This window comes from Cucurbita pepo, chromosome 20, assembly GCF_057944985.1.
Source record: "Cucurbita pepo subsp. pepo isolate OVF chromosome 20, ASM5794498v1, whole genome shotgun sequence".
Classification (NCBI taxonomy): domain Eukaryota; kingdom Viridiplantae; phylum Streptophyta; class Magnoliopsida; order Cucurbitales; family Cucurbitaceae; genus Cucurbita; species Cucurbita pepo.
Window position 1 is genome coordinate 9,037,158 of NC_141817.1, and position 72,089 is coordinate 9,109,246.

General features: G+C 35.3%; 4 protein-coding genes, 1 non-coding gene and 2 pseudogenes across 7 annotated transcripts; 2 read left to right on the plus strand and 5 right to left on the minus strand.

Annotated features, from left to right (window-relative positions):
- The first annotated feature begins 1,942 nt into the window (after positions 1–1,942).
- LOC111782727 (alpha carbonic anhydrase 7-like) lies at positions 1,943–3,605 on the plus strand. The gene is made up of 6 exons (XM_023663518.2): positions 1,943–2,052; positions 2,138–2,355; positions 2,437–2,646; positions 2,738–2,902; positions 3,023–3,076; positions 3,382–3,605. Exons 1-6 carry the CDS (start codon positions 1,965–1,967, stop codon positions 3,451–3,453), a joined length of 807 nt encoding a protein of 268 aa, XP_023519286.2. The 5' UTR covers positions 1,943–1,964; the 3' UTR covers positions 3,454–3,605.
- Positions 3,606–5,622: 2,017 nt separating this feature from the next.
- LOC111783606 (alpha carbonic anhydrase 7-like) lies at positions 5,623–8,850 on the minus strand. Its single transcript, XM_023664524.2, has 6 exons — positions 8,738–8,850; positions 7,417–7,634; positions 6,383–6,592; positions 6,141–6,308; positions 5,990–6,043; positions 5,623–5,902 (listed from the first exon to the last, which is right to left on the minus strand). Exons 1-6 carry the CDS (start codon positions 8,808–8,810, stop codon positions 5,819–5,821), a joined length of 807 nt encoding a protein of 268 aa, XP_023520292.2. The 5' UTR covers positions 8,811–8,850; the 3' UTR covers positions 5,623–5,818.
- A 5,645-nt stretch (positions 8,851–14,495) lies between these two features.
- Positions 14,496–14,598, plus strand: LOC111783729 (U6 spliceosomal RNA). The gene has a single exon (XR_002813412.2). It is a non-coding gene; the product is annotated as a U6 spliceosomal RNA (small nuclear RNA).
- Positions 14,599–49,040: 34,442 nt separating this feature from the next.
- Positions 49,041–52,993, minus strand: LOC111783166 (BEL1-like homeodomain protein 8). Its single transcript, XM_023664064.2, has 5 exons — positions 52,716–52,993; positions 51,288–52,229; positions 50,453–50,829; positions 50,312–50,372; positions 49,041–49,894 (listed from the first exon to the last, which is right to left on the minus strand). The coding sequence occupies exons 2-5, from the start codon at positions 52,125–52,127 to the stop codon at positions 49,463–49,465; spliced, it is 1,710 nt and encodes a 569-aa protein (XP_023519832.2). The 5' UTR covers positions 52,128–52,229; positions 52,716–52,993; the 3' UTR covers positions 49,041–49,462.
- Positions 52,994–58,458: 5,465 nt separating this feature from the next.
- On the minus strand, positions 58,459–63,108 carry LOC111783147 (uncharacterized). 3 transcript variants are annotated; one of them, XM_023664048.2, is made up of 10 exons: positions 62,949–63,108; positions 62,392–62,508; positions 61,699–61,793; positions 61,174–61,223; positions 60,261–60,327; positions 60,027–60,167; positions 59,455–59,951; positions 59,093–59,377; positions 58,969–59,025; positions 58,459–58,885 (listed from the first exon to the last, which is right to left on the minus strand). In XM_023664048.2, exons 2-10 carry the CDS (start codon positions 62,403–62,405, stop codon positions 58,694–58,696), a joined length of 1,398 nt encoding a protein of 465 aa, XP_023519816.2. In that variant the 5' UTR covers positions 62,406–62,508; positions 62,949–63,108; the 3' UTR covers positions 58,459–58,693. The 3 variants fall into 3 exon arrangements, with proteins under 3 accessions (XP_023519816.2, XP_023519815.2, XP_023519814.2); XM_023664047.2 differs by having other exon boundaries at positions 58,459–58,882; positions 61,699–61,891; XM_023664046.2 differs by having other exon boundaries at positions 61,699–61,891.
- Positions 63,109–68,924: 5,816 nt separating this feature from the next.
- LOC147786506 (uncharacterized) lies at positions 68,925–69,717 on the minus strand (annotated as a pseudogene).
- Positions 69,718–71,685: 1,968 nt separating this feature from the next.
- LOC147786507 (uncharacterized) overlaps positions 71,686–72,089 on the minus strand; it is a 4,790-nt pseudogene continuing 4,386 nt past the window's right edge.

The following is a 72,089-nucleotide window of genomic DNA, read 5'->3' on the forward strand; positions in this document are numbered from 1 at the left end:
TCATATAGGTTAATTTGGATTTGAGTGGAGGAGTTTGAATAAGCTCCAATGATTAGTTAATGACTATAATTTAAGCTACTCAAGTAAATGACTCAATTACTATTATGGTTGGATGAGTTATTCTAAGTATTAATGGTGTGTGCTCTATGGCCTTTGCACCTGTCATACCTTGTGCTTGTTATGAGTGCTTATTATATTATGATGAAAGATGTCATGTTATGGAATATCATGTTTACTCGTTATGTTGTTGATGAATGCAACATATTATGAAAGTATGGTACCTTAGTGTACTTTTACCTTATGTAATGACATGAAATGATTTTTAATGATAGGTCTCAAACATGATTGCATCTGATTGCATTTTCTGACTCTAATGATGGGGTGATTTACTAAGTATTTATTAAAATACTCAAGTCACATGCTATTCTTACTTTTCATGTAAAGGCAAGGCACCCCTAAACGAATAATGATGTCGTGGTGATGACCATGGGACTGGAGCTAGGGTAAAAGCATTCATGTTATTTATAGCTCTTAGGTTAGATACAACCATTGTTTTTATTTTTCTTTATTCTAAGTTTTACGTGATTTGTTTTCTGTTATAATTGTTTTAAGGATTTTATTATGAACATATAAGTCTATGACCTTGTTTTGAAATATTTTAAAAGATTTGTTTTCGTGCTTCTTAACTAAGTCATGCATGCATTAGTCACTTTATTATTAACAAAAAATAATAATAATAATAATAAAAATAAAAAATAGGTCGTTGGTTCAAAGTGTGAGTCTATAAGCTTCCATTACTAAAAGGAGTTGTAAGGAGTTGTTTTTTTCTTTCTTTCTTTCTAGGATAATCACAAAGAAACTCTCTCCTCAGTTTTTTTTGTGCATCAATTATTTATTTCGGTATACTTTTATTAAGCGTCAAAACCAACCCAAGGTTCTTTAAAGGCTAGTAAAGTGAGATGCATGAATTACAAGACTATTAATTTTATGCCGTGATTGTTAGTAGTGAAATTGAATTAGTAGTGATGATGTTGTTATATGATGACGTTGTATGATGATGATGATGCATGACAACATGACGATGTAAGATCTTGAAATTTCTTAATATGACGTTATTTTCCATATTAAGATAAAATGCATGTTTAGATGCGATGCTACCCTATAACGATGATTTTCTTAGGACAAACCCTAGTTAATGATAATGATGATGATTGTACGAAGACCAATGCACATATATTACTTATAGTAATATGTGAACGGAACTTAGGGTTGTGTCACAAAAATGTTTTAAAGACAAGAAAATATAGGGACCTCATGCATACTCTGTGTACATAAACATCGGGCTACTTCTCTTTTTACGATAATGAGTACGGACACGTATACTACAATGATCATGATCATCATATCTCAGATGACATTCAGGGGTTGATCTCCAGACGTCACTAAGGATAGCTAGCTCGACTATGATGGGTCCAAGTGGGTGTGAACTACCTAGAGATCCATGTTCGTACGTGTGTATCGTGTGTAGGAAAGTACTACAATTATTTTTTTGGAAGTACGTGGATCTATTTTTGCAACCTTATTTGCAAGAGCGTCACTTATAAATGTGTGGGTGATCTTTGTTTTTGTCCACTTCATTTGATACCCACTCTCAATCTTATATGCACCACAACATTTCATTGATATCTTTTCACCTCAATTTTAGAAGACTCTCAACAAAGGACCACCCTGTTTACATGCATAAAAGAAACCGTACGGCAGCGCTTTGTTTCCAATATCCATTAATTATATATGAATTCATTGCCTTTCTCCTCTTTTTCAAACTTAGTTGAACTTAACGGTGGAAGGAACACAGAAGCTTCTGATTTCCATGTGTTCATACTCCAACTTTGTGCCTATAAATACCCAATTTCTTGGCTCTGAAATACAAACAAATATTTAACGAAGAAATCAAAGCTTTTAAGATGGAGAAGCTCTCTTTTCATGCGTTGTTTTGCACATTTTTGTGTGCCTTCCTTTTGGTTTCATGGCGTGCAATGTCTCAAGAAGTTGGTAGGCAACCTATTGTGTCATATACTTTATTATGATATGAGCTTTGTTGTATAATATTTAAATGTTTGTTTGATATTGCATGCAGAGGATCAGAAGGAGTTTGATTATAATGAAGAGGGAAAGAGAGGGCCTTCCCATTGGGGAGATCTTAAGAGAGAGTGGCATAGCTGCAAGGCTGGGCTAATGCAATCTCCCATTGATCTATTGCACGAGCGAGTTCGAATTGTACCCCATTTTACGAACCTCAAGACCGAGTATAAGCCTTCTAATGCAACTCTTAAGAACCGAGGCCATGATATTATGGTAATTGTTGTAATATCAACTTTGCTTATAATTATGTTTAAAGAAAACCCTTTTGAGTATGGATTGTGATGGTTATTGCAGTTGAAATGGGGTGAAGCGGTTGGGTATATGGAAGTTAATGGAACTCGATACTTTCTTAAGCAATTCCATTGGCATTCGCCCTCTGAGCATACAATCAATGGCAGAAGATTTGCTTTAGAAGCCCATTTGGTGCACCAAAGCCCAACAGGAAGTGTTGCTGTCATTGGTGTTCTCTACAAAATTGGACGACCTGACTATTTCTTGTCTAAGGTAAATGTTCAAATGTCAATTTTTTAAGATGAGAATGATTAAAATTGTTATGTTCTAAATTTAACACTTTTTTTTTTGTTTTTTCCCTTAGATGAAAGAGTATTTGGAAGAAGTTTCTGATACACAAGAAGATAAAGCAATTGATTTAGCTGATCCGTCACAATTAGAGATGCTAAGCAGTTTATATTATCGATATATTGGCTCTCTAACAGTTCCACCGTGTTCTCAAAATGTGCTTTGGACCATAGTTAGAAAGGTTTTTTTTTTTTTTTTCCAAGTTAAATCCTCCTATGTATATTCATATATTTATGTTTCACATTAATTATCAAAGTAATACTCTTTTTAATGCTTAAATAATTTTTATATGTTTTTTCAGGTTAGGACGGTTTCACTTGAACAAGTGAAATTGCTTCGTGTAGCCGTTCATGATGTAAGCAATATAATTTTATGTCCATTCATAATTTAGTTCTAAAATGAATTTTGAAATTTTTATGCAGGAATTTAAACTTTTATTTGATCCTCTCGAATTTCTGTCCATGTATTTTTCATATTCGTATTTTGATTTGTATTCATATACCTTTATTATTTTAATTGTGTAATTAGGGTTTGTGTACTTGGTTCATTTATGAAACCACGATAATTTTCTACACTCAATGATCTAATTTAGAGCGGATTCAATTACTTGCTCCCATATTAGCATATTAGAGCGGTTTTAATCGGTTTATATATATGCAGGACTCAGACACTAATGCAAGGCCTTTGCAACCGCTTAATGATCGAAAGATTCAACTTCGAGTCAAATCATGAGGGAAAAATTAATGTCACTTGCAAAACATGAATATTGATTATACTTTTCTTTCCCAATACATTGGGAAGTTATTTTTATTTTGTATTTGATATGAATATCATAAATTTATGATATATTCAATAATAAGACATTTTTGTTATATTGGATAGAAGTTCAAGAGCATTTTTGTTATATTACAATGTGTTTATTTCTCTTCGTTAGACCGAATGAAACTAATTTGGTTCTAGAAAGAACCAAATTGAATCAAAGTAAAAAAGTTATGAATTTGGGAAGAAAATAAGGCCAAATGGAGCATACATGTCTGGCCAAGTGGAGGACACATGCCGACTTATTAAAAAATATGAAAAAAGAAAAATGTTAAACCAGACCGAACCGAGTAGCCGTAGACCAAATCATGAGAAGCTCGAGCCCATAGCCATAGACCAAACCGAGTAGCCTTGCACCAATGTCATGTTAAGAGCATGAGTACTACTTTAGGCGCTTGACGTACTCGTACGTGGCTACGTGCGTATCCTCCTTTCCATCCATATGTGGAGGCGTATAGGCTCGTTTTTCACCTTATTCAACCCATTTCTCTATGTTTCACCCTAATTTTGAATTGGGATCTATTATAGAAATTTAAGAAAATTTGGAGTTCATACCAAATGGAAACACGAAGGCACATGTCAACCCTATGTAAGTTATTCAAACTTTCTTCAAGAAGTTCTTATACGGGTGGCTAAGACATACTATCTTGCTTTAGGTGGTTAGGTGGTTAGAATAGATGAAATTAGGATTGTAATAGGGTAATTTGGATGGTAATGCTATGTAGGATGTAAAAAAATTATTAAAATTTCAATTAGGATGAGATTTTGAGATGAATGCTACTTTAAATTTATTTTGTTGTGCTAGAAAGGAGGATTGGATATCATGTAACACCCGAGCCCGATAAGAAATTTAAAACTTGATTTTTTTTTTTTTAAATTCGAACTTCTAAGATTTTATTGAGTGTCTTAGAGACCAGAGCCATGCCCTACAATTAGTCGTGCCAATAGATTGGTAAATCCCCGAATGTCGAACAAAGGACTCTAAAAGAAAAGGAGTCAACCCTCCTTGAAGGCAGTAAAAAATGACTAAGACTCCAAAGAAGTCGAGGCTCAATTAAGGGGAGGTGTTTGATGAAAGTGTCTCACATTAGTTAATTTAGGGAATGGTCATGAGTTTATAATCAAAGAATATACTCTTTATTAATATGAGGCCTTTTGGGGAAGCACAAAGCAAAGCCACGAAAGCTTATGCTCAAAGTGGACAATATCATACCATTGTGATGATTATTGGGAGTGAGTCCCACCTTGGTTAATTTAGTGGAAGATCATGATTCCGAATTCCTTCCCTAACTCTAATTTCTAAATTTTATTAAGTATTCAACAAATTCTTAATCTTTCAATTTAGATTTAATTTTTCTTGGTATATAAATATGTATAACAATACCATGAGTTTGAGGTCATTATGCATGGCCCCCTACAGTGGGTCATTTATGGAGCATTCTTTAGAATACTCGAGCTGGGTGCTACATCATTTTTTCACGTAAAGGCAAGGTGCCCATGTACGGTTGATGGTGGCATCGCAAAATAGAGACCATGACACGTGCATATGATAGAAACATATTTAATTTTCTTAAACTTAAGTTAGGATAGGTTGTTATGCATTTCCTATTTTAAATTATTTCAATTTCGTTTACAATCTCAATTCTGAATTATGTTTTGAACACGTAAGACCATAACGTGTTTTTAATGATAAAGTATGTTTGTTCTGAGATTTATTATTTAATAGATAATGTTTTAAGAAATATATTCAGCATGAACTTAGGTTAAGATGATGGTAATGACTTTAGGTGACTAAAATCTAGGTTCGTTACATCCTTTGTCTTGGATCATCTTCTAATGTACATAATCTTGAGGAAAACCTTCCTAGGTTTGATAGTAATAAGCTAAAAACATGGCTGAATTTGGTTTTTATGTAATTGAATTCAATAGGCTTGAACTTAAACTAAATTCAAACCACCAAAATGTAATCTATAGGATAAGTTCTAACCAGACGAGCTCGAAAAGGTCTTGTGCAACTATCAAAAAAGATGGGTCATTACCGAAACATATTCAAATGATTTCGAAATCGTATATCTGATCATTTTAAATTATGGGTTAACTGATTGTAGATAAATGGTACAAATCTTGAGTTCCTAAAATGAACCAGGTTTATTTTTAGTATAATTCAAAATTGAAACATTATTCGTGGGTAGGAAATATTGATATAAACATCTAAATACAAATGTGAAGAGTAGGGGTTGGCAAGATAGCCTAAATGGTGAACGAAAATTCGTTCTTGTCAAACTTCACTTTCCTTAGGCCTTTGGAGTTGCGTCTTTCGATCATAGATTGGTTGCAAAGGTCTTGCATTAGTATCCGAGTCCTGTAATTATATAATTTATAAAGTGTTGATAGATTGTTTTTTTTTATTAATTTAATTTTTTTTAATCTCAATTAATTTATAACTTACATCATGAACAGCTACTCGAAGTAGTTTCACTTGTTCTTCGGTCACCGTCCTCACCTGAAATGAAAATAAATAAACAAATTGAGTTATGTTCGAATTGGTTAATACCTCTCAAATGAAATAATATTAAATTAGTATTAAACCCGTAGAATACCTCATGTATCATAGTCCACATTACACTTTCAGTGCACGGTGGAACGGTAAGCGAGCCCATATATCTATAATATCGTTTGCTGCCTATCTTTATCAGAGTTGGATCGATCACTCCGATTATTCTCCCCTCTTCATGGCTATCGGAGACAAGTTCCAAATGATCCTTTATCTAATAGGAAATAAAATTGTAATAAGTATATGATTTATAATGCTAATTCTTGAAGATTATGAAAATATACTCACAGTTGATAAGAAATAATCAGGCTCTCCAATCTGATACAAGATTCCAATTACAGACACCATTCCATTTGAGCTCTCATGGACCAAGTGAGCTTCGAGATCGAACTTCTTACCATCAATGGTGTGCTCAGAAGGTGAGTGCCAATGACATTGTTTGAGCTTATATTGCATTCCATTTACTTCCATGAATCCACCTCCTTCTACCCATTTCATCTGCTCAAGAATTCAAATATTTCACTAATGGGTTATAACGGTTCAAGCCCACCGCTAGTAGATATGGTTCTTTTTTTAGGCTTTTTCTTGTAGGCTTCCCCTCAAAGTTTTTAAAATGCATAGGGAAAAGTTTCCACGCCCTTATAAAGAGTGTTTCGTTCTCCTCCCTAACCGATGTGGGATCTCATAATTCATCCTCCTTCAGGGCCCAGCATCCTCACTAGCACTCGTTCCTTTCTCCAATCGATGTGGGACCCCTACCAAATCCACCCCCTTCAGGTCCAGCGTCCTTACTGGCACACCGACTTGTGTTACCTCCTTTGGGGAACAAACTCCTCATTGGCACATCGGCCGGTGTCTAGCTCTAATACCATTTATAACATCTCAAGCCCACCACTAGTAGATATTGTTCTCTTTGAGTTTTCTCTTTCGGGCTTCCCCTCAAGGTTTTTAAAATGTCTTCAAACCCACCACGAGCAAATATTGTCCTCTTTGGGTTTTCCCTTTCGAGCTTCCCCTCAAAGTTTTTAAAATGTTTAACGTTTCCACACCCTAGAGGTGTTTCGTTTTCCTCCCTAATCGACGTGGGATCTCACCGTTTTTCAAACGCGTCTGCTAGAGAGAGGTTTCCACACTCTTATGAAGAATGTTTCGTTCCCCTCCCAACCGATGTGGGATAACATAAATATAACCATTACGGTCTATGCGTCCTTATACTAACATAAATTTAACCATTTGATATGTAAATAAGCTAGAAGAGAGTAAATGCAAGAGTTCAATATCTTCTAAAAGGGTTGTTTTTAGAGTTTTTCGTTATTGATTACCATCATATCATGGCCTCTGTTCTTGAGAGTGGCATTAGAGGGTTTGTAGTTGATTTTGAGGTCTCCAAGATGCGAAATAACTTCAACTCTTTCATGCAACATATCGATGGGAGATTGCATTAAACCAGCCTTGCATGCATGCCACTCTGGTCGAAGCTCTCCCCAATGAGTCGGTCCTTTTATTCCATCGGATTCATAATCAAATGCTCTTTCATCCTCTGCATGATCAATGATCATATAATCATTAAACCAATTAAGAAGGGAAAAAGATATCATCAAGGGAAACAAAATGCTAAATATATAGCTTAGGCTACAAAATTAGTGGATGTATTTGCTTACTTTGGAATAAAAAGTTGGAAATTTCTACGGGTATTTATCATAAATTTAGAAGGAAAAATAGCTATAGGACAATGAATCTAATTTGTCCATACTCTCCTAACTTTGCTTTTGATTTCTCCGATAACCCTGAAGACACTGTTCCTCACTTATATATCTAGGATCTTCCTCTTAATTAGTCAACGTGGGACTCCAACAATTCTCTCCTTGAACAAAAAATGCCATTGAGCCTCCCCTTTTGAAGAATCATCTATATGTCTAGCACTATTCTTATAGACGACTTCTAATTTCTAGAGCACATTGTTAGATCGAAAGAGCTCTGCCACAAATTTTCACTATGACTACACCTTTGAGGACTCCAACAAATAGATCTATCTCCTTTACCAATTCTTTATCCGTATCATTTCAAATAATTTTACTCTGAGATCCCACATCTATTGGAGAGGGGAACAAATCATTATTTATAAGGATGCAAAAACCTCTCCTAGCAGACTGCGTTATAAAGACCTTAAGGGGAAGCCTGAAAAGGGAAAGTCCAAAGAGGACAATATCTCCTAGTGGTGGGATTGGGCTATTACAAATGGTATCAGAGCCAGACACTAGACGGTGTGCCAACAGGACACTAAACCCCAAAGAGGGTGGACATCGGGAGGTGTGCCAGCAAGGATGTAGGGCCTCCGAAGGGGGTAGATTGTGAGATCCCACATTAATTCGAGAGAGGAACAAGTACCAACGAGGACGTTGGGTCCTCGAAAGGGGTGGATTATGAGATCCCACATCGGTTGGAAAGGGGAATGAATCATTTTTTATAAAGGGAAAGTAAAAAAAAAAAACAATATTTACTGTCGGTGACCTTGAGGTCTTACATTTATCATCATCGAAGTATAACTAAATACATTTAAAACTTAAAAGGGTCAAATCAAAAAATATATATAAATACATAAAATGAAAGTACGTAAAAAACAATGTAATATGAATCTCTCACCAACTTCTTGGGATTGTGCCTTAAATGAAAGCAAAAGAATGCAAAAGAAGAAAGAACACAAGAGCTTCTCCATGTCCTAATACGAACTGTGTTTGATCTCTAGAGAATTTACAATAAAGTGTGATTTAAGAAGATGGGTTTAGGAGTTTTATGGTATTTATAACATCAACTTATAATGTGAATGAAAGAAGAAACATTATGAACCTTCTCATTTTCTTCAACCAATGTTTGTTTTTCAGCGAAAAGTTTGAAATTTTGGGAAGAAAATATGAACTTTTCCACTCAAGAAAAAGACATTAATTAATTTCTAATCATTGATTATTGAAAGCAAAACATGAAGTTCAAATAATTCAGGTGGTTTCCGTTTCAATATTGGTTTCCACGTTCATTAAGTCAATGATGATGATATGTTTTGTATTATTAAACTAATATAAGAAAGGTTTATGTTAATTAATTTTCTTAATATTTGGTGTTGAAAATTTAACCAAACTGCTTAGGTTAAAAAAATGAAAAGAAAAAAAAAAAACAAGTTTGGCTGCTGTTCGAGATGATCAAACGTTTGATTATGTACCCAACAAGAAAATTGACCAAATCCATGAACCAACATTTTGGTCATAATATATTGTAGTTTATGTTGTCTTTCAAACCTATGATCAAGGACATTAGTTGTCTGTTACTATTTAGAAACGAAAAAGTTGTACAAAATGTGTTTTTTTTTTTATTTATCTAAATGAGCTGATTTGAATATCAGTTTTCAAATTAGACCCGTTTAGTCCTAAATTACAAGTTAGTACTTCAAAATTTAGAAAATTTCTATCAAATTGGGTTGGGTTGGGTTGGGTTGGATTGAGAGAATTTTTTAGATCAACCCAGAATTTCAGGTTGGTTGGATTGATAACCCAACCCAATCCTCACTCAACTCTTATAATTCGGGTTGGGTCAGTTAGAATTTTCGAGTTTTCGAGTTCAATGTACACCCTTACTCTAAACTAAGGTTGTGCATATGTTGGGTTGGATTGGGTCGGGTCAAGACAATTTTTAAACCAACTCAATGATTTTGGTTGTAAAACTTTTAAAACAAAATGACCATCGTTAAATAATGAATCCAATTCAACGCCTTAAATTTTTTGGTTCAGACTGATTTGGATTGTGAGTTCTTTTTGTAACAACTGTACAAAAAATAATAATAATAATAATAATAATTAAATAAATAATAAAAATAATAATTTTACCTAAACTACTTTCCACTAACCTCTTCTTCTACCAACTATCTCTCCTCAACCAACTCTCACGCCAAATCCCAAATCCAAAATGAAGAATGTATCCGTGGTTCCTTCAACAATTAAAAAAAATACCAACAACAAAATTTACAGTCATAGCTACAGATGTGACTGGAAGGAGAAATTTTGGTAAGTTATTACCGTAAATATTTCAAATCTACTATTCCTTTGTCAAAATATCACTTCATAATCAGATCTCCTTTTCATTTGTCCATAATTCATTGTTTTTATTAACCAAATTAAAAAAAAAAAAAAAAAAAAAAAAGTAAATATAGAAGAAAAGGAAGTAAATAGAGAGTAAAATGAGATTGGGTGAAAATAATTAACCTAGTAAATACAGTAAAGAAAGATTTAGTGAAAAATTAACTGACAAAAGGTAAATACCGAAGATTTTGTGAAAAATTAATGGAGTAAATATAAGAGGAAGAGGGATCCAGAGTAGAATGAAGAAAGATTTGGTGAACATAATTAAAAGAAAAACAGATGAAATATAGAGGGAAAGAAAAATGAGATAGAATATTGGTCAAAGATAATTGTAAACATAATTAAAAGAAAAAGGAAAGGAAACCCATAATAAGAGGAAATAAAAATTATAGTAAATGTTAAAGAGTTTTAAATGGATGGCATGAAAATGAAATTATAACAAATATAAATAAACATTTTAAGACTTTATTCATGCCAAGTCTCTAATGTTTGCATGAAGTTTAACATATGGACTAACGTAAATTAAAGAAATCATTTTATAGAAGTTCGAACTTGAAATTGATGTCATGAACTTACATAGGTTGACTTGAATTTCAAACGATAGAATCGAACTTTCATTAAAAATAAATTAGTGACAACAACTTAAGTTAATTAGGTATGTGACCTTACTATAGGATAAGTTAGAAATTATATGAGTTACAATTATGATGATTGAGATATGATGATGTATGAATGGTATCATATGATGTCGTATACTAGTATATGTTGATGTACAAGTTATGATGTTGTATGAGCGGCGTCGTATGATGTCGTATACTAGTATATGATGATGAATGAGTTATGATGTTTGAGTTATGATGCATGATGATGTGCGTAATATATATATATATATATATATATATATATATATATATATTTATTATAATGCATGACGGTATTTAATATGCTTGATGCACTTGATGGCGATATGATGAGCATGATGATTGCATTATGTTATCTTAATATGACAATTTTTTTCATATAAGCATGTTGTATGATAATGAGTGTCATATTGCATCATGTCAATAGACCGACATAGGACACAACCTAAATAGCATGAAAATGATGTTAATATAAATATCAAACGAGTATGTGTTACTTATGTAACAAAGAGATGAGACTAGAGGGTTGTGTCAGAAGAGAGGTTATGATGAGATGTAGAGGGACCTTAGGCATGTTGTATGTTCATAAGCATAGAACTACTTTCCCTAGAGATGATGAGTGTGGATGTGCACAATATCATGATGAAGGTGTTCATGAGGTGCATGACATCAGGGGTTCCACCGACCTCCGGACGTCACTACAGATTTGCTTGACTAGAGAGGGTCTAAGGGGGGTGTGAGTCCACCTGGAGATTCACACTCGCACGTGTGGGTCGTGTGTAGGGAAGTAATACACATCCATAGTTGTCCAAGACTGGAGGTCACCCCTAAATGAGATAGAGATAGGTCCCAAGAGCATGATTCCATGTGTTTCCATTTGTATGGTCCCTTATAGTGGGGCCGCTTACTGAATATTTTTTGAAATACTTAGGCCGTAGTTTTTTTAGGTAAAGGCAAGATGCACATGTACGGAGGACAGCGACATCGCGAGCAGAGATTGTGACACGTGCATAAGATAAACTCATATTTAAATTTCTAGTCTTAGGTTAGAATAGGTCTTGCAATTCATTGTTTTAAATTATTTTGTATTTGTTTTTATTTTCTCACAATTTTAATATTACGTATTTAAACACGTAAGATCATGATCATGATTGTGTTTTCTAGGGAAGAAGAGAGTGTACTGTTTTCAACATTTATACTATAGATGAGATTTTCTTCTCAGAGTTATATTTCTCCATTAGAAATGAGCCTGAGACGTTACTAGTGACGTAGAAATTTAGGTCGTTTATTGTTTTAATAACAATAATAATAAATCATGAGCTCAATAGAAAATTTTAAATTTGACTTTTTAAACCCAATATTGAAAGTTTCAAAACTTGAACTGTGATCGATAATAATCTCTTATGGCATGATACTCAAATGTGTTGGAATATTTTTGAGAGAGGTAATATTTATTTATTTATTATTATTATTATTTGTCTGAAATAGCCTAATTTATTTTCTAATTTTCTCGGGTACATATGAAAATAGCATTGAAAAATATTAAAATTTAAAGAATTAAATTATTTTTTTAATCATAGCCCAAAACATATTTGACTTTAAAAATATTATCACGTGTGAAAAGTGATTAGAAAAATTCTTTTCACCTGAGAGAAGTTACGGCGGATGAATTATTCGAATTTGTTGGTTAATAGGTCCCTAAACTTTAAAAATTATCTGATAAATTTTTTAATTTTTAACTTTTCTATTAAAAAATTTTAAAATTGATTGCGGTTAAATGTAAAATCCCAAGCATACCGAGTAAAATTTTAATATAGCTTGAAGTGGAAGAACATCGTCCTCCGAATTGATGCTCTAGTGTACATAATTATACAGAGAAAAAATGGAAAGAAATATAGGATCAAAGCAAAATAATAGGTGGAGAATACTCGGGATGAACCAACGATTAAATTAATTACACAATCAAGACTGATACAATAGATAGGTCATAAGTCAAGAAGATGATAATGGCGGATTCACCGAATCTCAATTATCATATCATGTCACCAATGTCTTTGTCTAGTTTTGAATAACATACCACCCTTATATAACAACCTCTAAAGGAATTCTAATTATTCCTACGTCAAAAACACCTTTTATTTATATCATTAAGTTCTAGTCTAAATTACTTTTCTCGAACATAAACTCATATTAAATATTGCAAAAAGTCTAATGACGAATATTGTAAAAAGTCTAATGGCTAAATCAATCCCCTAATAAAAAGTTTTGTCATTATGCTCGCCTAAGACTAAATCTAAACTCACGGAAAAAAGTCGGAACAAAATGTACAAGGAAAGACAAGAGAACTATTTGGTGCATCAATCCTCTTCCCGCTACGATCTCAACGTTTACGAGCCTCGAGTTTCTTATCTCTCAAGCAACCTCCTTTGAACGCCTACCCTCTCGAGAACGAGCTAGAAAAAGAAGTGTATATAGAAAAAACACTATAGCAAGATCTCGAACACGCGCCTTGAATCATGCCTAACGTGTCATTATTTTCCATCAAATCTCCCTAATCTACTCGAAATATTTTAAAAATCGACAAGTAATGCTAATAATCTCTTGAATCCCACGATTTAAACCTCAAAACTAGCATAAAATAGGTTCTAAGACAATGATTCTAGGTAGTTCAACCATCGAGAACGCATAATTTATATAAGCTAAACTATGTCTAGTTTGATGATCTGTAATCATTCATTCCATGAACAGATTTGTATTTTTTTTTTTTTTTTTCGAATCGAGCATTTATATTATGTTTGGGATATTTTAATGTGAAAAAGGCTTGACCAAAGAGTTTGGTAGAGTTATAGAAACCATTCCATTTTCAATTTGAATTAGTACATTGAAATCAAACTAGCTTGATGTATAAGAAACATGTTAATTGGGGATGATAGGTTTCCAACCACTCCGATGAGGTTTGATGTAACATCTTACCTACGTTTCCTAGGGTTTTCATTGTTTATATGTAACAAATATATATTATAAAATGCATAAATTCATTTTTCTCAAGATTGGACTATTATTTGGATTTAAAAATAATCTTAGCTTCGATTAGGACTATAAGCTTTCAAAATTAACAAATTTAATCATTGAAATTTGAATTTAATTTTGATTTACTTCTTCAAATTTTGATATATGTATCACAAACTAACACGAGTCCTTCTAGAATCTTTATCCTCACTCACATACATCTTAAGAAAATACCTAGTAGATCATCTAATATAGAATTGCTCCAAGTAAAGCATGTTTAGGGAAGAAGTTCTTATGATTGAGTCACTGACAAGAAGGTGCACCTTGTTGATATAGGTAGGAACTTTCAATTGTTTTAAGTCATTCTTAGTCATCCTATCCTTAAAATCATTCTCGTTTGGATGTGGTTTTGGTTAATTCATGTACCTCTCCTCTACTCAGGGTGTCACATGCTCACCAGCTTCCGCTTTAGTCCTTCCCCGAACCACATCTTATTAGGAGAGGTACCGTGATACCATTTGTAACAACCCCATGTCCCAGATTCGAAATTTGGGTTCGATACCTAATGACCCCAACATTCACCTGCATCTCCCGCGACATGGTCCCTGTCACCATTACTAGTTTGTCAAGATTCAGGGACATTCGATTAAATTGGAATGATACAAAGAAGATTAGTATGACCCTTCTATAATGGCAACACACAAATCGAGAAATGGTCCAAATTCTAGACCTGGGTCGTTACATAGTCTAACATATGTTAATTATCACTTCATCAGATCAATTAAAGAATCATATACAAACTAAATTCAAATCTCAATGCAAAAAGTATTAGCCTTAAAAACCCAACAACCAAATAGAAACTATTTATCTCAAATTCGAAGAATAAAAAATGTATACTACTCAACATATTTTAAAGAAAAATTAGAATGGATTGTTATATTTTTACCCCCTTTATTTTAAAAATAGCTACCATGAAGAACCAATTTGCCTAGTTTGAACTTCTCCCCATAAGAAAAGGTATTAATTTCCAATCATTGAGTATTTAAAGAAAAAGAACTCCGAATTAGGTAATATATGTTTCAATATTGTTTCAAATGTTCATTAAGGTCAACCACGAAGAAATAATTGGTGTCATTAAACTAATATAGGAAGGATTCATTTTCTTAAAATTTGGTGCAAGAAATGAAACCTAAAGAAAATGAGTATCCATGACATCATACTCAACCAAATTAAGGGGAGAGAAAAAAAAACGTCACGAATTGGGAAAACGTGCAATTTTGCCCGAAAAATCAGAGATATTGACATTTTCGAAATAAAATAATATATTGTTCATGATCACGCTAATGACCTTCAATTTTTTATGAAATGAATAACATTAAATTATCAATAAGATAATACAAATTATTATGAAAAAATAGATCATTAATTACGATAATTTATGGCATTAATCCCAATCACCTAGGATCACACAACTCACCCATTCAATTTAAATGAAAAACATGAAGAACAAAAGAGAATAAGGAGAAATATACATAGAAACACTACGATGGAAAACTCCACGATCACTCGGGTTTATTTATAGATGGTTCAAGAAACTCATAAGTGATCACTAGGGTTTATTTATAGATGGTTCAAGTAACTCATAAGCAAGTATCAGGTTATACAACTTAACAATAAAAAAATTCATTCTCAAAGGATTCTCCTCATAATCAATATCTTCACCCCACTACAACTATAGAAGCTATAAAAGACCAACCAAAGCTTTGTACGACTTCTTACAAACATCTAACACATTTTGTCAACATGTTTATTGGATGCACCTTTTATATTTTCAAAACACATATCACCTTCTTTCACTCTTCTACGAGTGAAATGGTATGATTATTTGATGTGTTTTGTCTTTGAATGATAAACCAAATTCTTCACTGATAGTATGACATTTGTCTTGTTTCAGCCCTTACTTGGTTGGTTGGGCGCCACTTCTGTTTCGCCACCTTGTCTATTTGTATGCGAGGGTAAAGACATACTATCTTCATAGTATGGTTGTGACACTGTTTCCTACTTAAACTAGTCATCGTCCTTAATAACTTTCTCAGGAGTATAATAGCATCGTGGATTATGACATTCTCTGCCATTTAAAATTTACGTTGTCTCCATGACGATTCGAATATCGGACTGACTACTAACACACGCTAAAAATAAACTTGCCTCAGATCGAATAAGAAACTGCGCACTACTTATGGACTATCTTACTAACAAACCTTCTTTCGGACTGTAAGACTCACAACATAAGTACGACAAACAATGACTTGTCCAAATGTTGTGGGCTATCCCACTAGAAACCTACCTTGTTCTTCTCCCAAACTCGACCAAGGAATCATTATGACAAAACTAGCATCAGAATATCCTTGCTTGAGCTAAGGGGAGTGCCCCCAATGTGTCCATATTAGACTCAACACAATTATTTTATGAGTCAAATAGATTAACCACAATATTTCCTCGTCAGGGCCACATCACATACGGAAGTAAAGTTTAGAAGCTTTTAACACAGTCCCTCTACTTTAACACAACCAACTCTTTACTTAGCAACTTTCATACGACAACAATTGCAAGCATGCGACACACCTACTTTTGTCGTTTTCCCCTATATTTACCTATTTTTTTCGTCTCGATTTTAATACTAACCCTATTTTCACCTAAATTAGGTTCCTCCAAGGGTTTTTCCATAAATTTTGGAAACTTTTTCGACTAGTAAGCTGCTTTCGGGAAGGCATGCAACAACCCAATAAGTAACCACACAAAATTAGGAAGTTATACTTGTAGGACGCGCTTGGTGATGCATGCATGATAGTGAAAATTACTTATAGGTGACTAGATCCGAAATATCCTGTACTTGCTACCTTGATGAGATTTCGTATGTAGATTTTTGTATGCTTACCTGGAATACTTTACTACTGCTTATATTTAATTATACTATGTTGGTCGTTGGGGTATTTGTGTTTCTGCGCTCCAAGTTCTTGATGAATGTTATTGCATCGTTGAGTTCGTGTGACTGCATGCATAGTTAAACATACTTAAACTCATGTTGATTGATTGTGTGAACTTATTCTATGAATGATAAGTCTAGCGCGTACCCTTGTAGTGACTGAGTTAGGTTTATATAGAGGACCCTCCAGATATTGCGTTAAGTGGTATCGTGAGGGACGACTAGAGGGTGAAACCCTTTAACCCTGGACTACAATAGACTCGAGAATTCATGATTGAATGAATCGGGAGGCTAGAGCCCCTATCAAAACCATCTAACTACCCTTGAGATCTAGAGAACTACTTTAGAACAGAAGACAAAGGAAAAAGATTTCTTAGCCTATAGAAGCTGATATAGTGTTTGAGGACCTTCCACTTCCCTTTCTACTCTGGTGTGGTACTGTCGAGCTAGGTGTCATGTTGGATAGGCTTGTGTTACTTAGTGGTAGGCCGACTACATGCATCCATCCTATGGTAGGACATTGATTACATATGTAGGTCAAAATTACCTACATAGTGGGTCTGTCCTATGGGAGGATGTTGACCACGTTGGTGACTTGTTCGAGCTGGCTTGTACCAGGGGTTAGCGCCCCCAATCGTTAGGTGACTTCATGGCTTGTGGGATAGGTTTGCTAGCTAACTTTTCCATGGACGACGAGTAGGCTAGTTGTCACAACCGAAAATTTTTAGAATGAGTCATGACTCAAATGACAATATGGATGCAATGTGAATGTAATAAACAATTGAAAAGATATCAATGCAAAAAATCATTTATTTCAAAAGAAGAGAATTTCAATACAATGAATCAAGTTGTGACCAGTTTTGACAATGAAGATACATGAAAGTTTGTGAAAGTAAAAAGACTAGACTAACGACCCAAAACATGCTTTCCTCTGTCGCAATCCATGTATCTCAAACACGCCCTCTCTCTCGACTCGTAAAATCATGCACCTGAAAAGGAAAATGTAGCAAGGATGAGTATAAAAATTATACTCTGTAAGCCACCTACTTGTAGGCTCTCATCGCGTTCTAGGCTTAAAAGATTCACACGGGCTTCTTATCGACTCTAGGACGGCTGATTCTAGTCTTATCCCCTTGGAGCTTCTAGTTCTCTGTCCTTTCATTTTAAATCTTGAGAGTTCCTTATCCCCTTGGAGCTTCTAGTTCTCTACGAGGCGTTACCTCATACATGATGCATATGAGACTATATGGTGTCTTACCTAAGGGGTGAGCTGACGTCTCCCAAGTCCATAAAGTCACCCTCGTTGGATGGGGGGGGGGGGGGGGGGGCACCCCTTCTGTATCTCATTCAGCTAATGGTCTGTAAGACGTGGGTCTCTCGTTTCCCATGCGAAACGGCTAGGTTCAATCGGGTTTTGAACAGGAACTCCTATTCTCCAACAAAGCTGTTGACACGGTTCACACATATTACAACCTAAGGACAACAATTAAGTTAGTTGGTAAGTCATGGTGGTCTATTAGGTTGTTAGGGAAAAGATTAAGTCTAAATTAGGCTAGTCAACCTAACCACTGGTCCCTAGTGTTAGCATGATACTGGTTTATTAGAATTAATGGGGTGTGCACAGAATAATTATCTAGAATCATCGTACATAATTCATGCAAAATAAACATACATGCTCAACGGGGCCATAGCATCGATCAAACACCTAGAACGCAGATCAAAAGTTTCCATCCTCATTTCAGCATGAAATAAACACTCATATAACGGATACATAAAGCATACTAGCATTCTAGACACCATGCTTCCATACTCTTAATTTTCTAATCACCTAAATTCATTTCATTGTAAAAAAATCTACGTAAGGTAAATATTCTAGCATGCATGCATTTCAAGAGAATCCTAAAAGTATTTCTTACTAAGTACCATGGACTGACTTACATGATTGACACTTGCCCTTTCGTTTCACGTTTTCACATGAATAGAGTGTCCAAAAATAGTGTTTTTCTTCGATTAGGTCCTACATCACATAAAATATGGTCAGAATTGGAATCAGGATAAAATTGAGCAAACAGAAGTTGAGCTGGTCGAAAACTGACTTATTGGGATTTATGCCTTAAAGTCTCGTAATTGATTATTTAGTTTTTAACAAATAATTTTTATTATTTTATTTGTAATTTAATTGTTGTCCATGGTATGAAAATCAAAGGTTATTAATGTAATCTTAAACAATATGTGGTTGACACATAAGAGGATCGTGTTCAAGTAATAACCTAAAGAGCCTATAGTATATGGATAAGATTGGGTGCCATATCCTTGTAACACTATTGATACGGTCCACTTTGTAGTCATTACAAATGATTTGATCCAAATCGTTTATGTGGAGACATGTAAGTGAGGGTATCCTATACAATGAGTTTGTATAAGACTAGACCAGTAAATATTTAATCTCTCTTTATAAATCCGTTAATTGAGAAGATTAATATTTCACATGATGATCATATGCAACTCGATCTTAATTCTGGGTGAGTTATGAACTCGTGCCTGTGAGGGCTTGTCCTTTAATTTACCTCGGTGAGAATAACTCTTTTAGCCTATTTAATATGCCTACCATTTTGGTAACTTGACCAAATAGGAAGTTGGGAACTTAATATCATGAGATGAAATTCACTCATTTCCGTATAAGGGAAGTAGATGAGTTATTCTCTTAAGTACTGATTTCGGGACTTGAACAATGGGGCCCCACCCTCTCATTGGCACAAAAGAGACTTCGTTTATGATTGGATCATAAACAAATTGTTCATTAAAGAATTAGTGGTACTTAAGGTGAAATATGTAATTACAGGGATAAAACGAACTTTTGACCCACTGTAATTATAAAAAACTCGTGAACGATCGATTTGCTTGTAATGATTATATCAATGGACATAACTTGTCCTACAGTGCATAAAGCAACTCTAGGTCTATAGTGGAGTGTGCATAAAAGTGCAACTCTAGGTCTATAGTGGAGTGACCTATAGTTAATGAATGATAATTGATTAATTAAAGAGTTTAATTACTTAATTTTATATCATTGGAGCTTATAATCGGTAGGTCCATAAGGTTCCCTTGCTATTAGAGCTAATAATCGGTAAGTCCATAAGGTCCCCTTGCTAGCTCATAATAAATTTGAAGTGTTTCAATTAATATTTAATATATTGATATATTAAATATAAAGGAAAAAATATATTTAATTTGAAAAAGTTGAAAGTAATATTTAATATATTAAATATAAATGAAGAAAAATATATTAATTTGAAGGGTTCAAATTAATATTTAATATATTAGATATACTAAAGAAAAAAAATATTTATTGTATCTAATATAAATTAAATATTAAATCAATTAATTTATTTTCCAAATTCAAATTAGTTAAATATATTAGGATATTTTATAATATTTAAATATGATTCGTATAAGATATTATATTCTAATATATTAAATATGCAAATATATTATTTGACAAAGAGTTCCTATCAATAGGATCTCGAATTAAACAAAGACATACTATCTCCTTCATTTTCTCCAGAAAATGAAAGTACATTTTCTTCTCCAATCCCTTTGGGATTTTCTTTGAAGATGGTCCCAGCCTTGATCTTATATTCAAGTTATAGCAAGAAAGACCTCGTGTAAACTTTTACGTGGTTCAAATACTTCAACAAGTCATGCAAGCTAAAGTTTCTACAAAGTAGAGTTCTTACTCTCCTATTTATTGCTTTGTTTAAATTCATAATAAAATCAAAACGGTTCCAAATGTTTCTGCTACGTGGATTAAGAGTTCATTCCCTTCATGACTCACATGCACCAGCTGTCACGGTCATGCTCGTCCAAGGCGTGTTGCCCATGGCCGCATGCCCATGACAAGCCAAACCCTTTATGTCTTTCCATGTTCTAGTGTTTTACTTTTGTATTTCTAGGAAGTATGACGTTTCGGAAAAATCATGTCTAGGCCTGCCAGACATAAATGCCTCAAAATGTACTATAGGGGGATATGACTAGTTGTCAACTTCTCCCTACCAATAGTTATATACTGTGAGCCGTTGTTGTTACTCTCTTGCTTGCATATACATAACGTCTCTTTCAAAATCTCTCTTTCGAAAATCTCTCTCTGCCCTCGTTTTCTAAAATCTTCTTCTTAAATCGAGGCTAGAGGCTCGAGCATACGTCGCTTGGCCGTAGGCGACGTAAGAACGAATTGGCTTAGCTCACTTATCATTGCAAAGTGAGTGCCGCACAATCGCAAGTCCGCTGCCATCAAGAGTGCGATTGTGACAAGTGGTATCAGAGCTTTGTTAGCACTGTGACATAGCAAAGACCGAAACCATTTTGACGACAAAGTCGACACCCAAATCACAAGCCGACTGGCTTACTTTAATAGAGGAGGAAATGTTGTTCCTCAAAGAAGTTCTTGACACCATCCGCTTCCTGGGAGCACGGGTGACGGAATTCAATGGAAAAGTCGTAGAAATCGACGCAATGAGCAACCGGCTGGATGGGTTGCCAATCACAGAACTAATGTTTCGAGTGGCCTCACTAAAAGAAAGAGTTGCTCCTACGAGCAGCTCAAGACCTACTGGTAGCGCCGATAGCTCTGTCGCGCACAAGGAGGGACGTGGCGAAGAGTTCGACGGGCTACAAAATACTATGATGAGTTTTTTTAATGGATTAGTTGACAAATTCAGAACAACGATCGACCATCCAAGAAAAGATGGCCAACATGAACACTCGAATTGGGGTGCACATGAAAGCCGTGGAGAACGTCATGGCTGGGCAAACTCATACAGGATCCAACAAACTAAAGTTCCCAGACCCCAGACCCTTCAAAAGGAACCGGAACGCCAAAGAGTTGGAGAACTTCATCTTTGATGTCGAACAGTACTTCAAAGCCACAACGGCTTGTACCGATGACATAAAAGTGACAGTAGCCTCAATGCATCTCATAGACTATGCAAAACTTTGGTGGTGTACAAAGGTTCAAGACATCGAGAATGGATTGTGCACCATCGACTCATGGGAAGACCTCAAGAGAGAGTTGAAGAACCAATTCATCCCCGAAAATGTAGAACATATAGCAATGGAAAAACTAATAACCCTAAAACAAACTGGAAGCATAGGGGACTATGTTAGACAGTTCTCGACCCTAATGCTAGATATGAGGGGCACGTTAGAGAAAGACAAGGTATTTTTCTTTATAAATGGATTACAATCGTGGGCCAAAAAAAAAATACACGAGAAAAAGGTTCAAGACTTAGCTACCGCAATCGCCAGCGCCGAGAGACTCCTAGACTTTGGGAACAAAGCGAGTTTCCAAAGAAGAACAACACAGGCTCCCAAACACTGGGGGCAAAACATATAAGCCGCCAGGTCATTGAAATGAAGACCCCAATAGGCCAAACAGAAGTAACGACAGACCAAGTGGGTGGACAGATAGACCTCCTCAGAATAACCAAGTGGGGACATCTCGAGGACCTTACCCTAAAAAGAACTACCCGACGTCACTTTTACAATGCCTGTTGTGTAAAAGCCCCTCACAAACTGTCCTACTGTCCTCATCGGGCCTCTCTCAGTGCACTCCAGGTGTTCATTCAAGAGAGCAACGACACAGGAGTTGAGACTACGCCAGATAAGAGGGAAGATCAAGACAACCCCCGAATGGGTGCGCTTAAATTCTTGTCAGCCCTCCAACGGAAGGTCGACCCAAAGGAGATAATAGAGAAAGGGCTCATGTTCGTAGATGCAACAGTAAACTCCCGACCAAGCAAGAGCACCTTGATAGACTCAGGTGCGACCCACAACTTCATCGCCGACCAATTAGCACGAAGATTGGGACTCATCATAGAAAATGACCCTGGAAAAATGAAAGCTGTCAACAACGAGGCCTTGCCTATTGTGGGAGTCTCCAAAAGAGTCCCCTTCAAATTAGGGGCCTAGACAGGAGAGATGGATCTTGTCGTGGTTCGCATGGACAATTTCGACATGGTGCTTGGGATGGACTTCCTCCTAGAACACAAAGTTATCCCAATGCCACTGGCGAAATGCTTGGTGATCACCGACCACAACCCCACAGTAATACCTGCAAGCATCAAGCAACCAAGTAATCTTAGAATGATCTCGGCCATACAATTGAAAAGAGTGATGGTGTTACTATAACACGTGCGGAAGCAATTTGGATCTTAGGCACCCTAAGTACATAAATTATAATAAATTAGCTAGTATGTTCAAAAGCATTAAAACTTAATGAGTTTGAATACTAACCTTTTGTAGTTCAAATTCATTTTTCTTCACGAACCGGTTTCGAACCACCACTAGTGTCTTCCCTACTATTCTCTGGCCTTAGAACGAGCTTGTGGAATCCAGTGAGTGACTAAACTTGATTGGAATTTAGTATATGTAAAGAGAGAGTTTTGAGAGATTTTCTTTCCAGCAAACTTTCAATGTACGTTATCACTCTATTTATAGAGTCATATTTGCATGTCCATGCAAATTTGAAATTACCAAATTTTGACACTCAAATTTGTGGATTATGTGGCAAACATTCAAGTTTGAGTTAACCAAATGTTGACCATCAAAATTCCACTCAAATTTATGGGGTTTATTTGTCAAACATGCATGTTTGGTTAAACCAAATTTTGACACTCAAAATTCCACTCAATTTGTGGGATTATGTGGCAAGCATGCAAGTTTGGTTAAACCATATATTGACACTCAATATTCCACTAACTCAAACATGGATTTTTCCATGAAGTGAAGTCAACCTGTTGACTTTCTTTATCTTAATTCAACAATTAATTTAAATAATTAATTTCAAATCAAAATAATATTAAATGATTAATTAAACAATTAATATTTAACATTAAATCAAATGTAAATCCCAATCAATTTTGGCACATATTCATTATGAATCCCTATTCATAATTAAAATATTTAAATCTTATTTAAATATCTCCAATTCTCTCTTTTTATTTAATTCATAATTAAAACAAATGCGATTAAATATATCGTATATATTTAACGTGTATTTCCTAATTTGAATTCGAACACTTCGAACTCACTCGTCACGCTATTCTAAGGTTTAGTCCGATATGAGCTAGTAGAGGAACCTAATGGACCTACAGATCATGGGCTCCAACGATCCGAGATTAACCGGCTAAACTCATTAACCTTGTTAACCAACATTCGTTAACTACTAGGACACTCCACTATAGCCTAGTAGTTGCACTCCCCTCACTATAGATATATTTCTGTCCATTTGATATAACCATGATTAGTAAGTTGATCCTTCACAGGTTGTCCGTAACTAGAGCTAGGTCAATTTACCGTTTTACCCCTAAAGTTACTTCTTGTTCCTTAAGTCCCACTATCCTCTAATGAACAATTGGTTTGTGGTCCAACCACCAAACTGAATCCCTCTCGGGCCAATGAGAGGGTGGGGCTCCTTGTTCAAGACTTGGAGTCAGTACTTAAGGGAACAACCTCTCTACTATCCCTAAAAGCGGGTAGGAGTGAATTCCATCTTGCACCCCACGTCCCCAGCTATTCACCCAGTCTTACCCCTGAAATGGGAGGCCTATTGAGTCGGCGAACTCGAGCCACTCTCACCCATGCAAATCTAAGGATAATTCCGAATAAACAGGAGTTCATAGTTAGCTCAGGATTAAGATCGAGTTACCTAAGTCATCGAATGAAAAGAAAATCAGTCTCATCAGTAAACGATATTATAAAGTGAGAGTGATTTTCTCCATGGTCCGATCTTATGCAATACTCATTGCATAGGACACCCCCACTCACGTCTCCGCATGTACAATTTAGTGAGCACATTGTTTATGTCATATCCAAAAGTGGGCCGCATCCATAGTGTCCCCAGGATAAGGTACTCAACTTTATCCTTGTACAATAGATCATTTTAACTATATACTTGAACTTGATCCACTCTTATGTCTCTACATATAGTTGAAGTAATCATACTATAGTCAAAGTGTTCTTAGTTTATTGAATTTAGATTAATAATCGTAAAATTCAGTTTATTCAATAACAATCTTTACAGAATAAACATCAATAAAACTTTATTGAAAATAGAATATGTTTTTATTTACAATCTATGAGTTTTAGGACATAAAACCCAACAAAGAGACTCGCATGAGAGGAACCTATATTTATGACTATACCCCTGATGGAAGAAATGACCACTGAGAAAACTATTCCAAGCAAAATCAAGAATGTACTAGACAGTTATGCTGAATAATACCAGAGAGCTTACCACAAACATTACCACCCCGTCGAGACATTGATCCCGAAATTAAACTCCTCCCCGGGGTTAAACCCCTAGCGAAGAACACATACTGGCCTGAGCTAGCCAAATTGAGGAAACAACTAGATGAGTTGTTGGCGGTAGGATTCATCCGCCCGGCAAAGGCACCTTACGGAGCCCCCGTACTATTTCAGAAAAAGAAGGATGGGACCTTGCGTCTATGCATAGATTATAGAGCCTTAAACAAGGTGACGGTACGCAACAAATACCTACTATTGATAATATCTAACTTGTTTGACCAGCTTCACGGGGCCAAATACTTCACGAAGTTTGACTTACGATCAGGGTACTACCAAGTACGTCTCGCTGAAGGGGACGAGCCCAAGACGACGTGTGTAACAAGATATGGGGCCTTTGAGTTCCTGGTAATGCCCTTTGGCTTGACAAATGCCCCAGCTACGTTTTGCACGTTCGTGAACCAGGTTTTCCATGAATACTTGGATCAGTTCGTCGTAGTATACCTCGACGACATAGTTGTATATAGCACAACCTTAGAGGAACACAAAGTGCACCTGAAGCTAGTGTTTGATAAGCTGCGGCAGAATCAGTTGTACGTCAAGAAAGAAAAATGTGTCTTCGCACAAACATGTATCAACTTCCTTGCACATTCATTAGTTGTGGACAGATCGGTATGGATAGCGATAAGATAAAAGCTGTCCAAGAGTGAAAAATCCCTACTTCTATATCCAATGTGCGATCCTTCCTAGGATTGGCAAACTACTATAGGCGGTTCGTCGAAGGGTTTTCACGACGAGCCGCCCCATTAACAGAACTCCTGAATAAAGACCACCCTTGGTCGTGGTCAAATGAATGTCAAAGGGCCTTTGAAGATCTGAAGGCAACCATGACGAGGGGTCCTATCCTCGAATTAGTAGATGTTACTAAACCATCTAAAATAGAGACAAATGCTTCTAACTTTGCCCTAGGCGGTGTCCTTATTGAAGAAGGTCACCCCATCGCTTATGAAAATCGAAAGCTCAATGATGCTGAAAGGAGGTAGACTGTCTCCGAAAAAGAAATGCTGGCTGTGGTCCATTGCCTACGAGTCTGGAAACAGTACCTCTTGGGATCACAATTTGTAGTGAAGACGGATAACAACGCCATTTGCCATTTCTTTGATCAATCGAAATTGACGACAAAACAAGCCTGGTGGCAGGAGTCGTTGGATGAATTCGACTTCAAATTTGAATACAAGGCAAGAAAGAGTAACCAAGCAGCTGACGCGTTGAGTCGGAAGGGCGAACATGGGGCCCTGTGCATGTTAGCCCATATTCACTTAAGTAAGATCGATGGATCGATGCGCAACGTCATCAAAGAACATTTACATAAAGACCCATCGGCTAAATCCGTCGTTGAACTAGCCAAAGCTGGAAAGACACGACAGTTTTGGGTCAAGGGAGACCTTCTAATGACAAAGAGAAACAGATTATACGTTCCAAGATCAGGAGAACTGAGGAAGAAGCTCATTCAGGAATGTCATGATACTTTATGGGCCAGACACCCTGGGTGGCAACGAACATATGCCTTAATCAAAAAGGGGTACTTCTGGCCAAATATGCGGGAGGACATCATGCAGTACACCAAGACGTGTCTCATCTGCCAACAAGACAAAGTCGAGAAAGCTAAAGTCTCGGGACTCTTGGAACCTCTACCCGTGCCAACAAGGCCTTGGAAAAGTGTCTCTGGACTTCATAACACACCTCCCAAAAGTCGGGAAATATGACGCCATCTTGGTTATCGGAGACCGATTCTCAAAATACACGACGTTCGTTCCCACCCCCAAATTATGCTCGGTTGAACAAACAGTCCAACTATTTTTCAAACACATTGTAAAGTTATGGGGCATTCCGTCGAGAATCATCAGCGATAGGGATGGTAGATTCATTGACACATTCTAGACCGAGTTATTCGTCTTCTTGGGAACAACTTTAAACATCTCCTCGAGCTATCATCCTCAAACCAATGGACAGACAGAACGGTTCAATTGCTTGCACGAAGAATACTTACGTCACTTCGTCGACGCTCGCCAGAAGAACTGGATACAACTGCTAGATGTTGTCCAATTCTGTTTCAATTGTCAAACGAGTTCGTCTACGGGAAAGAGCCCCTTCGAAATTGTAAGTGGACGACAACTGGCTTTGCCCCATATTATTGATCATCCTTATGTAGTAAAAAACCCTCAAGCTCAAAACTTCACTAGAGAATGGAAGCAGACAACATATATAGTTTGGGCATATTTGGAGAAAGCTTCCAAGCATATGAAGAAGTGGGCGGACAAGAAGCGTTGGCCCCTCTAATTCCGAGCAGGAGACCAGGTCCTCATCAAGTTGAGACCAGAACAAATCAGATTCCACAACCGAAAGGACCAGAAACTAGTTCGAAAATATGAAGGTCCGGTTGAAGTCCTTAAAAAGATCAGGGCTACTTCCTACAAAGTTTCGCTACCCACATGGATGAAAATCCACCCAGTAATTCATGTGAGCAACTTGAAGCCCTATCACCCTGACCCAGACGATGACTAGCGAAATGTAATCACTAGACCGAGCATCGATCTGAAACAAAAAGACACCAAAGAAATAGAGGAGATCCTAGCCGACATGGTTAGGAAGATAGGAAGACCTGTACAGAAGATTTGCGAATTCCTTATCAAATGGAAGAATCTCCTTACGAAGAAAACCAACTGGGAACACATCGAATATCTGGACTCCGCCGCCACCCACATCGCCAGGTTTGAAAGTAGTCGGTTGACAGAGGCGTCAACCAATTAGGTCGGGGAGGATGTCACGGTCGTACTCGTCCAAGGCGTGTTGCCCATGGCCACATGCCCATGACAAGTCAAATCCTTTAGGCCTTTCCATGTTCTAGTGTTTTACTTTTGTATTTCTAGGAAGTATGACGTTTCGGAAAAATCATGTCTAGGCCTACCAAACATGAAATGCCTCAGAATGTACTATAGGGGGATATGACTAGTTGTCAACTTCTCCCTACCAATAGTTATATACTGTGAGCGGTTGTTGTTACTCTCTTGCTTGCATATACATAACGTCTCTTTCTAAATCTCTCATTCGAAAATCTCTCACTGCCCTCGTTTTCTAAAATCTTCTTCTTAAACCGAGGCCAGAGGCTCGAGCATATGTCATTTGGCCGTGGGCGACGTAAGAACGAATTGGCTTAGCTCACTTGTCGTTGCAAAGTGAGTGCCGCACAATCGCAAGTCTGCTGCCATCAAGAGTGCGATTGTGATACCAGCCACGCGCTTCCACGTGCTCAAGAGAAGGCTAATCGCACGAGAAGGCTATACATGCATTTTGGTCATACTTTGATTCCTTTCTTCTTGTTTGTAAAGTTTTTAAACTCGATTAAATTTTTGTTACTGAATTTTTGTTACTTGTTCTTTTATTTTCATGCATTGCATAGTCTGGTGAGTCACTTCTAATCTTTCGATGCCTCAAAATTTCGGATTGTGACAGAATTTGGTTAAATTATTTGAATTTTTCAAGTTATCAATTTTTTTTTCTTTTCTTTTTTTTTTTTTTTTTTGAAAAATTTTGCTAACTCAACTATAGGTGTGTAACCTAAGACCCAATCCTCATCCCAGCTGTGTAATTATATTTCTATTTTTTTTTTTCTTTTCTGTTTTGAAAAAAAAAAAAAGTACCGAAGAGCTTCTACCCTTAATGATTCAAAGAGAAAAATATCCATTTAGTACTAATTTACTAATTTTCTATAACAAATTTTAAAAAAATCATTATAACTAAATTAGTTTTCATTAAATTCCTTGCGACTAAATTTTATTTCATAACAAAAGAAGAAAAAAAAAATAGATTATCATTGCAATCCAAAGATCCATATTTCAACTTCATCAAATATCTTATTGTAAAAGGCTTCAAAATATTTACAAATTTTATATACTATAAGGATTTGTAGCATATTAAAATTCATAAACTCAACTATTATACATTAAAGCTCGAGATTTAAATTTTTAATTCAACAAAATCAAGAGATAACATAACTTCTTAAACTTCATAGATGATCGATTCATTTGAACACCTAAGTGTGTGATTATAATTCACTCTATATTTCCGTTGTAATTCTTACTTTCTTGAATTTTTGTTAGGGAGAGATCTTATAAAGAATGCTTCATTCTCCTTCCCACTCACAATCCTCCCCTTTTGGAGTCCAAGAGTCTTTACTGACACACCGTCTTGTGTCCACCCCCTTCAGGGCTTAGTCTCCTCGCTGGCACATTGCCCAGTGTTTGGCTCTGATACCATTTGTAACGGTCTAAGCCCACTGTTAGTAGATATTGTCTTTTTTGGACTTTCCATTTACCGCTTCCCCTCAAAGTTTTTCAAACGCATTTTCTAGGGAAAGGTTTCTACTCTTATAAAAAATACTTTGTTTTCCTCCTCAACCAATGTGGGATCTCACACTTTTTGCTTCTTCAAAAGTCGTTCATCCTAAGATATAATACGCATTTCTCGATTCAAGTGCCTATAGTTAGCCTTTGGATAGCCCTATCACGATTTTCCAAATATCATATACCATGATCATATACACTAGGCAAACACTATGTGTTCAAAGGAGCAAAACAATTGTGCTCAACTCTAGAACTTAGGCTTCTGTTTCAGCTAACATGGTGGAATTTTCCTGTTTATGTATAGGCCACAATTATTCAGCATATTCATCATTCAATCCATTTTAAAACATTTCTTTAAAAATTTGTGGGCAATCCACTTAATCTTTGTCTCATTTGATGATGAACAAAAAAAAAAAAAAAAAAATCCCAATTGACAATGGCCATTTATGTGCTATATAAACAGTCCACCACCTAATAGAACTCACCACTCAACAAACAATTTCCACTAAATACTCCAATTTAGCCCTTTTTTCCTACCATCTTTGTTTTCTTTCATTCCATCTAATCAGCCATTTTCTTGGTTTGTAAAGATTTAGAACAAAGATTTGGATCAAAATGAGAAGACTAACGCTTGGTGCATTTCTTCTGTTGGTGCTGATCAGCTCGACCATGCTAATTGAAAGTACAATGTATACGAGTCCTCGACGACTACTGGCCGACAGAAACGAGCAGACGGTGATGGGGAATGACAATGAAATGACCAAAAATAGGCGCCCTAATGATAGTGGTGAGTACAATCACCATGGGTGTCCTAGAAGAGATGTGGATTGCTGGAGTAACAAAGAAATTAGGGGCTAATATGGGTTTAGTACAAAGTTAGCTGGCTACACGACATGTTTGCAAATAAATAAGTAACTGTCCACTTGACCAGCTAGCTGTAATATATATGTTTTGTACTGCTTTTGTAATATGTGTGATGTAACGAGAGGTTCTTGTTTTATTAGCAATATAAATATAGGAGTTTTGTAACAGTATTTAATAATTTTTAGGTCGAGAGATTCTGTAATAGCTCAAGTCAACCACTAGCATATATTATCCTTTTTGGGTTTTTCCTATCGGACTTCCACTCAATATTTTTAAAATTCGCCTGCTAGGAAGAGGTTTCCACACTTTTATAAACAATGTTTCGTTCTCCTCCTCATCCGATGTGGGATCTCATAGATTAAATCATTCACATTTGAAATGATAATTGGTATTTTTTTTTTTTTTTTTAATGATTTCAGTTAGTTCAAATTAGTTATTGTAATAGTGAATCTTGCTATGTTTGATTATATTGGAGTAGAAGCCCCGTCAAAGCAAGCAATTGTGCGAGTTTCAAGAAGATTCGAATGTCATAATATTGAAATTGCAATCTCTAAGATGTAATTTTAAATTTTGCTCGTGATAAATGGTGAATCAATTACTTATTTTTTGTCAAGAGCAATAGTAATAGTTAGTGAAATGCATGCCTATATAGAGAGAAAATTTCAGATGAAACAATTGTTGTAAAGGGTTAACTCCAAAATTTGACCACATGGTGGTTGCTATAGAAGAACTAAGGATCTATCAGTACTCTCTAGTGATGAACTAAAGAGCGGGATTCAAATTCATGAGTTAAGAATCAATAAATTATTAGAAAGGAAAGAAAAAAAAAAACACTTGAAGGGAAGAAAATAACCAACCAACAAACATATTAGTTCAGCAAGTAAATGTCGTGAAAGAGAATGATTTCGCAACTGACATGGTAACTGTGGTAACATGGATAGAGGGAGAAATGATGAACAAAAACAATTAAATGAGCAAAATAACATAAACTATAAAATTTAATGTTACCATGATAGAGGATATGGCATATAAAAGTTGATTTTTAGTATAAATATCAAAGATGAATTTTACGGTAGAAAATGAAGAAGAAGAAAAAGGGCTTGGTTATGGTTGGTTATCCTAGACTATCTTGGTTATCATAGACCAATTCTTGAAATACGCCACATTTCGACATCCAAATATGCTTAGTCATATTAACAGTCCAAATATTCTTCAAACATGTTGTAAAGTTGTGGGAAATTCTATCGAGCATCGTCAATGACAGAGATAGTAGGCTGATGCTGTGAATACAACAACCTACTTGATTAATAAAAGGTCATCAATACCCTTAGAGTTCAAGTTGCCAAAAGAAGTATGAAAAGGAAAAGAGCTCAAGTACTCTCACTTGAGAACTTTTTCCTACATTATATATATTCAAGTTGATCTAAAGAGGAAAGACAAGCTTGATGTTAAGGCATTGAAGAGCTACTTCACAACTTATAGTTCTAACATGTTCGGGTACAGGTTTTAGGATGACAAAAGTATAAACGTCCTAAACATTATAACGTGACATTTGATGAAGATGTCTTGTACAAGGACAAAGAGAAGAAAGGCTTCGAGACAACTAAGCAAGTGGGAGTTGAGGTTAAGTTGCAGAAAAATTTACTTATTGATGATGTAATAGAAACTCAAGAAACTTCTGAGATTGTTGCTGAAGAACCATAGGTGGAGCAAGTGACGTATGCGCAGGTGTTGAGAAAAGCATCTAGACCCATCAAAGCACCAGATAAATATTCACCTTCATTACACTATCGGTTGCTGACTGATGAAGGAGAACAAGACCTTTGATGAGGTCATATAGGTGGAGGATTAAACCATGTGAGAGCTAGCCATGGATGATGAGATGAGCTCACTTGAAAAGAATAACACGTGGGTGTTGAATGAGATACCTATAGGAAAGAAAGCATTCTTGAACAAATGAGTGTTCAGAATCAAGGCTCAACCAGATGGCAAAAGGAAGTTCAAGGCTTGGTTAGTAGTTAAAAGATATTAAAAAAGAAAAAGAAATTGATTATGCTGAAATCTTTTCTTCTTTTGTGAAATTAACTACTGTCCAAATTTTGTTGAGTATTTTTGCATTGGATTATTTACACCTTGAGAAAATGGATGTAAAAACAGCGTTCTTAGGTGGAGATCTAGATGAGAATATCTATATGCAGACCCCAAATAGTTTGTAGTTTCATACAAGGAACACTTGGTGTGTAAATTCAATAGAAGCTTGTATGGACTAAAACAAGCACCAAGATAGTAGTACAAGAAGTTTAACTCCTTCATGTGCAATAATAGTTTTCACATGAGTGAAAAGAATCAATGTTGTTACTTCAAGAAATACACTGATTCTCATGTGTTTCTACTATTGTACGTGGATGATATAATGATTGCACGATCTAGCATGAAGAAGATAAACCACCTGAAGGCAAGCATGCCTTAGTATTCGAGAGGAAGGATTTGAGTGCAACAAACTAGATTCTTAGGATGAGGATTTCTCAAGATAGAGCTGCTAGAACATGAAATCTATCACAGCACCAGTGCATTGAAAAGATGTTGTCCAAATTCATAATAAATTATGCTAAACTCAAGATTACTCCTTTGGAAAATCGTGTTAAATTGTCAAAAGGAGAATCTCTCATGACAACCGATGAGCGTGAGCACATGACATTAGTCCCATACGCTTTTGTAGTGGGGAGCTTGATGTATATTATGGTTTGCACTCGACCTAATGAGAATTGTTGACAAACCTAGAGAAAGAATATTGGTAAGTTGTGAAGTAGCTTTTGAAGTATCTAAGAGGTACCTCTAGTACTTCACTTTGTTTTGGCAATGATAAAGTAGTTTTGCAAAGTTTTGTGAATGTTGATCTTAATGAACAACAGATCTAACAAGAGCACATTTGAGTATATCTACACTTAGATAAAACAACGATTAGTTGGATGTTCAAACTTCATAATTGTGTTGCTCTTTCATCTAGTAAGGATGAGTATTTGGCAATAGTTGAAGCTGGGAATGAGATGATATGAATGATAGACTATGTAGAAGAATTAGACAAGAAGAAATGCGAGAAGATTCTTTATATAGATAGTCAAAATGTCATATAGTTGGTAAAGAAGCTAGTATATTATTCAATGACAAAACACGGTAGAAGACGGGTCATTTTACTCGCAAGTCAGTGGAAGAAGGTGATATGTGTCGGAAAAGATAGAAGGTGCAAAGAATCTAGGTTGTGTTAGGAAATTGAGGTTGTGTAATGCCTTAGTTTGTCTAATGCAACGAAGATATTAATCTCTTGAAAATGAAGTTCTTGGTTGAGTGAATCAATCTCCAAGTAAAAAAATTGTTAGGTTATAAAGTTGGCTATTTATTTATAACTTACTCAAGGACTATACCTTATATAGGGTGAACAACCGTATATAATAAATGACTATATATAGTAGATGGTTAGAGTAAACCATCATATATAGTAGACAAACTAAGAATAATAAAACTATATCTAGTAAAATTATATATACAGTAAACTGTACCATATACGTACCCTCGAGGCAACAGTTTGAATATGTACTCTTTGCATTCTCGGTATTATTTATTATTATAAATACTTTAAGTCATCAATATAAACTTCTAACCAATATTTCTTCTTTTGTATTTTTTCTCTCTGTCTTTTCTTGTTTATTTAGATGGAGTGTGTGAGAGTTTTGTGTAGTCCTAACAATTCAAAGATAACAAGAAGATTTCATTAGCTTAATATAGCTCAACTTAATGTTTTGAATCATGAGAATTTTCGTTCAAACTTCTGTTTCGTAAAGAGACATGGCTGGACTCAAAAAGGCTCTTCACGTTTTGATCCTTCTCCTTTCTTATAACTCAGCTCTTTCGAGCTCTTTTGATTCATTGATACACATCATTTCCTTATTTTAGCCACTCAAAGTTCATTTTATTCTTTGATGCGTATTATATTTCTCTTTTTTCTTTGTAGGATTGCTCATACGATTGGATAATCTAGTTTTACTCTTTACTATTCCCTTCAATCATTTCAAGCCATACATATATACATAAAAGAGGCACAACCTCGTCATGTTTTCGAACTCATAATACACTTATGGACTCGGTCATTTGTGACAATCAACCATCACAGATTAATTCACAACTCTCTAGTAACCTCTTTCAATAAATGGTGGAAGTGACACTTGTACCAGCCAACAACTATAATATCTATATAGATCCTTGCCCATAAATCACCAAGTTCATTGCGAGAGAACAGTCGAAAATCTCCCAATAGTCCCGGCATAATATCCATATGGCACCATAAACCTTCTAAGGCATGACATTATCATTACCAATTCATCATCGTATAGGAATACAAATGTAGACATATTACCAAAATCCGTCATTTCTCTCTTCCAAAATTTTGAATATTTTTTAGATAGATCATAGAATAAGAGAAAATATTAATTCTATTTAAATCAATTCGTAAAATTGATCCTAATAGCTCAAATCAACTATTGAACTTGTGCTTGAATCGATCATCCTAACCTTAGAATTGTGTGTATGTTGCTATTTGCTTTCTCGCACTTTCATTTTATCTCTATTAAACGACGTCAATTGCTCGTGATTTCTTTAGTAATTCTACTCGAAACATCAAGAAGAATCGACTAGCACAAGCTTCATCCAAAATGCTTGACGAATTGAAGAGAATTAAACTTAAAAGAAACTTGACCAAAAACCCTAAAATACTTTTCCTACTTCGGTGAGATGCAATTGGCTTCCTTGATGACATTTCTTTGGTTGGTATAGTAAATGGATGTCGTGGGTGTCTTATCCTAGGAACATCATCCACTTTATAATATTTTCAAATGATGAGTTTGACATATTTTGTATAAAGAGTTTGTATAAGACTATTCGATCTCTCATATTCATATTTCATAAGATCATATGTTTGCGAAAAAAATTACTCGTAGAATTCGATCTCTGCATATTTTTCACTGATAATTGTCGCCTCAATCATCGCAAAAGTAAATAAAAATTTTCGTTGGGATGAAAATGAGAAAGTCTTTTCCATCCCATCCGATCTCTTGACATCTCTAATGTGGATAAACATTATGACTGTTGTGCTCTTAAATATTTGGTTAGCACGCAATAGCCGGATAGCAAGTCTACCACTCAAGTCAAGGATGATTCGTTAGCTTTGGCAGCCTTACCATTTGGATTGGATAGGTTCAAACTAAATGAAAAATTTATGAATTGAATTTGTTTATGAATTTTCTCAAACTGAATTTATTATTAATATAAAAAAAAAACATTTTTCTTTTTATAATTCAATTTATTTATTTTATTTTTATTTAATTTCATAATTATCTATTTGGTTATTTACTCTCCAAAAATTTAGAAATGATTTTTAACTATTTTGAAGGTAATTTTTCAAAAATATATAGTAAAGTTTCAACTATCTCCTTATGTGAATGGTTTCATTGTCTACCTTATTGTATACATATTGATTATAACGACTTATGCCCAAGATTCAGAATCTAGATTCGGCATCTGATGGCTCTTACTTCTTGTTTCTAAGAGTGAAAACTATCTCCTACAGACATGTCCAACAACTTCTGCTTTGGTTCGTGCTCGAACCCTATAATCCGGATTCGGCATCTAATCGCCCCAATATTTCCATGCAACATGGTTACATTACCTATTTCTTGCTTCTAAGAATGAAAACGATCCCTACGAACAAACATAGGTCCTTTCAGGATACTTTATCTATACTTACATGCATCCTAAGAAAATTTCTAAGTTGTTATCCAACATAGAATTGCTCCAACCAAAATACGCTTCACCGTGGAGTTCTTATGATTGAGCCACTAAAAAGGAGGTGGCACCTCATTCGTATAAATAGTAACTTTAATTTTCTTTAAACCTTTCTTAGTCATCTTATTCTCAAAATCACTGTCATTCGGATGTGATCTCGATTCATTCATGACCCCCTTCTAGAATATAATTAATACAAAACAATGACCTAAAAGGAGCGATAATTCCTATCAACTTCATGACATGAAGAAAAAAAAAACCTTTTAGAAAATGTATACCACCCACTTAATGGTGCCTCCTTTGGTGGAAAATCTCACATCATCAATAATTTACATCCATACCAACAGTTATGAGTTGGATTATCGAATTTTTTTAGTCAACAACTCTAAATTATGTCAATGATGAACACTTTTCTACACTCTTCTATTGCTCTCCCTAAAATAAAACTTTAATAAAGAAAATGTTTAATAAACAAACAATTTGAAAAGAAAAAATGTAATGAATCATTAATATCTCACTATCATAGGCTATATCATATTATATCTTAGGACATATCATCGAGAAAGCGTTGATTAAAGTTATACTTTAAGACTTTATGAAGTCAACCAATTGTCTCAACTTCGACAAATTTCGAAAACCACTAGAGAGAGGTAGCATGAGATAACAAGTTGATGGAAGTGTCTTCAACTTACAAAAAGAATAATCCCTTTTCATTAAATCTTCTTCATAAGATATGTAGGGAGTTCTCTCATTAATTTCCCCATTACAAAAGTAATCATGAAACATAAAATGTCTCACTATGCCAAATGAAGTTAAGTGATCGATTAAATTAGACATCTAAATGGTGTTCATATGATTTGAAAATCTAACTATAATTCAATCGGTTCAATTTAAATTATGGTTTGGGTTGGGTTAGATTCTTTTTATTATTTGGATTGGATTGAATTATTGAAAAATCGAAAATTCGAGTCAGTTGGAGGGTTGACATCTTTTTCGTCTAGTCAACTTGACCAACCCGAAAATAGAGTTACAATGTTAGTGATGATTTGTAACTTGTGAATGTTTGATATTTGAGTTTTATAAAATTTTAATTAGTAATGTAATATGTATTTTGGATAACTATCATTCTTTAAAATAATTTTAAAAAACACAATCAGACAATTCAACTCAACCCAATTTATAAATAGAGGGTTATGTTAGATTGGGTTATGAACTCTATTGGGATTGCTCGGTTACTCAGATCACCAATGAAGTTGGTCCAATTGATTTTCCCAACTCAAGTATGTACACCCCTAACATCTAATGTCTCCCCTAAATTTAAAGTTTAAGAATTTTTTAGATATTCTCAAAAGTTCAAAAGTTAAATACGCAAAAATTTGAAAGTTAAAAAGACAAAACTAATTTAATCAAAGATAAAACACTTGAGAGGATGCACACAAACAGTGAGAGTCCCATGTTGGCTAATTAAGGGGAAGAGTCATGTTGGCAAATTGGTATGATGCCTTTTGGATAAACAAAAAAATAAAACCACGAAAGATTATGCTCAAAGTGAATAGTATTATACCTCTGTGTGAAGGTTCGTGGTTCTTAACATAGTATGAGAGTCATGTCTTTAATTTAGTCATGTCAATAGATTCTGAAAAGTTTAATAAAGGGCATACTTTTGTTGTAAGTAAGGTTCTAAAAAAAAGATTCCAGCTTCAATTAAGGAGAGATTATTTGATAGTCTAAAGGTGGTATCTAATAAATTCTATGGTGTGCTTTGTTCCATAGGAGGATTATCATATGATTGTGGAAGTTTTTGGTTCCTAACGAGATGATGAACATCCAATTTACTCTGTTCAAACAATTATTCATCTGCCCACTCTAGTATTGAGAACAAAATTTATTGTTTATCATCCCAAGACAACAACCAAGATAGGTATGGATCACACCTATTGCCACGGGAGTTTGGTTTTGTTCTTTATCAAGGTAAGTGAGGCACCCAAAGGGAGCACGATTTTGGCTCATTCATCTTTTTGTTCAATCCATGAGAATTTTTTTAGTACATATAATTAGGTTTAAGCCATGGCTTTGATGGGGAGGTGATCAAAATCTCAACCATGTTTATAAGCTTTCGTGACTTTACTTTTAATCAAACCGACTTTAGATAATGTAGAGATAATTGGCCCCATGTCTCATCGAATTCTTCTTTCTCTAATTAATATAGAATTTTGTTTGCACCTAAAAATGGTCTAAGATTATGGATGTTGTTTTTAATCAAATGGGAATCATAAACCTTTTTAGTACCGTCCCCTTTTTTATGCATGCACCTATTGGAATTCATTTAGTTCATCTCCCATTTTTGTTCATCTACTATTTTGGTTCATCTCTCATATTGGTACACGAAACACGTCTCGTGATCGGTGAAGTTAAATCTTTCACAATATCCCAAATGCCACAATCAAAATGCTCTTATACTAATATTGTGATGAAATCAGAAACAAGATTGATTGCGTTTTGAACCCACAAACAAAAATTTTAAAAAGAGACAAATATTTACGTGGTTCGAAGAGAAGAAACTTCCCCAGCATCCATAGGCTGCAACCAATAACAATAATCAAAGTATTTACAAAGTGTATATCTCACACTCTCACACTACAAATTCTCACTCAACAAAGCTCATGCCACTAGGTAAATACAAAATGACACTCAATCTCAATGTTTCTCAACTATCTTAGACAATTCTTTATATAGGCATAAAAATATTAATGTCATGATTGGTGTATCGATATGGGAGATGAACTAAAATAGGACACATGAATTCAAATAGTTGCATGCATAGGAGAGGGGAATGTACCAAAAATGTTCATGAATCCAAAACATTCATGAACCGATTTTTCATGACAATCTACAACAGAAGTAAACCAAAATTTTGGCCTCGAGGGAATAGCGTTGAAAAACTATTGCTGCAAGAAACCAAATGAGGCATTTTTTTAGCATCTTGATATTAAAATGAAGATGCGAAAGGATTTGTTTCAACAATTATTTCTTTAGCATCAAGATGGGACATGTAATTTTCTTGTTTATTTTTTATTTTGTGAGATTTAGAGGATTCGCCCCTAAAACCAGGGTCTCCGTATTAGTTGATGTGACTAGTTCTTCCACTTGTGATGGTTTGTATGCATGTGATATCTATTACGCCATGTTGTGAACGAAATGAAATACTATGTATGTCATGTTATGTGTTGTCATGTAAAGATATGTGATGGATTATGTGATGACCACCATATATACATGATGCATATATGTACTATGTTATGGATGAAAGGAGAAAGGAATTGATGTTAATATTATACTATGAATGTAAATCATGGGACCTCATGCATGCATGTCATGTGTAACGAGATAGTTCTCTCGTTATGTTATATTAGTACGAACGCGTACTTTCTATATTTATGTTCGTTATAATATCATGCAGGTCTTTCCTTTCATGTGGCATTTGATGAAGTGTCAGCGCGTTGTGCCCGACCAAGTCAGACCCAAGGGGTATGTATACGAACCTGCCTGGTAGGTCCATGTGCGCATGCGTGGGCCTTGTGTGGGGAAATACCACACATCTACACAGATGACAGTGAATGCTGGAATGACTATGGAAGTCAAGATAGGGTAGTGGTATGCATTGTTGTTCATGTTAGTAGTTGATAGGCGCTTTCTTCTTATTTCAGAATATGTTATTTCTAATTTCTTGTTTTAAATTAGATAGGTAAGTCATGGTTTCATTTTAAAATGTTATTTTAAATATTGTGAAGACTCTACACGTAAGAAAACTCTAAAATTGGTTAAAAGTTATCCTATGCTTAGCCGTCTTTTTAAGAATTTTTTAAGAAGCATATGATTGAAGATAAAACATGTTGGAAAAGCGGATGATCTTTGTAGAGCAATTTTGAATCTCATAGCACAAATCATGAGCCTACCGCCTCAATAAAAATTATTATTCTCTAAAATTAGAAAGTGGTAAAAGATATTGAATAATGTTTAATGTTTAGAACAATTTGAAATTATGACAAACCATGTAACACCGGTTGGATGATGGAAGTCCCACATCGACTAATTTAGAGAATGATCATGGGTTTATAAGTAAGGAATATTAACTCCATTGGTATGAGGCCTTTTGGAGAAGCCCAAAGCAAAGTCATGAGAGCTTATGCTCAACGTGGACAATATCATACCATTATGGAGAGTCGTGTTCGTCTAACAACACTAAACAAACTTCTTATACAATGAGTTGTACTAAATAATTAGTCTCCAAAAAGCTCACTTTTTCATAATAAAGGCCATTCTTTAATGAGAAAGCAAGGAAAGTCAGCAAGCAATCAGTTGTCACTTTATCGATTGACTTTTACTATTTAAGATATGAAACACATAGCTTTCTACCTGATTTTCGCTATTTATAGTGCCACTGATATCAATCCCATTAGAGTTAATTGGCTCACAAATAATGATTATGCACCCCACTTTGGCTTCCTTCTTCCTTTTGGTGTGAGGGGGAAACCTCACTTCTTCATACCCTTTTCAAAAATGACCTTTTTCAAAACACCTTCTTCGATGCCACAGATGAATATATTAGGTTCAATAGTACGTATTTTGATGTTTATTTTATTTCCTGCGGATTGTAGCTAAAATAATAACAAATCTTGCACAATCTAAATATGAGACTCATGATTTGATGGTCGGTACTCATTTGTCACAAAACAATGGATGGAACAGCCCAAGGTACTCATGTTGTCACAAAATAATTGATTGATGTAACGGCCCAAGTCTTCTGTTAGCAAATATTTCTTCTTTGGGCTTTCTCTTTCGAGGTTTCCTTCAAGAATTTTACAACGCATATGCTAGAAAGAGGTTTCTACACTATTATAAAGGGTGTTATGTTCTCCTGTCAACCGATGTGCCCAAAGGGGACAATATTTGTTAGCGGTTTGGTTTGGTCTGTTACAAATGGTATCAGAGCCAGACACGGGGTGATGTGCTAGCGAGGAGGCGGAGCTCCGAAAGGGAGTGGATATGAGGCGATGTGATAGCAAAGACTCTGGCCCCGAAGGGGGATGGATTTGGTGGGGGTCCCACATCGATTGTCGAAAGGAACGAGTGCTAGTAAGGACGCTAGGCCCCGAAGGGAGGTGGATTGTAAGATCTCACATCGATTGTGGAGGAGAATGAAACACCCTTTATAAGGGTGTGAAAATCTCTCACTAGCATACGCGTTTCAAAAACTTTAAGGAGAAGTCCGAAAGAGAAAGTATATTTGTTTGAGGTGGGCTTGGACTGCTACAATTGAGGTAGCGTACGAATGTATCTTCCGATCACATAGAACCGGAGGTATTGTGTTTAGTGTCAAAAATAACCTCCACAACATGCATCACAAGAAACATAGAAGTTAACATATCTAACCATTTTTCATTCTTTGCTAGTGCTAATTCTATAAATTTTGAACAAGACCTATACTTTATTTACATCTCAAAACGGGAAATTCAAAACTCTTACCTCGCGGTCTCTCTTGTTTTTTTTTACCTATTTTGATTATTCAAAAGCTCAGACCTATTCTCTTTGCTGTCTTAGAGCAACTTTTGTGAAGAGCTCTCGATTGAAAAACACTTCTGGTGGTTGGGTCATAAATTTTTCTTGTGACAACTAAGTAAAAGAGTGGTACATGAATGAACTATCACCCCATCTGAATGAGAGGGACCCTCATAATGGAATAGTTAAAAAAGACTTAAAAGAATTAAAAGTCACTAGCTATACTGGCAAAATGCACCTCCTTTTCGTTGACTCAATCATAGGAATTTCATGGTTAAGCGTGTTTTACTTGGAGCACTTCTATATTGTGTGATCTAATAGGAATTGTCGTGAAATGGATGTGAGTGAGGATAAAGCATACTGAACAGACTCATTGTAGTTTGTGAGGATAATTTTCACTCTTAAGAAGATAGGAAATGTGATCATGTTGTAAGAGATACCAAAGGTGGATTGTCACACTCCTAATCTCAATAAATTCATTCCGTTATAGACTCCTAATTAAGAAAGAGGTGATGAAATGACTAAAATGCCCTATGATTGTGTTCGACTTTTATTATATATATCTACTCTTTTATTTTATATTTTTCTTAGGTCTTAGGGTCTTCTGCTACATTTTCAAATTTAATATCATACCCGACCTTTTAGTCTTTTTAACTCATGGTAGCACATTGGTCGTACATGCATCACATAATCATACAAATTACTCTTTCAACAATTCGTATCAACATGGTACACGTTATTTATATATCAAATAATTCATTCAACAAAGAAATAAGACGCTTTTGTTTAATCCTAAAGAAGTTCAATATCACGAATCACCATCACAACGTACATGTACAACTCTTATAACACAAGTCCTTCTAAAACAACTTAAAGAACTCTAGAACGTACTCAAAATCTAAAACAATCTAAAAAGCGATGAACCATCAAACTGAGGCGAATATTGGGTCGAATTGAGCCAATATCAAGTTTAATTAGGTCATACTAAGGTAAACTGAGCCAAATTGGTCTAAAAGCAAGTCGAACCGAAACTAATCCATGTAAACCAAATTGAATCGATCTAAAACTCAACGTTCCTGTTGTTCCTCAGCATGAGAGAGAGATGGAGAAAACAAAAAACTAGCATCTCCAAGGAGATTGGAAAAGAACCAAAAAATAATTGAGAGAGGATAAATAAAGTTGATATCGTGGCGGTTGCATAAACTTCCTTGGACGAATGGAAGAATGGATCAAACTCTATCCAAAACTAGTCTTTTGTTACAAATATATCTACCATAGTCCAATCTTTTGATTGATTTCTCAACTTTGTGCTTAATCACTTGGAATTTTAAATTTTATTTTGTTTAATATCGTTGTTAAAATGTTTGAATAATCATTACATTATTATTTTATTACATATTTGAATAACTGAACGTATCTGTTTGTCAAATATCTATCTAAATATCTTTAAACTTGGTACTTATCTCAAAAATATTATTAAATTTTTTAAATTTTCAAAAATATTCTTAAATTTTTAAAAAAGAAAATCTCAAAAATAATTTCACCATTGATTTGGTAGGATTCCATAGGAACCTTAGTGTTTTGTTTTAAAAATACTCTCAAAATTCAAAAAAATATCCCTAAACTTTCAAAATTCTAAAAATAAAAAATTTCATCAACTCTTACCGTTCAACTTTTAAAAAATTCATCAATACTTTTGAACTTTTTTTTAAAAAAGTTCAAAAATTCTTTTACAATTAGTATTATGTTTAAAAAATACCTATAAAATTTTAAAAGTAACATTAATATCCTTAACATTTATAAAAGAAACGTTCCAAAAAATTCTTATCATTAAGGACGAAAATCTTTTAACGACACTACATAGATTATCTTCGAACTTTTTAACTTTTAACGATACTATTTATGTCTCCGATGCATTTGGTGGGGGATAAATTTGCATGATCTTCATAATTAAAATGGATCTCAAAAGACAACTTTATAGTAATATGGGGAAAACCACTTAACTTTGTCCCATTTAGTGGAAATCCCCATCTCCATTATTTCAACTCTCACACACACCACAACCATGTCAATCCTAATAACACTCAGTTCTTTCCATTTCTATTTCCATTTTTGCCTTAAAAAGATGAGAGACTCAAAGGAAAACCAAACAAAAATGAGAAGAAATAACCTATTGCTAATCGGGCTATTGTTGCTTTTGTGTTCCTCTTGCATGCATGCAGCTGATGCAAAGCCATATGAGGCCATGGAAGCTCCGAAGAAGCAACTAAAGCGGCAGCTGAGTGAAGATGGCAAGCCCCATGTGCGTCGTTATCCGGAAGATACAAGTTTAAAGAACCATCACTTTATTTCTAGAGAAGCTTTCATCAACTATGGTGGTGCCTAAAAACATTATGTGCCTGTTTATTTTTACACAACATTTGGTGTTTTAAGCCTCTAATTATGTATTTTTTTTATGTTTGATGAGTCGAGATGAGACTAATTCAATAGAGAGAATATGTCTCGACTCTTTAAACTATGCTCGGAATGTCGTTAGGGTTGCGTTTATAATATTGTTTGTTTGCAAACACAACATCCTTTGTCATTGGGTGAACACAAATGACATCACTACAAACTATGTAGTGGCTATATCTGGTTCGAAAGGTTGTTTTCGGTACATCTTCGTCTTTAATTTTAATTTGGTGATATCTTGATTGGAGGTCTATTTTAAAAAATACCGTTGCTTCTCGGAATAAGTCGAATAGGTCTTCGGTTCATGGAATATATGCTAAAGGTTTGGTCTTGCCTGTCTCTGTTTTTATTTTCGATTTCTACCATTGTTATATATATATATATGAAAAAAAAGTAATATGTTTACATAATAAAAAAAATATGTTAATATCAAGTAACAATGTCTATTATATATAATTATAAAAGCATATGAATTTTTGTAAATGATGATATCAAAATTTCTCTTCAATGGATATCAAACAAAGAAAACAATCCACAATCTCACAAATAAATTTCTAAAATTCATGTAACGAGACACCCAAAATCAATTCATCGAGTTGAATTCTGTTGTTCTATGATGTATAAGACACTTATTATATTTTCTTGGGTGGTTTTGAGTTTCTCATCCAGATAATTGGAATAGCTAGATGTAGACGACGTGTATCAATATTGTTAGCTCAGCCAACATCCGAATAAGCCACTAGCACACTAGGAACAATGGATGGACGAAAGGTAAGGTCAAAGTGGAGTGTCCCCTTAACATAGCGAAGAATGCGCTTAACAGCAAGAAAATGATCTTTAGTAGGGGCATGCCAAAATTGATTTACATAATTGATAGCATAGAAAATCTCTGGACGCGTAATGGTCAAGTACTGAAGGGCGCCAGCAAGAGATCAATAGAGAGTAGGATTAGAGAAAGGAGAACCATCTGCAATCAAGTGTTGAAAAACAACCATGGGGTGTAGACTGATTTGTTATCGAGCAACTGAGCATGAGTAAGAATATCTCAAACTTATTTTAACTAACTAATAAAAAGACCATCAGGGGTGGGTGAAGTTTCAAGATCAAGAAAGTAACTGAGAGAGCTCAAAATGAAGCTGGTGAGTAAAGCTCTCAAGAAAAGATGGGTTGTTAGCTCTCAAGAAAAGATGGGTTGTTACCATTAACAATAATGTCATCAACATAAATAAGCAAATATATAAGGTTAGAATGTTGATGAAAGACAAAAAGAGATGTGTCATGCGACTGCAAAAAGAATCCAAGTGTGAGAAGAAATGAGTTGAAACGTTGAAACCAGACGCGAAAAGACATGAGTGGTAAAGCGAAGATCAATATATCAAGAGATTATTTCATATGAACATGCTCACTTAGAGTGTCATTGAGAAAAGCATTCTTGACATCAAGTTATCGAAGATACCATTTAATTATGACATCAAGAGAAAGCACAAACAGTAGTAGCTTTGACAACCAGACGGAAAGTCGAGACTAGAAACTTTAGTATAACCTTTGGCAACAAGACGAGCCTTGAAACGCTTCACATATCTACCAAGTAAATATTTAATGTGAAACACAATGTTGGTGTTGAGAGGGCGAGGAACCAAAATTCAAGTGTCATTTTGTCATAAAACTCGAATTTCCACATTTGTGGAAGCAAGTCAAGCAGGATTCTTAGTGACATATTTGAATCATCTTGGCTAAGTGGATTCAAGAAGAGCATAAAGAAGTCCATATGAGCCCAAAACACCAAGATTTGTTAGATGACAAGTCTTGAAAATACCAGCTTTGGCTGGTGTGATCATAGAATGAAAGCCCAAAGAAGAGGAGGATTCAGTAGCATGTTCAATAGATGGCAGATCAGAAGCCAAGGGTGGCAAAGAGGACCCTGCAACAAAAGTATCAACTTGCACATGCTCATCCACAAGGTCAGAACAAATATCACACGAAGAGGAGTTGAACCGAAGAATGTGCGGTGAAGGAGTAGGGCAGATGAATCAATATGGTAAAGACGCGGTTCCAAGAAATTTGAAATATGAAGCGAGGAAAGAGGTTGGGTTTGGGAGCTAGAGACCGTAGGAAAGTGAGTCTCATCAAATTGAGCGTGGGGTGATGTATAGCCTAGTGGTGGTGGGATCAAGAGAACGAAACTCTTTATGAGATGGACTATAACCCAAGAAAATACAAAGAATGTTGCAGGGAGAAAGTTTGCTAGGCATATAATCTCGCTAGCAAGGATAAACACGACAACCGAATGAATGAAAATTGTCATAATGCGGAGAGTAGTCATAGAGAAGTTCAAAGGGTGACTTACCTCCAAGAAGTGGAGTGGGCAACCAGTTGAGATATAGCTACTAGAGTGGGAGAGTCAAAGTCGAAAAAAGGATTCCTCCGTGCTAAAAGCGTCAACCCAAGAACGAGAAGAAAGATGGGAGTGGAAGAGGAGGGTCAAGCCAGTTTCAATCACATGACGATGTTTTCTATCAACTAGACCATTTTGAGCAAGTGTATATGGGCAAGAAAGTTGATGATGGATGACAGAAATACGCAAGTGATTGAAGCAAGTGCTAGTAAATTTGACACCTCTATCGCTTTGAAAAACGTGGATCAAGCATAATGTTAGTTTTCCATAAATTTTTTAAATCGAAGAAAAGTATCCAAGAAATCAGATTTAAATTTTAAACGAGAAAGACAAGTGAATAAGAAATAATCATCAACAAAAATAAGATAGTAAAGAAAATTCGGGAAGGACCCCAAAGATCAATAAGGTCTAATACATGGGACGACCTATGTTCATTGCTGGAATAAGGAAATCAATGACTTTTCGCGAGTTGACACCTACTACATAGCGATGGAGAAGGCAATAAAGACGTAAGAGAAAATGGTCTTTTTATATAAAAAAAAAAAAAAAAAAAAAAAAAAAAAAAAAAAGGAAAAAATAACAAAATAATTCATATAATGGAGGCGAGCATGTCATACATCATATGAATCACATAAAAATTTATTTTTAAGGACATAAATAAAGGAAGAGATGTCGCACTCCATCACATATAGCCCTCCATCTCTTTTACCGGTCATCACCACCCTTCGTGTTTGACAATTCTGGACAACAAGAAGATTATTAATAAATGTAATATAAAGAGAAAAATCAAACATTAATTTACGAATGGAAATAAAAATTTCAGTGAGATGAGAGATAAACAAGACATCTAATGAATGAATATTTGGAACAAGACAAAGAGTATCCGTGTGAGTAATGAGTAGGTTGGCACCATTCTCTACTATCACAGAGTATTTACCCCGGTAATTTTTAGACTAATCCAAAATAGATAAATCGACAACTATATAGGTCGAAGTTCCAATATCTAAAAATCAATTAGTAGCCTCACTAAAAGTAGCATTGGTCTTACAATTGGAGATATCTATTTGAATATGTTTAATACTCACTCATACTACTCATTCTTTTAAGTTGGTATCTCACTTTTGTGTCGGAATTAAATAAGCCCTATAATGTCTATGATAGCAACTTCGTCTAAGTGCTTATTCAACTTTGACCCACTATTATTACCAATAACTTTTGAATCAATAACTTATTTATCATAATTATAAAGAAATTTGGTTAATTACAAAATTAATTCATTAAAATTTATAATCCTATAGGTTTATAAGATCTTCACGATGTGATCCATAGTAACACTGAAAAATATATTTTATTTCAAAATTAGAAAAAAATTTAAGTCTTATAAATAAGAACGATTGAATTGAACAATCCTACCTCCATTTCTTATTTATCAATGTCTCTCTCTAGTCTATGGTAGATTTTATTTCTAGAGATTTCACAAACATTTAACTATGAGTTCGAGTTATAGCTAGAAAGATTTTATTGAGAATATTCAATCTTGCTCATATTTTGATTTACTTTTAGTTTGTTTAATTCAAAATAAAAATCCAAGTTGATTACGGTGTTTGCTACATGAAATGAAGTGTTCATTCTCAATAGTCACATTATATCCGAAGAGATTTCTCTTGTAAAAAAAAAAGTTAAAGAGGAGGACGCTAAAACCAAGCAAAAAGGTTATAGGAATGAACTTTCAAATGTAATAGAAATATTGAATCAATTTTTATTTATTAATAACTAAACAAAAGGTTAACCAAATAAATACTTTGAATAATAATAAAGATATTTTTTTAGGGTCATTTTAGTCTCTTTTTCTGTAACTTCAGTCGCGATTTCTATAAGATCTTTTTTGCTATAACTCGAATACAAAATTAAGACTTAGAACCCCATCACAACCCTACAACATAATTTCTTTAAATATTGTACTATAAATTTTCATTTATTTTATTTTATTTTATTTTCAATGATGTTCTTCCTAGAACATTTTGACGAATAATATTTTTGCAATACTTGGAAACAATAATTTTACTTTTTTTTTATAATTATTATAAACAAAGAAATAAAAAGAAGAGTGAAGAAATAAACTAGTAGATTCTTAATACCACAATTACTCACCCTTTCCGAGCATGATATTGTACACTTTAAGTCTAAGCTCTCATGACTTTGCTTTGCTCCCAAAAGGCCTCATACCAATGGAGATAGTATTCCTCACTTATAAACCTATGATCATTCTCTCGATTGTCAATGTGTGACTCACTCTCAATAATACTCGAACATTTTAGTCATTTTCTTTTCAACAGTCACCACGGCTAGAAACAAACAACAAATTTGGAAGCATATATCAAGAGAAACAGTAGTTATAATGCCCAGTAAAATCCAGTAACAGTTGAAAGTACAAAAATTATTCCTAAAAGACATGGGGGGTTGCTAAATCCTTCAGTTTTCAGTGTCAATCATGCAGCGAAGAGACAACAGGCAGGCACAGGCAGTAGCATTGGAAAAGATGGAAAGTACAAAGCAGCAGACTTACACAAAAAAGCTGAACAGAATATATTCATTACAGCTCCCCATCTAATAATCAGCATTGCAATGTTTCTTTCATCAAAATAATGCGCAAAGATAGTGAAATGGATAGGATACCTGTCCACCTTTCTTTCATCTCTTGGGTTTCTTCAAACCAATGGATTTTTGTGGGCTATTGTTAGTATGATCAACCAATTCCTTTTGCTTTTACCATCCAAAGAAGTTGGTTAGAGCCAAATTACCCCACAAAATCATGGATCATTTCACTTCCATAATGGCGTAGTAGTTGCTCATCTTGTTGCTGCTGTTGATGGTGAGCACTCTCGACTCGGTGGCGAAGGCCTAATGTTAGAGAGACAGCTCCGACTCCTCCGACGTCGACCGTGCTGGCTCGATATGGCACGAACCCCATCAATTCTCCTTCCGTGTTGGACTGAACCCCATTGTCCAATTTGGATGGTTTGCCTTGATCCCACTGACTAGTAATTTCATTCACAACACCATGGCATTTTAGAGGCTGTTGTTCACTACTGGTCCAACCGGCTGTGTTTTCTATTGTAACATGGCCTTTGTTGTTCATTTCTGCCATGCTCTTGGTTTCTAGCATGTGTATCTCTTCTACCATTGGCTTCCACACCCGCACTCGTGCATTTATGAACCAATTCGACACCTGAAATATGCGGTCATATTTTAAAATAAATATATGATAAATCAAGTAATAATGGCACAGTATTATTGTTAGTAACCACGAACTTCACAGTGGTATGATATTGTCCATTTTGAGCATAAGCTCTCGTGACTTTGCTTTTGCTTTCCCTAAAAGGCTTCGTACCAATGGAGATGTATTCCTTACTTATAAACTCATGATCAACCCCTTAATTAGCCGATGTGGGACTCCTCTTCCAACAATCCTTAGCTATACTTCGTAGATGTCAAGCAATGGCATCCTACTTTTATGCCACAAATCAACCAGAAGGAAACAAAACAGCAAGAGAAACTGTCCTAACAACCGGATTAAACACCCTTTTCCACAAAAAAGAAGTCTAATAATGATCATAATTCAATAAGAAGAGAAACATTATGATACCTGGTTTCGAGATAAGCCTGTTTGAGTGGCCAACATGTGTTTATCTGTGTCCGTGGGGTACCTGATATATCAGCAAAAAAAAAGAAGTGAGAGATTTCTCAAGTCAGCCCTGAAGAAGTAGAGTCTAATAGGGGATCATACGGGTGAAGAAAATGCTCAAAGAGCCAGGCTCTAAGAATTGCCACAGCACGTTCAGGCAAGCCTCTCTGCGGCCTCCAAACATTTTGGGATTCGAGGAATCCGATATTAACAATGCCAGTTTTTTGCTTTTGGAAGCTCTGTTCCATGTATTTCCTGCCGCTTGTCCCAGCAGAGATGGACGACGAATCCTCACCAACTACCTTCCTCAGATACTTCAATTGTTCGGAGATGGCATTCTTTAGAGACTGGAAGTGTCTTGACACTGTCTTTAGCGCCAGAGAAATGTAAGGCGTCGAAGAACTAAGACCAGCTACTGATTCAAACGATGACACTACCATTTGCATTTGCTGATGATATTGTTTGTATCTTCTGCAAACCTTATGATACAACGGCAAAACAAATTAGAAACATGGAATTGCAGCAAATGTTGTGCAGTAATGCCACAATGATTTCAATGGTTGTACCAATAGCAGAAGCAAGATCGAATGTCCTCATACACCCACGAATAAAATTTAAACAAAGAGATAAAGATTTACGTGGTTCGGAGAGAAGAAATTCTCCTACATCCACAGGTAGCAACCAGTCTTAATAATCAAAGTGTTTACAAATGAATACCTCATACTCTCACGTTACGAAATCTATCAACAAAAGTTCTTCCTAATTGTCACTCAACAAATACAATGGGACACAAACTCAATCAAATTCTAATATTCTCAATCATCCTAGACAACCTGATTTTAGGTAGAATATTAATCAAAATGGTTATGAACTTAAAATAGGAGTTAATTACCAAAATAAATAAGAATTTTAATCTAAGTGTTCTAACGCAACGAACCTCGTCGAGCATATATAGAAGTTTTGCCTTCTTTTGCTGATACTCCGGTTGATGAGATTCAGAGGAAATGCTCCCAACGCCACTAATATTTGTTTCATCGTCTGCATTAAGGGCAGGTGAGGCCTCACATGGTTGGACAAACTTATGAGCATTTGAGCTACAAAATTCGTCTAACAAAAGTTGAGCAGGCTTTAAGAATTTGGAACTCTTTAAAATGGTGGCATACCCAGTAAAGGGACCAAGAGGACCAGTGTTTCTATATGGATTCATAGAAACTCCCATCATATTTTGAAGAGATTTCCCATAATTTTTGTTACCAATAGTTTCAGATTTGACTGTTTTGGATTCCTCTGATTCTTGAAACTGTGTATTAGAAGACAGAGACAGCGCTAGACGTTGTGGATTGGAATCACTCACAAAACCAGTAGTGTCATAAGGCAACACGTTTGGCTCATTTCCACGGCCTTCACAAGCAGCAGTTTGGTTAACAACATCTTGAAGTGTATAAACTGTGGAATCATTCAACATTTCACCTCCCAAACAATTATTTCCACAGTTCATCTCCCAATCAGAGCTTTTCCAATAATTGGAAACAGAACCCAACGAAGCATCTCCCACAAGTTCTTGGCTCAACATTATGTCCGAATCTCTCGAGAAATTGATCATAACTGAAGGCAAAATCGAATTCTTGTTAAAATTTTGAATTCTAACAAGATCTAGATCAAAACCAGAATGCCCTGAGTTTTGAAAACTCAATTGTTCATCAGAGTTTCTTGATACTCTTAGCTTATCACGCCGGCTTTGTTGAGCGACATGTTCAAATCCATAACTATGTTCCATTCACCCAAATTTTGAATTTCCCTCACTTTCAATAACACCATATGAAATTGCTTCCGTCCCCCAAATTTCCAGAAACAAACAATATCGTAGTTACCATCAGACCTGCAAGGCATCGAAACGCAATAATTTGTAACACGAACATCAAAAAACAGAGTCGCTGTCGATATTTTTAGTCGTGAAATCTACTAGTCTACCTCTAAAGCCAATAATTATCGACACATAAAGATGAACACTGCAAAATCCCAAACAGTGTCCGTAAAACCTTCAACTATGAAAATCTCTCTCGAAACTTTTGATTTATTAAATTTAAAATAATTCACACGTAAATCTCTATCTTCAACCTAAACTTGCAGTGCGCCAAATTTTCTTTGAAATGAAATCGAAAATAGCGTTTATCCGTGGAGGAAGATCATACACAAAAAGCATCAAAATCGTATATCCGTCAAAACAAAAATAAAATGAAATGAAATCGAAAATAGGAACAGCAAAAAAGATGCTCATCTCCACTTCAACAATTCAGACGGAAAATATTTCAGAACTATATAAATCATTTCTTCATAACACTAAACGAAAAGCAGGAAAGAAAACCTAAAGGAAAGCCGATCTTCTTCTTCTTCTTCTTCTTCTTCTTCCTCGCTGTCTTGTGTTTATACTTTCAGTTCTTCCGGTTGGTGTTGCTGGTGAAAACGACGGCGAAGAAACGAGAGTTTTCAAAAGTTCGTTGAGAAGAGGAGGTGTGGCGATGTATCGGCGGACGCGGTGGCGCGGAAGGATTCCGGCGAGTTATACCGGCGGGGGAATTAGGGGACAAATAGGGACTGGTGGGAGTGAGGTTTTGAAGAACAATGATTGCAGAAAAGCAGAAATCTCGACGTCAAGGATTTAACGATATAAGAGCGCGGGTAACGGTTTTTTGAAAGGCGTTTCAAAAAGCGTGGAATCGGCCGTTAAATTTAACGGCAAAATAAAATATTAATCGATTAAATTATAAGTCGGAATTTTGAAAAGTATTTAATAATTTCTTTTTTAAGTTTTGATTCAAAATTTTTAAAAATAAATTGGAACTTTAAAGTTAGAAAAAATTAGAATTAAATTATTAATTGAGAAATAAAATGTATAATTTAATATATATATATATATATATATATTATGAATATGTGGCGATGAGTATACGTATACGTGCGCCCAAAAAGTTTGCAGGGTTGGTCCTCACACGAGTCGTCTGACGGTTACAATAAATGCCACTGCTTGTTCGGTTATTTACTAAAATGCCATTTTCGATTTGAAGTTTGGGATTATTCTTTTTTTCTTTTTTTTTCCTTTTTGGGAAATTAAATTTAAATATTTACGATATTCTTCATTAATATAAATTAAATAATAAGTTTGATGCAAAGTTGTGATAGTGTATGTTTGTGAGCTATTTTTGTGACGATAAATTGAATAAATACATAAATAAATCCATGTCGATCATGCATAAGCATGCAGCTTGTTAGTATAAATAGTAACTTTCAATTCTTTTATAGGATTACTCTCATCCAGATGTGACCTCAGTTCAGGTTCATTTACATATCCCTCCTTTACTTCGGTGTCACATGTCCATTAGCTTTTGCATTGGTTCATCCATGAACCATATCTTATTGGGAGAGATACCACTCTCATACAGTTTGTAACGATCCATTGTAACGATCCATACACTGGATTTGATACATGATGGTCCTAACATTTTCCTGCAACATGGTCACTGACCGACCCATGCACTGGATTTGATACATGATGGTCTTATGGTCCTAACATTTTCCTGCAACATGGTCACATTACTTACTTCTCGCTTTTAAGAGTGGAAATGATGGTCTTATGGTCCTAACATTTTCCTGCAACATGGTCACATTACTTACTTCTCGCTTTTAAGAGTGGAAACTAACTTCACAGACCACATTACTTACTTCTCGCTTTTAAGAGTGGAAACTAACTTCACAGACCAACACAAGTTTTTCAAGCATATTTTGTCTTCGCTCATATGTATCCTAAGAAAATTTTCAGGAGGTCACCCAACATATAATTGTTTCAACCAAAATATGCTTAACCATAAAGTTCTTATGATTGAGTCACCTCAAAGGAAGGTGCACCTTGTTGATGTCCTATCTCAAATGTTACTTTCAATTCCTTTAAATCTTTCTTAGTCACATTCTATTCTTAGGATCGTTCTCATCGAGATGTGGCTTTGGTTCATTCATGTACCATTCTCTTACTAAATGTCACACTAAAAAGGAATCTTTCAAGCTTAAAATGGTGAAGGTAACGTTAGAAGTAGGATATTGTCACATCAAGTTTGAATTGTCTTTTAACTCTTCATTTTGTAGTTTTGTAATCATATTAGCTTGGGAGTTTATGTTTATTTCACAAACATTTGTACCACAACTTAGTTTTTTCTCCACTTCTTGTTTCTTCTCAGTTTGGAACAATTCGAACCCAACCCGAAAATAGAACGTTGGGTTGGGTTGGATTACCAATCCAACCAACTCAAACTTTTGGATTGGTTCAAAAAAAGTCCTTCAACCTAACTCGACTCGAACCATGCACACCCCTAGATAATGTAATAGGTCAGAAAGTACAGGGTGAGACCAAGGGGGAAGGACAGAAGTCTACATTTATCCACCAATTGGATAAAACCAAAAAAAAAAAAAAAAAAAAAAAAAAAAAAAAAAAAAAAAAAAAGGTGGTCCCCACAACAGCATTGAATCATAGACCATTAGATTTAGATCAGAGGGCTATAGACATTTGAACCATACTGGGTGACAGTCCAATCAGAGTCGGGAGGCGCTATGCAATTTTGGGGCTGTCCACCGTCTGTCTCTCCTACCTGGGTGACCCACGTGGTCCATGGATTCTGCTTCCATCAGACGCCCACCAAAAAGAAAAAAAGATTTTATTATTATTATTATTATTATTATTATTATTATTTGGTAGGATAAATCACAAGTGCCACGTGGCGATCAACTGATACAGCAGTTTTAATCGTCCCCTACATTCGCGTAGCCTTCAAATTCCTCCACCTCATCAAAGACAAAATGGAAGTTAGCTCCTCAAAACTTTCTTAATTCCTCGTTGACCACAAACCTTTCTAATTGACTACCATTATTATTATTATTATTATAAATAGTTGGTGTTTTTTTAATTATTAAAAAAAAACTAATCGAGTTAAATTGAGCTTTAAGTTCTTAAATAAATTAAAATTTAATCGTCATTTACGTGACTACTATAAATAATGTATCAAATAAAAATAATCGTTGACTAGCTTACATTTTTTAAAAAATTTTAGGATTTAAAGCGACATAAAATATCTCAAAACTGAAAATAAAAATAAAAATAAAAATAAAATAGAAAATAGAAAAATAAATGAAAAGGGCATTTAAATCTAAATGGGATTTGGTTGTCTGATATTTGTAGATATAAATGGAAGGCAGGTACCTACTTGGACAAAACCTCCAACCCAAGTAGGTACATTATTATATTATTTTTTTTAGGGTCGGGTTCGTAAGTTGGGTTTGGACATTTTTTTTAGAGATAACCCAATTTTTCGAGCGGTAAATTGTTCAAAATCTAACCCAACCTAACCATTTTGAGCCGGACCGGTTATTCTAGTCATTTATTAAAAAAAAAAAAAATTATTTTTAATAAAATTAACATTATTTTTTTAAATATCTATTTATTTATTTTTAAATATCTAATTAAACTTTATTACGATATATGTCTCAAAAGTTAAAACGAAGAATAAGTAATATAAAATTAAATAAAAATATATAATTATATAGTAAACAAAAGTATATATTTCAAAATAATAATAATTTTGAATTAGTTGAAAATTAATAATAATTAAAATTTGAGCAAAAAGAACAATCAAGATGACGAAAGCCCTGAGAAGATGACGTAATCACGTCAGTCCCTATTAACTCCTACCTCTCTCTTACCCTTATTTATGGACGTCTCTATCATCCTCTATTTACCCTTCGCTTTTCACTTTTATTACCTAACTGCCATTATTATGTCTTCTTTTCTTTTTTTACCAAAATAGCCCTTTAGAAAATATGTTGAAAGGATATAACCATTGTAAATGAGGGCATAATTTATAACATTTAAATTTTTAATATTATAATGTAGTCTATAATAATTTAAAAAATATTATTTACTATTTACTAAGTATTTATGTGCGTATGTATATATGTATGTAACGAGACAATATCGAAGATGAAAAATGTAATTTCTAGATATGGCCTTCGTTTAGCTAATATCGTTGCATGTCAAACTCCTTTTTACCGCTTTCATGATATATAACTTCCTTTTGTATTTATTAAGTGTATGACGTTTCGACAGAATCATGTCTATGTTTGGTAGACTTGAAAGGCCTCAAAATGTACTATAAGAGGATGCAACTAGTCGTTAATTCTTCTTACACGGAATTTATATGTTATCTAAGCCGTTGTGCAGTATTTCTCGCTTATAGTCCATGACATGTTTTCAACATTTCTTTCAATCTTCCTTTCAAACTATCTTTCGAAAATCTCTGTACCCCCGTTTTCTAAAAATCCTATTCTCAAACGGGGGCTAGAGGCTTAAATATACGTCGTTCAGACGTAGGCAACGCGATTTTGAGTTGGTTGACTTACTCGGTACTGGAAGTGAGTGTCACACAATCACTTAAACGTTTTAAAAGGGAGATAGATGGAGGGAGGAGAAGGGGTGATGGGAAATGGAGAAAGCGGAATGAGGAAGTGACACGTAAGTGAAAGTGATGGGACATAGGTAACAGTGAGTGTAGGTTAGCATAGATAGAGCCTAAAATGGGAATAGCCAAAGGGCAAGTAAGCAACAAACATGGCATAGGGGAAATTGATTGGAAAAAATAACATAAACAGTATAACTCAATCACATGACCCTTCATGTGTTTGAAGAAACCAAATAAAGAAAAATGCATTGCCCTTCCTTTGTGGGTCACTTTGTTGGGTAGGACATCATACAAAAAGTTCGTGATGTTCTAAAACTTATCGGGTCCTACCTCATCCCGTCACGAGCGAACCAGCCCTACTAGTACCCAATAATTAAAATCCACACCCTGTTATTTCTGTAAATTCTCAATTCGAACACAACTCAGTTGATAAATACGCTAATTCTTATCACAAACCATCTGGGCTGTTATCTTCTTAAGAATCCATACATCTCTTATCAAGCTACGAAAAGTTATAGCTCTCGAGCATAAATAAATAAAATAGAGCACCTAATAAGTGCTTAAACAGATCAAGAACTATAAGATCCCGTTTTACGTTTTTTTTTTTTTTTTTTTTGAAGATGTGGATAAAGACAATCAATAGAAAAATTTCAATCCTCTCGATCGCTCCCGAAACCGAAAGGAAGAACGTGAAAAAAAACCCATGAAAATCTTCACTTGTGTCATCAGTGTGAAATAGCCCAATGACTAATGCATGCCGCATGCAAGGATAAATTAATATAAAATACCAAAATAATAAGTTAAGATTATATTTGAGAAAGAAATACTCATTATCATTTAAAAGTGATGAAGTTAAATGATGACGTGATGGCGTTAAATGAGGAAGTTATGATATTAAATGATGACGTGATGACGTTAAATGATGATGTGATGATGTTATATGTTATAATATGATGATGTGATGACGTTATATGATGACGTGATGACGTTAAATGATGATGTGATGATGTTATATGATGATATGATGACGTTAAATAATCATATAATGATGTTATATTATGATATGGTGACATTAAATGATGATGCAATGATGTTATATGATGATGATGTATGATAACAAGATAATGTGAGACATATGATGATGAAATGATTTAGTATGATGTTCTATATGTAAGATGACGTGCATGTATTGAATGTTACAATGCACTATGACGACGAGTTTTCAGAGACAAACCCTAGTTAATGTCAATGATGATGAATGTATGAAACTCAATGCGTGCATGTCATAAAGATGATTTAATGATGAAAACTATAAAAACCTCATGCATTTTGTGTTCATATATATCGAGATACTTCCCCATTTATGATCATGTCTGACATGACACTTGAAGTCTGTTAACCTCTAAACGTCACTACAGATAGCGGTGGGAACCGTCTAAAGACCCACACTCGCACATGTAGGTCGTGTAAGGAAATACTACACACCCAATTTTGTCCGGACTAAAAGTCACCCATATGATGGCTTTTGTCGAGATCATAAGTTACAGTTTAAGATCATTACAAGCACATTATGAACAATTATTTTAAAAGATACAACAGCCTCAAAACTACGCTTAAATCAACTATCGTATAGCCATCGCTTCCAAAGGAAATGCTCGAGTTTGCAGCAACATAGAAAGAGATAGAGATCGAACTGTTCGGGTTTTAAATCTGTTTGCCAAACAAGTCAGTGGGTAAAGGAAGATTTTCACATTTCTAACGTCATTGTTGTCGTCGTCGTCGTCCTAATAAACCGAAAAAGAAACGAAAAAGTAAAAAAGCCAATCTGAATCTCTATTCAACTTCACATAACTGTGGGCAAAGATATAAGCATGTTATTGGGAGTAGATTTGAAGGATGAACTTGAGGGGGCTGAGCATAAATTCTTCGATTTGTTTTCCCTAGGATACGGATAAATCGCTGCCAATTCCCGAACCCGACATAGAACGGACTCTGGTACTTGCTGCGACGTTTGCTTCCGACCAACAACGACCTGCTATTCAGATAGAACCGACCGTTAACTATAAACACAACCCAACCCTTCACAGAATCAAACCATGAAAATAATCCAAATCCAACCTTTCTTCTGTTTTGCAACCGTGTGTCACTTGCCTTCAATAGATTTCTCCATTTGTCCTGAAATTGGTGAAGAAATAAGAAACCAGCAGTTCCAGAGCTCAAATCTAAAATATCGTTGTTTTACCTTCAGATCCACAGATGTTCGATGCGAAGACGACGAAAACTGTAGCCTCTTTATTTCTGTCCATCGTCCGACTCCGTACTCCGAAACCCCTTCTATCAACTTCATAACCTCGGAAAGAGTCCACGAGATATGATGCTTACGGCGACTGTTGCCTTTTTGAGCATTGTAAACTTTCGTGGCACATTCGTCTTCAGTGTTCTCGTCTTCGGACTCAGCCGAGAAGGACTCCACGTCGTTTTTATCTTTTATGCATAATATTCTATTCTCCTTGATCTCCTCGGGTTCCTGATTAGGACGGACGACAGTGAGTTAAATCGATCGTTATAGGTAAAAATGAATTTATCGAACGGTACGGTTCTTACCCAACATATTATCTTTTTGGCCGAGTGACTTTCTTCGATTGGAAGACCGAACGGAACCTGAATACAACCTCCATTGAATGATTTGTCTTTATAAACGACTGGCGCTGCTTTAAGTTTCTTCTGCCATTGCTGCTTGTGGGACTCAGAAGGTCGAGACTTATCCTTGGAAGCTCTAGGAGCACTTTTCTTGCTATTAGATCTCGATTTTTGTTCGACCGACTCTTCACTGTATCTCCTGGGAGGCTTTCGTAATCTCTTTTCGGTAACAAGTGTATCGCCTCGACTACCTTCGTTAAAGAGAACGATTCTAGATTCATTGTGTTCAGAATTTGTTTTCGATGAGCTGCAACTTGAAAGTCTCTTCCTTTTTACAGGCCTGTTGTCAGACATATTCTCGTCATCCAAGCATGCAGTAGCACTACCCGAACAGCCCGAGGACCCGGTGCTAGATGAGATCATAAGTTTGCCTTCCTTCTGATCAAACGCCACATTATGCCCTGCAACCGTCAAACTACTTTTAAGCCGAATGTTACTTAATGAACTCCATTTATATACAGGTTCTGGCAACAGACCTCCGGTAAAAGACAAGTCAACGCCAATGTCCGTCGTACAAAAGCCTTGCGAGTAGCTACCGAAATCCACATTGCCTAGAAAAGAAGCATTGGATGAACCAGGAGCCAGATTGAAGATATCATCTGTGGTTCGACTGTTCGCTGAACAATGGAAACAGGAAACAGAGTCTGATCAAAATACTATATACAATTCGAAAGCAAATCAGTAGCAAACCACATTACGGACGGTCTCACCGGTTCCTAGAAGTTTGTTACTCCCAGAACACACATCATCAGCTCCGTGCAGTTTTCCATCATGATCCTAGAAGTACGATATTATTTTCAACGATATTAAGAAGCCTACGAAGCTATAGCTATTCAAGACCGTATTCCTTAACTAAGATATCCTAACAGTATTACGAACCTATCTTAGTAGTATTCCTTAACTAAGTATAATACATAAGCACCGAGTTACGCATGCCGACTCCTAATTAGTGCTCGTAGAGAAAACTCGAAGAAAAAAAATGCGTAGAAGAGATGAACCAGATTTTCAAACTACAGCGGAACACCTAATCATGTAAAACCAGAAAAATTACAAATTATCGAACGCAATATGCATTTAACGGGGAAAAGAACTTAAATTAAGGTTATTACTACAGTGAACGTGGGAGTCAGCAGCAAGGCAATACGTTTTCCATTACACAATGACACTTGGATTAAGGATACCTCTAAACTATATTGTCCTTTCCCTAGGCTTCTCCTCAAGATTTTTAAAATGCGTCTACTAGGGAGCGGTTTCCACACCCTTATAAAGGATGTTTCGTTCTCCTCCCCAACCGATGTGGGATCTCACAATCCACCCCCTTTCGGGGCCCAGCGTCTTTGCTAGCACACCGCCTCATGTCCACCCCCCTTCCAGGCTCAACCTTCTCGTTAGCACATCACCTAGTGTCTAGCTCTAATACCATTTGTAACAGCCCAATCCCACCACTAGCACATATTGTCCTCTTTGGGTTTTCCCTTTCAAGCTTAGATTTTTAAAATGCGTTTGCTAGGGGGAGGTTTCAACACGCTTATAAAGAATGCTTCGTTCTCCTCCCCAACCGTGATGGGATCTCACAAAAATGAAGAAACAACCATGCTAAAATACATAACAGTAAGATTGTACCTCTTGCTTGGTTCTCTCTCCTTCTAAAGTAAGGCTAGAATGCAATGATTCTGCAACAGAGATTTTAAATTCATTAAAAGAAAGTAAGACGAAGAACAGTGCGTGGGTAATAGTAATTTATGGTTTGTTCTAAAACAATGGTAGATGGTGGGGACATTGGATATCCACACGATCCTACAATGTCGAGTCGAAGGCAATCATAATATTCTAATCATCTAATTCCTATGTCGATGGCTACCATGGGGTTAAACCAATCAACCCGGAAGGCTAAAAGTAAAAAATTGTGAACGATAGACAAAAGAATCCAAATTTCCCGATTAAAACAAACACGATTGTACCAATTTGAATGAATAGCATGTTGACATCACTACCAAATGATAAACACATAAACAATGAAAATGTGTTGTTTGGAATGAAAATCAATGGGCGATATAATATTTGAAGATCATTTACAGTCAAATGAATCAACATACAGCTCGAACTGCAGTAGGAAGATAGGTACTAAGTAATCGATGAGATAATTACCACTATCGATCTTTATGTGATCAAAATCAACAGCGAACGAAAAATGTTCAATGCCTAAGCACTTGTGAGAGTGGAACGTGTTGAAATCTAGAACACTGCCAGAAAAGCATTTGTTAATTTCAGGTTCCAAGAAATGTTCCACCCCTAAGACATCATCTTCAGGAACAGGGAAAATAGATAAATCCGAGTCAACCTAGATGGAAAAAAAAAGGTTGTCAACAGAATAACAGGAACCGAAAGCATCAAATTCCCGTCAAAACAATAAAATTGTCCCACCAAAAACGGTAGTGTTCAAATGTAACAGCATAGCCAATCATGATCACTTCGTCACTTAAAAAAAAAATATTTCATCATGCATCTCCCTTTCTTCAACATAATTACAAGCATAGAGCAAAAAGAAAACGCTAAATCCGAGTAATGATTCAAGAGTTTAACTTAAACTACATTGGTGCAACTTGGCAGAACATCATTCTAAACATGTTGCTTCCTTCAACAATGACCCCACTAGTTCATACTCCACCGACCCGACACAACATTCTAAACATACTACCAAGAAAAGTTCATAATTCAAATACTCCACCGACTCGACACAACATCAAACTCCACCGAGTTTCATAGCTTTACTTGCAAGTTAGAACTATGAATACAATTATGAACTAAAGAACTTTCTTCTGAATTGTAAATCATGCATACATCAGGAAACTCATAAGTAAACATTTTGGTAGCCTGATTGGAAGTCATCATAGTTTCCTTGGATGCCGCACTCATTGTGTAGTGAATACAAGCCTTTCCTTCAAGCCAATGCTACGCCTGTAGATAAAGGACAAAATCCATGTTTCAAACTCGCAATGTAACTCAATTGAGAACCAATTAGCACAAAACCCCACAGAATGAGCATATGCAACAATCAAAGCAAGACACAAAGCCAATCAAGAAATTCCATGCAGCATTAGCTCAAACCAGCACTGACCCACCAGACCAAATAAGCAACCACAACGATTGCATCAAGAGTTCAGTAATGAAGATAAACACCCAACAAACAATAGATGCAAAAAAACAAAAAAAAAAAAAAAAAAACGTACAGAAAACAAGCACGAAGAACAAAAAATCAAAGAAACATACAAACCCCAGAAAAGGGGAAAAGAAAAAATCAAGGAAAGCTCAATTTCTGAAACACACCGAACTTGAAATCCACATACAGAGGGAAAAGGGTAAAAAAAATTCACAGAATCAAGGAAGAAATTCATTACATTGCAATGCCTGGGAGAGAAAATAGGAAAGACCCAAAAGGGAAAGTGGAAGGACAAGCGAGAGGAAAGGGAAAGGGCGATGAACGGTGAAGAAGAAGAGGGAAAAACGAGTGAGGAGCTGAGGAAGTGAACAGGGCGGTGAACTTTTAGGTGTCGGATTTGAAATAGGTTTGAAAAAAGTTGGATTGAAATGAAAAGAGTGGAGTCCGGAAGCGACAAATCATCGTCATTTTGCCGCCTTGACGATTACGGTCATTCACGAGTCATTTTGACTCGTAAAGCGTGAAACTTCAGGTTTCTCACGCGCCTTATTCCACGCGCGCGGCACCGATTCTAAAAAATCTATTATTATATTTTTTTTTTTTTAATTCTTCTCTGCCCAAAGAAAATATATGATTTAAAGTAATTTCATATGTTAAAGAACCTTCCATTTATAAAATATTATTAGTTAAAAACAACCATAGTTTGTTTAAAATAATGTTATTAGAACAAAAAAAAAACACAAAAAAACAAACAAGCTTCCTAACTTGATGTTCATGTCTAATTATATAGACACATGCACATTAAAAGAAGCAGGTATTTCTCAATTAAAATCATTAATCTGGATTAGAATTCTCTTTACAACTTTTGAGTTAGGTAGGATTACCAAATTGATGGTTTTCATCCTTTCTGTGCCTCGGTGTCAGAGGATGTTCAAGTGTTTCGCTTCGGCCTTTGTCATGAGTAGCTCCATAATCAATAATAGTGTTCTTGGTTGCTCTGTGGTTAACCCAAGCCTCAATATACATAAGTCCTCTTTTCATTGACTGTCTATCTCTTTGACTCTCTTATGGAGAGGAGATAAGTACTTTAGGGCTCCATGGGAGGGTTTTCAATGCTCTCGATTAGCGATACTTCTATATCCATTGTCTTATACTCAATTTCTGAATTTGTTCCAAGTTTGTCTTGGAAGACATAAAGTGTCGTCTTGGGCATTCAAATTCTCGGTAGGCCTCTTTGCATATGAAGCAGGGTGATAGTCCTTATCTTTGGTTGTTCTGGTTGTGAAGTTTGTACCCTAGAGTTCTACCTCTCCGTTTGAAGGATTCATCATCCCCTCCTCGAGGTTCAAGTTTGTCCACTCACCCTTCTTTGGGGGAGTTGGGTCAGCAATTTCTATAACCTCCACGTGTAGAAGCTTGATTTCACCTTACATATGAAAGCACACCCCTAATTGTGGCTACTTTCGTTGTGAGGTCTCCACCATGGTGTTCTACCTCTCTATTAGATGGATTCATCATCCCCTCCTCTAGCTTTGAGTCTATCGCCTCTCTCACCGTTAGGGGAGCTAAGTTGATAATTTATATTATCCCTACTTGCAGAAGCATGATTCTACTTTATGTCTTGGAGTTGATCATTACTAAGGTCAAACCGTTGTTCCGTTGTAGTGTAGGCCCTTAAAAGGTCTTGAATTCTTTGTTCATAGACTTTGGTCTCATCTTCCGCCCTTCAACAAACCTAAAGACCTTATCTTTCTTGAACATATTAGAATATCCAACATAAACCTAAAAAACTGCTTAACATAGTCTTGGATATACCTAGTATGCCTCAACTCCTTTAACTTCCTTCTCACTATTATCTCAACATTCCCTAAGAAGAACTATGAGCGAATTCTTGTTTTAAGCTCTCCCAAGTGTCCACAGTACATTAACCATCTTGAATGCCTATGTACTTGGATCTCCACCACAACTTTGCCTCATTGACTAGATATATTGATGCCAATGTGATTTTCACTTCTTCTACCACAGTATTTGTGCCTCGAAAGTACTATTCAAGGTCAAAGATAGTTCTTTTGAGCCTTGGCATCTTGAACTCCACAAAAGGGCTTAGGCTTTGAGATCTTTACTTTGTTATATTAAATTGCACCCCCAACCAAAGTTTGGTTCCTCACCGGTCTCATGATGAGGTTTAGTCTAATGTTCAGCTTCATCACTTCAACCTTGACCACTCTAAGGGCAGCTCTTAAGTCCTCAAACATTTCTGAGACCATTTGAACAATTGTTTATTGGTCATTGTCTAGGCCTCAATACATTCTTCTATTCAGGCAACAAAGTGTTGGGATATGGAGCCTGATGCCTAGATCTGGTAGAGATATATTTGGAAGATATTTTGTAAAGATCTGATAGAGATATATATAGTATATATCTGGTAAAGATTTGATAGAGATATATGTGTTAGATTATATGTAGGTTTAAATTTTTGGGAGCTATATTTAGTAAATTGAAACCATATATATACCCCATTAGTTAGTGCTTTTTACTTTCTTCTTCTCTGTATTCTCTCTTGTTGTACATACTTGAAGTCATGAATAAAACCTCTAGCCAATATTCCTCATTGAATTTTCTCTCTCCTGTTCTTTGTGTTCAGCTTGATCAAGTGTGTGCGTTGTTGAGCGATCCTAACAACTGGTATCAGAGCGAGGCAAAATTCACCACGATCTGTGAATATGGAAATTTCAAAGATTGAAATTAAAAAGTTTGATGGATCCGATTTCGATTTCTGGAACATGCAGATTGAAGATTATTAGTACTAGAAAGGTCTTCACGAACCCCTGTTGGGGGTGAAGCCGGATACTATGACCACGGAGCAGTGGAAACTCAAGGATCGTCAGGCCTTAGGTTTGATTCCATTGACACTGTACAGAAACGTGGCGTTCAATATCATCAAGGAGAAGATAACGTCAGGTCGGTTGAAGGCGTTGTCGAATATGTACGAGAAACTGTTAGCTTCGTCGGCTATGAACAAAGTGTATTTGATGCGGAAGCTGTTCAATCTACAAATGTCTGAGGTGGATCTGTTACTAGTCATATAAATGAATTCAATATGATTGTAAGTCAATTGAGTTCGGTGGAAATTAATTTCGAGGATGAAATTAAAGCATTGATTTTGATGTCATCTTTACCCGAGTCGTGGGAGACTATTGTTGCCGCAATCAGCAGTTCATGATGATTTGATAAACTGAAGTTTGATGAAATTCGAGATGCAGTTCTCAACGAAAGTATTAACTGAAAATCGGAGATTCATCAAGCAATGCTCTCAGTGTTGATCGAAGGGGAAGAAGTAAATCAAAGGGCCCAAACAATGGGCGATCAAAATCAAAGAACCGAGAAAAATCTCCAAACAAATCGTAAAGTGTTGGAGTTATGGAGAAAAATGTCACTTTCGGACAGATTGTACAAAGAGGAAGTAGAATTACAAACCAGAGGATGACGATGATTCTATACATTCAGCAGAAGACATTGGGGATACTCTAATCCTTAGCGTGGATCGTCCGATTGAATCCTGGATTTTGGATTCAGATGCATCTTTTCAACCGTCTCCAAATAAAGAGTTGTTTAGAAATTTCAAGTCTAAAAATTTCGAGAAGGTGTATCTTGCTGATAACAAAGATTGAGAGATTGAAGGAAAAGAGGATGTCTGCATAAAAACTCTGGCAGGAAAATCAGTGGATGTTAAAGGATATCAAATATATTCCTGGTCTCAAGAAGAACTTGATATTTATTGGTCAGTTGGATAGCACAGGTTATACAACAAAGTTTGGGAAGAGTTTGTGGAAGATTGTGAAGGGTGCTATGGTGGTAGCACGTGGCACAAAATCTAGAACTTTATACACCACTGCTAGGTGTATGAACATAGCTGTTGTTGCTGAGAGTGCTTCCAATTCAAATCTATGGTATAATAGACTTGGATATATGAGTGTTAAAAGAATGAAGATGTTGGCTACGGAATAAGTTTTAGAAGGTTTGAAATCTTTGATATGAGTCCTTGTGAGAACTGCATTATGAGCAAACAGAAACGAGTTAGCTTCACAAAGACTGTTAGAGAATTGAAGAAAAGTATCAAGATAACGAAGCAAGTTGGAGTTGAGGTTGAGTTGCTGAAAGATTCACCTAGTGATGTTGTAGCAGATACTCAAGAAACTCCTGAGACGGTTGCTGAGGAACCAGAGGTGAAGCAAGTAAGAGTTGAGGTTGAGTTGCTGAAAGATTCATCTAGTGATATTGTAGCAGATACTCCAGAAACTCCTGAGACTATTGCTGAAGAACTAGAGGTGAAGCAAGTGGGAGTTGAGGTTGAGTTGCTGAAAGATTCATCTAGAGATGTTGTACCTGATACTCAAGAAACTCTTGAGACTATTGCTAAAGAACCATAAGCGGAGCAAGTGACACCTGAGCAGGTGTTAAAAAAAACCATCCAGAGCCATCATAGTACCAGATAGGTATGTACCTTCTTTACACTATCGGTTAGTGACTGATGAAGGGGAAAGAAAGCCCCTTGATGAGACCCTACAATTGGAGGATACAACCAAGTGGGAGCAAGCCATGGATGATGGGATGTCTAGGCTTCAAAAATGCGTTGCTCTTTCATCTGCTAAGGCTGAGTACGTGGCAATAGGTGAAGCTAGAAAGGAGATGATATGGATGATAGACTATCTAGAAGAATTAGACAAGAAGCAGCGTGAGAAGATTCATTAGGTAGATAGTTAGAGTGCTATGCAGTTGGTGAGGAACCCAGTCTATCATTCCAAGACAAAACACAGAAGGAGATACCATTTCACTTGGAAGTCAGTGGAAGATGGTGATGTGTTTGGAGAAGATAGAGGGTACAAGGAATCCAACAAACATTTTGTGTTGATGTTGAAACATTGAGGTTGTGCAAAGCCTGAAGTGGTATGATACAGATTGAGAATGAAATTCTTGGTGGACTGTATCAGTCTACAAGTGGGAGATTGTTGGGTTGACTGGATCAGTCTCCAAGTGGAGATTGTTGGGATATGGAGCTTGATGCCTATCGAGATATATATAATAGATATTTGGTAAAGATTTGATAGAGATATATTTGTTAGATTATATCTCGTAGGATTAAATCTTTGGAAACTATATTTAATAAATTGAAACTATATTTATACCCCGGGCTCTCAAAATGTAATTTCTTTATTCCCTGTATTCTTTCTCTTTTGTACATACTTAAGTCATCGTACAACATTTAGCCAATATTCCTCCTTGAATTTTCTCTCTCCTATCTACTTTCCCATACTAATTTATTGTTAATACATTGTCTTTGTTGGTCATAGACCTTTTATGCCTCCATCTTTATTAAAATGAATTAAAATAACTTCATACGCTAGACTTCTGTAACACTAATTTTAGCCTTGTAGGTAATTTCTTGTGATTCTCTAAGGCCACACGTATAACCTCTCTTACAAATGGACCAAGAAAAGAAGTTAATCCTACATATTCATCCCCTATAGGTTGTCATATTCATTAAAAACAAGTTTCACTCTGGATTGTCCATCAATAGCTATTGTCTTCATCGTTGTAGGATCTCTCTTTCTTTTTTATAGAGTTGTTGTTTCATGGGGGTTTCCACTAATTACTGATCTTCCTTTCCAATTCTATTTTCCTTATAAACTTATATTTGTCTACGGATTGCTAATATTGTGTCTTCTCAAGTATGATTAGGTTTTAGTGTCTTCCCGTTATCGTTAGGTGAAAAGGGTTCAAGGAGGGCAATAATAGGGAGATTATGCACATTAATATCCTTTAGAGGAGCAAATATTCTGATTGTGATTAGGTACAATTGATTTTTCTCCTTCAACGGTTTCAACTTGTAATTTGTGGTCATGCAACATTTCCATCACTACAAATCTTTCTACGTCTACACTTTTTAAGTAGAGTAATATCAATATCCCCCATACTTTTTTCAAATGTTTAGTATGATGAGACTTTTTTCTTCTGGTGACTTTTAGACAATATTTGAGGTAGTACCTTATCTCCCTCCATTCGAACGTGAAACAAAAATTAATAGATAATCATTATGCACTAAATGAAAATAAAATCAAGAATGCAATCGCAAAAGACCATCACAAAATAAATATAATATATGGAGTATAATCTGTTCACAAAAAATATTTATACTAATATCCCAAATTGTTCATCAAATAAAAACGCCCTCACAATCTTCTCTTGCATAAGTGATCTCATCATTTTCATCAATGTCTTCCAATGTATTTAGAATTTGTTCATTGACAACCATGGTATCAGCATATTCATGATCGTACATATCAAAGTCATGAAATTCTTTGTGTGGTCCTTTTAATAAGACATACCAATTTGAGGTATCATTTTCTCCCACATAAAACATTTGTTTGGCTTGTGAGGCCAAGATGAAAGGCTCACGTACAAATATACTTTTGACTTTGATGCAAGTTAACAAGAGTGAGCCCTTCCTCAACTCTTACTCCATTACGGACATTTGCCCAATCACATTTAAAGATTGGAAGTTGGTAGGCAAAATAATCTAACAAGATGATTTCTTGTAACACCTCATGGTAAGCAAGTACGTTCATAACTTACGATTTATCTTTTGCACTAGATCTACACAATGTAGCTACATCTACAGAAACAATACTATTTTGGGTTAATTTTTTCACTCTTTATGTGAAATCGTTGTCCATTAATGATGTACCTAATGTAAGACATTGCACATTTTCTTGCTCTATTTGCAAGCCATTTTAACAAGTCAGAGTAAAGTATACCGGATGAATCTATTTGAATCTATTAAACATAAAAATAACCTTGTTAATTAGATTATGTTGTAGTTTTACACATTCATTGGTTCATGGAATAGTATGTTACATTACCTTAGATTTTAAATATGATGAAAATTGTTTTGCATGAATCATCGAAAGTAGACTAGAATCTTTTACTAGTTTTTGATCTAAGATCATGAGTTCATCTATATGCGTTTGACCAAATGAAATACAATTTAATATTGATTTATATTAAACTCTTAAGAATGAGAAACATAAGTGGGATGGAAAGTCCAATTTTTATTAATGATCACCATGTTTAAATAGAATACAAAATACAAACTAAATCCTACACATAAAGAAAAAATATTATACTAACAAAATCTTGAAAATGAGATAAAATATACCAAATATACTATTAACCAATTAACCAAATATGAAAATAAAGAAAAAATCATAATATATCCCAATACTCTTTTATATTCCTAATACTCCTCCTCAAGTTGGAAAGTGTATGTCAATAACACCCAACAAGTTGGAGAGTGTGTCAACAACACCCGACTTGTTTTTACTCCCCTCAAGTTGGAGAGTTGGAGAGTGTAGTCAATAACACCCAATTTGTCGGTCAAGAAGTTAAATTGTTGTTGGAGAGTGTAAGTTAATAATACCTAACTTGTCTTTCAGAAAATTAAATTGTTGTCTTCCCATTAGTGAAAATATCTCCCAAGTTAACTCTAAACAAGTATTGGTTGATCATTTGGACATATTGGTTTGGTTTTTAGAGTTACAATAAATAAATGAATTTTCGAAGAAGATGCAAAACTTAACAAGTTGATTTGCTTTTTAGACTTCTAATAAATAAATGAATTTTCCAACCCGATGCAAAATTTGAAACAATTGTTTGTTATTTTAGACTTCCAAAAATAATTGAATTTATTGGTAACATGCAAAACCCACATGATTTGGACATGTTAGTTTGCTTTTTAGACTTCCAAAAAATTATTGAATTTTCGAAAAAGATGCAAAACCCAGAAATAGACCGTCTTTGATGTATCTTGGAACTTGAAGAGCTGCTTCTTGGTTCATGCATAAATGATTTACTCCATGGTTGGTAATTTATCCCATTTAATTTGATTGGAACAAAGTGAATATACTGGCCGATCAGAGTGATGAATGTAATAAGCATGTGTTAAATAAGCATCTAAAGTTTTGAAGCTAGATTTAGCTGATTCTGGCGTAAAGGAAATTTTGTGATTTAAGAACACCAAGATTGGTGTTCTGAATCACTTGAGAGGTTGTGAAAGAAAATACGAACATCTTGAACATGCCACCTTTGAGCTTTTGTGAGAAATATGAAGATGCTTATAACGTAGGTTGGACGATTGAGAATAGTTTGTCAACCACAGTTCTCCATCCACGAGAATGATTGAGAATTTTTGTAGCCAATTCAAGATCCAAATTGAGATTAGGAGGCTAGTGATAACAAAATCTAGATAGCTGGCCACAAACATCTTGATAATGAATATGTTGTTGATTTTATTGTTGAGAGAAAAAATATTGATAATTTGAGGTGCTCAATCAAGGACAATGGAGACCATAAATTAAAAATTTTGAGATGTGGGCTTAAAAGGATGATATATCTCGTGGAAGTTGATCTCAATTCATCCGTCGTCCTCTTCTGATCTAAGAATGAGAAACGTATCGAAAATCCAATTTTCATTAATGTTCACAAAGTTTAAAAAGAATACAAACTACAAACTAAATCAAAATAAGAGAAAATATTCTACCAACCAAATAAGATAAATATATCAAATATACTATTAACCATATCGTGAAAATGAGAGAAAAAAGCATTAGGGCTATATCAAATATATTCCAATATAAACAAGTAATAAATGGTACACAACTTAACTCACTAGATAAATGGTTCCACCATTGCTGCGTTGAATAAGACATATCGATGTGCATTTTCTAGTACATTATCGGGTAATGTAATTGAAGTCCCAGTTGATAGGACGACCTTCTAGAATAACGTCATTTTCATATTCTTGATTACGATGTTGATTATGTGCAACTTCAAGAGTGTTTAAAATACCTTTTTGAAAACTCCACAAATACATCTAGCATGCTACAATGCACCCTTCTGGTTGTGCTTTGTTCCATACATCACTTTTCAATACTTTCTATCTAAATAAGACATAAAGATTACAAAGATGACCACAATTACTACCAACATGATATAAGAAACAAATAATTCACCTTTTGAATGGGTACATCAAGTGATATTGAACAGGGCCACATATAAAAGTTTCGCGTCTCAAATGGATTAACAAGTGTATCGTTATATCAAAGAAGAAAGGTGGAAAATACCTTTCAAGAAGACATGAAATGTCAACTACCTTTTTTTCAAGGTGTAACATAACTTCTCTATCAATGACACGTTGGCATAGTCTATTAAAGTATGAACATAGCCTATATACTTCATGTCTTGGATCTTTTGGGAGCAAGCCTCTAAGCACGGTAGATAAAAGTTGTTGCATCAATACATGACAAAGATGAGACTTCATTCT

Excerpts from the sequence above, each read along its gene's own strand:
- LOC111783147 (XM_023664046.2), bottom strand. The coding sequence starts at position 62,466 with ATGAGTGCGGCATCCAAGGAAACTATGATGACTTCCAATCAGGCTACC. Across the intron at positions 61,892-62,391 it reads TTACTTATGAGTTTCCTGAT|GTTGACTCGGATTTATCTAT; the intron begins GTATGCATGATT and ends TTTTCCATCTAG. Across the intron at positions 59,952-60,026 it reads TGACTTGTCTTTTACCGGAG|GGCATAATGTGGCGTTTGAT; the intron begins GTCTGTTGCCAG and ends TGACGGTTGCAG.
- LOC111782727 (XM_023663518.2), top strand. The coding sequence starts at position 1,965 with ATGGAGAAGCTCTCTTTTCATGCGTTGTTTTGCACATTTTTGTGTGCC. Across the intron at positions 2,053-2,137 it reads TGCAATGTCTCAAGAAGTTG|AGGATCAGAAGGAGTTTGAT; the intron begins GTAGGCAACCTA and ends TATTGCATGCAG. Across the intron at positions 3,077-3,381 it reads TTCGTGTAGCCGTTCATGAT|GACTCAGACACTAATGCAAG; the intron begins GTAAGCAATATA and ends ATATATATGCAG.
- LOC111783606 (XM_023664524.2), bottom strand. The coding sequence starts at position 8,810 with ATGGAGAAGCTCTTGTGTTCTTTCTTCTTTTGCATTCTTTTGCTTTCA. Across the intron at positions 6,309-6,382 it reads CTGATTATTTCTTATCAACT|ATAAAGGATCATTTGGAACT; the intron begins GTGAGTATATTT and ends ATTTCCTATTAG. Across the intron at positions 6,044-6,140 it reads TGTGGACTATGATACATGAG|GTGAGGACGGTGACCGAAGA; the intron begins GTATTCTACGGG and ends TTTTCATTTCAG.
- LOC111783166 (XM_023664064.2), bottom strand. The coding sequence starts at position 52,127 with ATGGAACATAGTTATGGATTTGAACATGTCGCTCAACAAAGCCGGCGT. Across the intron at positions 50,830-51,287 it reads TTCTATATATGCTCGACGAG|GTTTGCAGAAGATACAAACA; the intron begins GTTCGTTGCGTT and ends TTGTATCATAAG. Across the intron at positions 50,373-50,452 it reads TTTGAGCATTTTCTTCACCC|GTACCCCACGGACACAGATA; the intron begins GTATGATCCCCT and ends CTGATATATCAG.